Source organism: Haliotis rubra, unplaced genomic scaffold (genome assembly GCF_003918875.1).
Source record: "Haliotis rubra isolate DU_JTF1 unplaced genomic scaffold, ASM391887v1 Scf1401, whole genome shotgun sequence".
NCBI lineage: Eukaryota > Metazoa > Mollusca > Gastropoda > Lepetellida > Haliotidae > Haliotis > Haliotis rubra.
Window position 1 is genome coordinate 40,417 of NW_025765339.1, and position 72,089 is coordinate 112,505.

General features: G+C 42.9%; 3 protein-coding genes across 3 annotated transcripts; 1 reads left to right on the forward strand and 2 right to left on the reverse strand.

Annotated features, from left to right (window-relative positions):
• Positions 1 to 22,609: 22,609 nt before the first annotated feature.
• Positions 22,610 to 27,972, reverse strand: LOC124268905. The gene is made up of 7 exons (XM_046703923.1): positions 27,709 to 27,972; positions 26,487 to 26,772; positions 25,614 to 26,174; positions 25,191 to 25,318; positions 24,402 to 24,651; positions 23,850 to 23,933; positions 22,610 to 23,231 (listed from the first exon to the last, which is right to left on the reverse strand). The coding sequence occupies exons 1-7, from the start codon at positions 27,955 to 27,957 to the stop codon at positions 22,663 to 22,665; spliced, it is 2,127 nt and encodes a 708-aa protein (XP_046559879.1). The 5' UTR covers positions 27,958 to 27,972; the 3' UTR covers positions 22,610 to 22,662.
• A 10,998-nt stretch (positions 27,973 to 38,970) lies between these two features.
• LOC124268906 (integrin alpha-1-like) lies at positions 38,971 to 56,997 on the reverse strand. The gene is given in 6 exon segments (XM_046703924.1): positions 38,971 to 39,036; positions 39,264 to 39,268; positions 50,169 to 50,305; positions 50,308 to 50,717; positions 55,318 to 55,606; positions 56,623 to 56,997. Coding segments are annotated over 5 exon segments (1,083 nt in total). The 5' UTR covers positions 56,866 to 56,997; the 3' UTR covers positions 38,971 to 39,036; position 39,264.
• A 12,009-nt stretch (positions 56,998 to 69,006) lies between these two features.
• Positions 69,007 to 70,528, forward strand: LOC124268910. Its single transcript, XM_046703931.1, has 2 exons — positions 69,007 to 69,177; positions 69,805 to 70,528. The coding sequence occupies exon 2, from the start codon at positions 69,906 to 69,908 to the stop codon at positions 70,410 to 70,412; it is 507 nt and encodes a 168-aa protein (XP_046559887.1). The 5' UTR covers positions 69,007 to 69,177; positions 69,805 to 69,905; the 3' UTR covers positions 70,413 to 70,528.
• The last annotated feature ends 1,561 nt before the right edge of the window (positions 70,529 to 72,089 follow it).

Here is a 72,089-nt window from a genome sequence, read left to right on the forward strand (position 1 = left end):
TAGCTGTTAGTGACTGTATTTCACGACACGTACATATGTGAAATAGGTGATAGTGACTCTATATGACGACACGTACATATGTGTAATAGCTGATAGTGACTCTATGTAACGACACGTACATATGTGTAACAGCTGATAGTGACTCTATATCACGACACGTACATATGTGAAATAGCTGATAGTGACTCTATATGACGACACGTACATATGTGTAATAGCTGATAGTGACTCTATATCATGAAACGTACATATGTGTAATAGCTGATAGTGACTCTATATCACGACACGTACATATGTGTAACAGCTGATAGTGACTCTGTATCACGACACGTACATGTGTATTAGCTGATAGTGACTCTATATGACGTCACGTACATATGTGAAATTGCTGATAGTTATTCTATATCACGAAACGTACATATGTGTAATAGCTGATAGTGACACTATATCATGACACGTACATATGTGTAATAGCTGATAGTGACTCTATTTCACGACACGTACATAGTGTAGTAGCTGCTATTGACTCTATATCACGACACGTACATAGTGTAATAGCTGATAGTGACTCTATATCACGACACGTACATAGTGTAATAGCTGATAGTGACTCTATATCACGACACGTACATATGTGTAATAGCGGATAGTGACTCTATTTCACGACACGTACATATGTGTAATAGCAGAGAGAGACTCTATATCACGACACGTACATAGTGTAATCGCTGATAGTGACTCTATATCACGACACGTACATAGGGTAGTAGCTGATAGTGACTCTATATGACGCCACATACATATGTGTAATAGCTGATACTGACTCTTTTTCACGAAAGGTACATATGTGTAATAGCTGATAGTGACTCTATATCACGACACGTATATATATGTTATAGCTGATAGTGACTCTATATGACGACAAGTACATATGTGTAATAGATCATAGTGACACTATATTACGACACGTACATAATGTAATAAATGATAGTGACTATATCAGGACACGTACATATCTGTAATAGCTGATAGTGACTCTATATCACGACACGTACATAGTGTAATAGCTGATAGTGACTCTATATGACGACACGTACATATGTGTAATAGCGGATAGTGACTCTATATCACGACACGTACATATGTGTGATAACTGATAGTTACTCTATATCACGAAACGTACATATGTGTAATTACTGATAGTGACTCTATATGACGACACGTACATATGTGTAATAGCTGATAGTGACTCTATATCACCACACGTACATAGTGTAATAGCTGATAGTGACTCTATTTCAGGACACGTACATATCTGTAATAGCTGATAATGACTCTACATGACGATACGTACATATGTGTAATAGCTGATAGTGACTCTATATCACGATACGTACAAATATGTAATAGCTGATAGTGACTGTATTTCACGACACGTACATATGTGAAATTGGTGATAGTGACTATATATGACGACACGTACAGATGTGTAATAGCTGATAGTGACTCTATATGACGACTCGTACATATGTGTAACAGCTGATAGTGACTCTATATCACGACACGTACATATGTGAAATAGCTGATAGTGACTCTATATGACGACACGTACATATCTGTAATAGCTGATAGTGACTCTATATCATGAAACGTACATATGTGTAATAGCTGATAGTGACTCTATATCACGACACGTACATATGTGTAACAGCTGATAGTGACTCTATATCACGACACGTACATGTGTATTAGCTGATAGTGACTCTATATGACGTCACGTACATATGTGAAATAGCTGATAGTGATTCTATATCACGAAACGTACATATGTGTAATAGCTGAGAGTGACTCTATATCACGAAAGGTACAAATCTGTAATAGCTGTTAGTGACTGTATTTCACGACACGTACATATGTGAAATAGGTGATAGTGACTCTATATGACGACACGTACATATGTGTAATAGCTGATAGTGACTCTATGTGACGACACGTACATATGTGTAACAGCTGATAGTGACTCTATATCACGACACGTACATATGTGAAATAGCTGATAGTGACTCTATATGACGACACGTACATATGTGTAATAGCTGATAGTGACTCTATATCACGACACGTACATATGTGTAACAGCTGATAGTGACTCTGTATCACGACACGTACATGTGTATTAGCTGATAGTGACTCTATATGACGTCACGTACATATGTGAAATTGCTGATAGTTATTCTATATCACGAAACGTACATATGTGTAATAGCTGATAGTGACACTATATCATGACACGTACATATGTGTAATAGCTGATAGTGACTCTATTTCACGACACGTACATAGTGTAGTAGCTGCTATTGACTCTATATCACGACACGTACATAGTGTAATAGCTGATAGTGACTCTATATCACGACACGTACATAGTGTAATAGCTGATAGTGACTCTATATGACGACACGTACATATGTGTAATAGCGGATAGTGACTCTATTTCACGACACGTACATATGTGTAATAGCTGAGAGAGACTCTATATCACGACACGTACATAGTGTAATCGCTGATAGTGACTCTATATCACGACACGTACATAGGGTAGTAGCTGATAGTGACTCTATATGACGCCACATACATATGTGTAATAGCTGATACTGACTCTTTTTCACGAAAGGTACATATGTGTAATAGCTGATAGTGACTCTATATCACGACACATATATATGTTATAGCTGATAGTGACTCTATATGACGACAAGTACATATGTGTAATAGATCATAGTGACACTATATTACGACACGTACATAATGTAATAAATGATAGTGACTATATCAGGACACGTACATATCTGTAATAGCTGATAGTGACTATATCACGACACGTACATAGTGTAATAACTGATAGTGACTCTATATGACGACACGTACATATGTGTAATAGCTGATAGTGACTCTATATGACGACACGTACATATGTGTAATAGCTTATAGTGACTCCATATCACGAAACGTACAAATCTGTAATAGCTGATAGTGACTCTATATCACTAAAGGTACATATGTGTAATAGCTGATAGTGACTCTATATCACGACACGTATATAGTGAACTAGCTGATAGTGACTCTATATCAGGACACGTCCATAGTGTAATAGCTGATAGTGACTCTATTTCACGACACGTACATATGTGTAACAGCTGATAGTGACTCTATATCACGACACGTACATATGTGTAAGAGCTGATAGTGACTCTATATCACGACACGTACTTATGTGTAATAGCTGAAAGTGACTCTATATCACGACACGTACATAGTGTAATAGCTGAAAGTGACTCTATATCACGACACGTACATATGTGTAATAGCTGATAGTGACTCTATATCACGACACGTACATAGTGTAATAGCTGATAGTGACTCTATTTCAGGACACGTACATATGTGAAGTAGCTGATAGTGACTCTATATGACGACACGTACATATGTGTAATAGCTGATAGTGACTCTATATCATGAAACGTACATATGTGTAATAGCTGATAGTGACTCTATATGACGACACGTACATATGTGTAACAGCTGATAGTGACTCTATATCACGAAACGTACATATGTGTAATAGCTGATAGTGACTCTATATGACGACACGTACATATTTGTAACAGTTGATAGTGACTCTATATCACGACACGTACATATGTGTAATAGCTGATAGTGACTCTATATCACGACACGTACATATGTGTAATAGCTGATAGTGACTCTATATGACGACACGTACATAGTGTAATCGCTGATAGTGACTCTATATCACGACACGTACATAGGGTAGTAGCTGATAGTGACTCTATATGACGCCACATACATATGTGTAATAGCTGATACTGACTCTTTTTCACGAAAGGTACATATGTGTAATAGCTGATAGTGACTCTATATCACGACACATATATATGTTATAGCTGATAGTGACTCTATATGACGACAAGTACATATGTGTAATAGATCATAGTGACACTATATTACGACACGTACATAATGTAATAAATGATAGTGACTATATCAGGACACGTACATATCTGTAATAGCTGATAGTGACTATATCACGACACGTACATAGTGTAATAACTGATAGTGACTCTATATGACGACACGTACATATGTGTAATAGCTGATAGTGACTCTATATGACGACACGTACATATGTGTAATAGCTTATAGTGACTCCATATCACGAAACGTACAAATCTGTAATAGCTGATAGTGACTCTATATCACGAAAGGTACATATGTGTAATAGCTGATAGTGACTCTATATCAGGACACGTCCATAGTGTAATAGCTGATAGTGACTCTATATCACGACACGTACTTATGTGTAATAGCTGAAAGTGAATCTATATCACGACACGTACATAGTGTAATAGCTGAAAGTGACTCTATATGACGACACGTGCATATGTGTAATAGCTGCTAGTGACTCTATATCACGACACGTACATAGTGTAATAGCTGATAGTGACTCTATTTCAGGACACGTACATATGTGAAGTAGCTGATAGAGACTCTATATGACGACACGTACATATGTGTAATAGCTGATAGTGACTCTATGTCATGAAACGTACATATGTGTAATAGCTGATAATGACTCTATATGACGACACGTACATATGTGTAACAGCTGATAGTGACTCTATATCACGACACGTACATAGTGTAATAGCTGATAGTGACTCTATATGACGACACGTACATATGTGTAATAGCTGATAGTGACTCTATATCACGACACGTACATAGTGTAATATCTGATAGTGACTCTATATCACGACACGTACATATGTGTAATAGCTGATAGTGACTCTATATCACGACACGTACATAGTGTCATAGCTGATAGTGACTCTATATCACGAAACGTACATATCTGTAATAGCTGATAATGACTCTACATGACGACACGTACATATGTGTAATAGCTGATAGTGACTCTATATCACGACACGTACATATGTGTGATAACTGATAGTTACTCTATATCACGAAACGTACATATGTGTAATTGCTGATAGTGACTCTATATGACGACACGTACATATGTGTAATAGCTGCTAGTGACTCTATATCACGACACGTACATAGTGTAATAGCTTATAGTGACTCTATATCATGAAACGTACATATGTGTAATAGCTGATAGTGACTCTATATGACGACACGTACATATGTGTAACAGCTGATAGTGACTCTATATCACGACACGTACATATGTGTAATAGCTGATAGTGACTCTATATGACGTCACGTACATATGTGTAATAGCTGATAGTGACTCTATATCACGACACGTACATATGTGTAACAGCTGATAGTGACTCTATATCACGACACGTACATATGTGAAATAGCTGATAGTGACTCTATATGACGACACGTACATATGTGTAATAGCTGATAGTGACTCTATATCATGAAACGTACATATGTGTAATAGCTGAGAGTGACTCTATATCACGACACGTACATATGTGTAACAGCTGATAGTGACTCTGTATCACGACACGTACATGTGTATTAGCTGATAGTGACTCTATATGACGTCACGTACATATGTGAAATTGCTGATAGTTATCCTATATCACGAAACGTACATATGTGTAACAGCTGATAGTGACTCTATATGACGACACGTACATATGTGTAATAGCTCATAGTGACTCTATATCACGACACGTACATAGTGTAATAGCTGATATTGACTCTATATCACGACACTTACATAGTGTAATAGCTGATAGTGACTCTATATCACGACACGTACATAGTGTAATAGCTGATAGTGACTCTATATCACGACACGTACATATGTGTAATAGCTGATAGTGACTCTATATCACGACACGTACATATGTGTAATAGCTGATAGTGACTCTATATCACGACACGTACATAGTGTAATAGCTGATAGTGACTCTATATCACGACACGTACATATGTGTAATAGCTGATAGTGACTCTATATCACGACACGTACATATGTGTAATCGCTGATAGTGACTCTATATCACGACACGTACATAGTGTAATAGCTGATAGTGACTCTATATCACGACACATACATATGTGTAATAGCTGATAGTGACTCCATATCACGACACGTACAAATGTGTAATAGCTGATAGTGACTCTATATCACGACACGTACATATGTGTAATAGCTGATAGTGACTCTATATCACGACAAGTACATATGTGTAATAGCTGATAGTGACTCTATATCACGACACGTACATATGTGTAATAGCTGATAGTGACTCTATATCACGACACGTACATATCTGTAATAGCTGATAGTGACTCTATATCACGACACGTACATAGTGTAATAGCTGATAGTGACTCTATATCACGACACGTACATATGTGTAATAGCTGATAGTGACTCTATATCACGACACGTACATATGTGTAATAGCTGATAGTGACTCCATATCACGACACGTACATATGTAATAGCTGATAGTGACTCTATATCACGACACGTACATATGTGTAATAGCTGATAGTGACTCTATATCACGACACGTACATAGTGTAATAGCTGATAGTGACTCTATATCACGACACGTACATATGTGTAATAGCTGATAGTGACTCTATATCACGACACGTACATATGTGTAATAGCTGATAGTGACTCTATATCACGACACGTACATATGTGTAATAGCTGATAGTGACTCTATATCACGACACGTACATATGTGTAATAGCTGATAGTGACTCTATATCACGACACGTACATAGTGTAATAGCTGATAGTGACTCTATATCACGACACGTACATATGTGTAATAGCTGATAGTGACTCTATATCACGACACGTACATATGTGTAATAGCTGATAGTGACTCTATATCACGACACGTACATATGTGTAATAGCTGATAGTGACTCTATATCACGACACGTACATATGTGTAATAGCTGATAGTGACTCTATATCACGACACGTACATATGTGTAATAGCTGATAGTGACTCTATATCACGACACGTACATATGTGTAATAGCTGATAGTGACTCTATATCACGACACGTACATATGTGTAATAGCTGATAGTGACTCTATATCACGACACGTACATATGTGTAATAGCTGATAGTGACTCTATATCACGACACGTACATATGTGTAATAGCTGATAGTGACTCTATATCACGACACGTACATATGTGTAATAGCTGATAGTGACTCTATATCACGACACGTACATATGTGTAATAGCTGATAGTGACTCTATATCACGACACGTACATATGTGTAATAGCTGATAGTGACTCTATATCACGACACGTACATATGTGTAATAGCTGATAGTGACTCTATATCACGACACGTACATATGTGTAATAGCTGATAGTGACTCTATATCACGACACGTACATATGTGTAATAGCTGATAGTGACTCTATATCACGACACGTACATATGTGTAATAGCTGATAGTGACTCTATATCACGACACGTACATATGTGTAATAGCTGATAGTGACTCTATATCACGACACGTACATATGTGTAATAGCTGATAGTGACTCTATATCACGACACGTACATAGTGTAATAGCTGATAGTGACTCTATATCACGACACGTACATATGTGTAATAGCTGATAGTGACTCTATATCACGACACGTACATATGTGTAATAGCTGATAGTGACTCTATATCACGACACGTACATATGTGTAATAGCTGATAGTGACTCTATATCACGACACGTACATATGTGTAATAGCTGATAGTGACTCTATATCACGACACGTACATATGTGTAATAGCTGATAGTGACTCTATATCGACGACACGTACATATGTGTAATAGCTGATAGTGACTCTATATCACGACACGTACATATAGTGTAAGAGCTGATAGTGACTCTATATCACGACACGTACATATGTGTAATAGCTGATAGTGACTCTATATCACGACACGTACATATGTGTAATAGCTGATAGTGACTCTATATCACGACACGTACATATGTGTAATAGCTGATAGTGACTCTATATCACGACACGTACATATGTGTAATAGCTGATAGTGACTCTATATGACTACATATCTGTAATAGCTGATATGATCATCACGACACGTACATATGTGTAATAGCTGATAGTGACTCTATATCACGACACGTACATATGTGTAATAGCTGATAGTGACTCTATATCACGACACGTACATATGTGTAATAGCTGATAGTGACTCTATATCACGACACGTACATATGTGTAATAGCTGATAGTGACTCTATATCACGACACGTACATAGTGTAATAGCTGATAGTGACTCTATATCACGACACGTACATATGTGTAATAGCTGATAGTGACTCTATATCACGACACGTACATATGTGTAATAGCTGATAGTGACTCTATATCACGACACGTACATATGTGTAATAGCTGATAGTGACTCTATATCACGACACGTACATATGTGTAATAGCTGATAGTGACTCTATATCACGACACGTACATATGTGTAATAGCTGATAGTGACTCTATATCACGACACGTACATATGTGTAATAGCTGATAGTGACTCTATATCACGACACGTACATATGTGTAATAGCTGATAGTGACTCTATATCACGACACGTACATATGTGTAATAGCTGATAGTGACTCTATATCACGACACGTACATATGTGTAATAGCTGATAGTGACTCTATATCACGACACGTACATATGTGTAATAGCTGATAGTGACTCTATATCACGACACGTACATATGTGTAATAGCTGATAGTGACTCTATATCACGACACGTACATATGTGTAATAGCTGATAGTGACTCTATATCACGACACGTACATATGTGTAATAGCTGATAGTGACTCTATATCACGACACGTACATATGTGTAATAGCTGATAGTGACTCTATATCACGACACGTACATATGTGTAATAGCTGATAGTGACTCTATATCACGACACGTACATAGTGTAATAGCTGATAGTGACTCTATATCACGACACGTACATATGTGTAATAGCTGATAGTGACTCTATATCACGACACGTACATATGTGTAATAGCTGATAGTGACTCTATATCACGACACGTACATAGTGTAATAGCTGATAGTGACTCTATATCACGACACGTACATATGTGTAATAGCTGATAGTGACTCTATATCACGACACGTACATAGTGTAATAGCTGATAGTGACTCTATATCACGACACGTACATATGTGTAATAGCTGATAGTGACTCTATATCACGACACGTACATATGTGTAATAGCTGATAGTGACTCTATATCACGAAACGTACATATGTGTAATAGCTGATAGTGACTCTATATCACGACACGTACATATGTGTAATAGCTGATAGTGACTCTATATCACGACACGTACATATGTGTAATAGCTGATAGTGACTCTATATCACGACACGTACATATGTGTAATAGCTGATAGTGACTATATCACGACACGTACATATGTGTAATAGCTGATAGTGACTCTATATCACGACACGTACATATGTGTAATAGCTGATAGTGACTCTATATCACGACACGTACATATGTGTAATAGCTGATAGTGACTCTATATCACGACACGTACATATGTGTAATAGCTGATAGTGACTCTATATCACGACACGTACATATCTGTAATAGCTGATAGTGACTCTATATCACGACACGTACATATCTGTAATAGCTGATAGTGACTCTATATCACGACACGTACATAGTGTAATAGCTGATAGTGACTCTATATCACGACACGTACATATGTGTAATAGCTGATAGTGACTCTATATCACGACACGTACATATGTGTAATAGCTGATAGTGACTCTATATCACGACACGTACATATGTGTAATAGCTGATAGTGACTCTATATCACGACACGTACATATGTGTAATAGCTGATAGTGACTCTATATCACGACACGTACATGTGTGTAATAGCTGATAGTGACTCTATATCACGACACGTACATATGTGTAATAGCTGATAGTGACTCTATATCACGACACGTACATAGTGTAATAGCTGATAGTGACTCTATATCACGACACGTACATATGTGTAATAGCTGATAGTGACTCTATATCACGACACGTACATATGTGTAATAGCTGATAGTGACTCTATATCACGACACGTACATATGTGTAATAGCTGATAGTGACTCTATATCACGACACGTACATATGTGTAATAGCTGATAGTGACTCTATATCACGACACGTACATATGTGTAATAGCTGATAGTGACTCTATATCACGACACGTACATATGTGTAATAGCTGATAGTGACTCTATATCACGACACGTACATATGTGTAATAGCTGATAGTGACTCTATATCACGACACGTACATATGTGTAATAGCTGATAGTGACTCTATATCACGACACGTACATATGTGTAATAGCTGATAGTGACTCTATATCACGACACGTACATATGTGTAATAGCTGATAGTGACTCTATATCACGACACGTACATAGTGTAATAGCTGATAGTGACTCTATATCACGACACGTACATATGTGTAATAGCTGATAGTGACTCTATATCACGACACGTACATATGTGTAATAGCTGATAGTGACTCTATATCACGACACGTACATATGTGTAATAGCTGATAGTGACTCTATATCACGACACGTACATATGTGTAATAGCTGATAGTGACTCTATATCACGACACGTACATATGTGTAATAGCTGATAGTGACTCTATATCACGACACGTACATATGTGTAATAGCTGATAGTGACTCTATATCACGACACGTACATATGTGTAATAGCTGATAGTGACTCTATATCACGACACGTACATATGTGTAATAGCTGATAGTGACTCTATATCACGACACGTACATATGTGTAATAGCTGATAGTGGACTCTATATCACGACACGTACATAGTGTAATAGCTGATAGTGACTCTATATCACGACACGTACATATGTGTAATAGCTGATAGTGACTCTATATCACGACACGTACATATGTGTAATAGCTGATAGTGACTCTATATCACGACACGTACATATGTGTAATAGCTGATAGTGACTCTATATCACGACACGTACATATGTGTAATAGCTGATAGTGACTCTATATCACGACACGTACATATGTGTAATAGCTGATAGTGACTCTATATCACGACACGTACATATGTGTAATAGCTGATAGTGACTCTATATCACGACACGTACATATGTGTAATAGCTGATAGTGACTCTATATCACGACACGTACATATGTGTAATAGCTGATAGTGACTCTATATCACGACACGTACATATGTGTAATAGCTGATAGTGACTCTATATCACGACACGTACATATGTGTAATAGCTGATAGTGACTCTATATCACGACACGTACATAGTGTAATAGCTGATAGTGACTCTATATCACGAAACGTACATATCTGTAATAGCTGATAATGACTCTATATGACGACACGTACATATGTGTAATAGCTGATAGTGACTCTATATCACGACACGTACATATGTGTAATAGCTGATAGTGACTCTATATCACGAAACGTACATATGTGTAATAGCTGATAGTGACTCTATATCACGACACGTACATATGTGTAATAGCTGATAGTGACTCTATATCACGACACGTACATATGTGTAATAGCTGATAGTGACTCTATATCACGACACGTACATATGTGTAATAGCTGATAGTGACTCTATATCACGACACGTACATATGTGTAATAGCTGATAGTGACTCTATATCACGACACGTACATATGTGTAATAGCTGATAGTGACTCTATATCACGACACGTACATATGTGTAATAGCTGATAGTGACTCTATATCACGACACGTACATATGTGTAATAGCTGATAGTGACTCTATATCACGACACGTACATATGTGTAATAGCTGATAGTGACTCTATATCACGACACGTACATATGTGTAATAGCTGATAGTGACTCTATATCACGACACGTACATATGTGTAATAGCTGATAGTGACTCTATATCACGACACGTACATATGTGTAATAGCTGATAGTGACTCTATATCACGACACGTACATATGTGTAATAGCTGATAGTGACTCTATATCACGAAAACGTACATATGTGTAATAGCTGATAGTGACTCTATATCACGACATGTACATATGTGTAATAGCTGATAGTGACTCTATATCACGACACGTACATGTGTGTAATAGCTGATAGTGACTCTATATGACGTCACGTACATATGTGAAATTGCTGATAGTTATCCTATATCACGAAACGTACATATGTGTAATAGCTGATAGTGACTCTATATCACGACACGTACATATGTGTAATAGCTGATAGTGACTCTATATCACGACACGTACATATGTGTAATAGCTGATAGTGACTCTATATCACGACACACTTACATAGTGTAATAGCTGATAGTGACTCTATATCACGACACGTACATAGTGTAATAGCTGATAGTGACTCTATATGACGACACGTACATATGTGTAATAGCTGATAGTGACTCTATATCACGACACGTACATATGTGTAATAGCTGATAGTGACTCTATATCACGACACGTACATATGTGTAATAGCTGATAGTGACTCTATATGGCGACGACACGTACATATGTGTAATAGCTGATAGTGACTCTATATCACGACACGTACATAGTGTAATAGCTGATAGTGACTCTATATCACGACACGCATTACATATGTGTAATAGCTGATAGTGACTCTATATCACGACACGTACATATGTGTAATAGCTGATAGTGACTCTATATCACGACACGTACATATGTGTAATAGCTGATAGTGACTCTATATCACGACACGTACATATGTGTAATAGCTGATAGTGACTCTATATCACGACACGTACATATGTGTAATAGCTGATAGTGACTCTATATCACGACACGTACATATGTGTAATAGCTGATAGTGACTCTATATCACGACACGTACATATGTGTAACAGCTGATAGTGACTCTATATCACGACACGTACATATGTGTAATAGCTGATAGTGACTCTATATCACGACACGTACATATGTGTAATAGCTGATAGTGACTCTATATCACGACACGTACATAGTGTAATAGCTGATAGTGACTCTTTATCACGACACGTACATAGTGTAATAGCTGATAGTGACTCTATATCACGACACGTACATATGTGTAATAGCTGATAGTGACTCTATATCACGACACGTACATATGTGTAATAGCTGATGAGAGACTCTATATCACGACACGTACATATGTGTAATAGCTGATAGTGACTCTATATCACGACACGTACATAGTGTAATAGCTGATAGTGACTCTATATGACGACACGTACATATGTGAAATAGCTGATAGTGACTCTATATCACGAAACGTACAAATGTGTAATAGCTGATAGTGACTCTATATCACGACACGTATATATATGTTATAGCTGATAGTGACTCTATATCACGACACGTACATATGTGTAATAGCTGATAGTGACTCTATATCACGACCCGTACTTATGTGTAATAGCTGATAGTGACTCTATTTCACGACACGTACACATGTGAAATAGCTGATAGTGACTCTATATGATGAAACGTACATATGTGTAATAGCTGATAGTGACTCTATATGACGACACGTACATATGTGTAACACTTGATAGTGACTCTATATCACGACACGTACATATGTGTAATAGCTGATAGTGACTCTAAATCACGACACGTACTTATGTCTAATAGCTGATAGTGACTCTATATGACAACACGTACATAGTGTAATAGCTGCTAGTGACTCTTTATCACGACACGTACATAGTGTAATAGCTGATAGTGACTCTATATCACGACACGTACATAGTGTAATAGCTGATAGAGACTCTATATCACGAAACGTACATATGTGTAATAGCAGATAGTGACTCTATTTCACGACACGTACATATGTGTAATAGCAGAGAGAGACTCTATATCACGACACGTACATAGTGTAATAGCTGATAGTGACTCTATATCACGACACGTACATAGGGTAGTAGCTGATAGTGACTCTATATGACACCACGTACATATGTGAAATAGCTGATAGTGACTCTATATCACGAAACGTACAAATGTGTAATAGCTGATAGTGACTCTATATCACGACACGTATATATATGTTATAGCTGATAGTGACTCTAGATCACGACACGTACATATGTGTAATAGCTGATAGTGACACTATATTACGACACGTACATAATGTAATAGCTGATAGTGACTATATCACGATACGTACATATCTGTAATAGCTGATAGTGACTATATCACGACACGTACATAGTGTAATAGCTGATAGTGACTCTGTATGACGACACGTACATATGTGTAATAGCTGATAGTGACTCTATATGACGACACGTACATATGTGTAATAGCTTATAGTGACTCTATATCACGAAATGTACAAATCTGTAATAACTGATAGTGACTCCATATCACGAAAGGTACATATGTGTAATAGCTGATAGTGACTCTATATCACGACACGTATACAGTGTTATAGCTGATAGTGACTCTATATCAGGACACGTCCATAGTGTAATAGCTGATAGTGACTCTATTTCACGACACGTACATATGTGAAATAGCTGATAGTGACTCTATGTCACGACACGTACATATGTGTAATAGCTGATAGTGACTCTATATGACGTCATGTACATATATGTGTAATAGCTGATAGTGACTCTATATCACGACACGTACTTATGTGTAATAGCTGAAAGTGACTCTATATCACGACATTTACATAGTGTAATAGCTGATAGTGACTCTATATGACGAGACGTTCATATGTGTAATAGCTGTTAGTGACTCTATATCACGACACGTACATAGTGTAATATCTGATAGTGACTCTATATCACGACATGTACATATGTGTAATAGCTGATAGTGACTCTATATCACGACACGTACATAGTGTAATAGCTGATAGTGACTCTATATCACGACACGTACATATGTGTAATAGCTGATAGTGACTCTATATCACGACACGTACATAGAGTAATAGCTAATAGTGACTCTATATCATGAAACGTACATATGTGTAATAGCTGATAGTGACTCTATATGACGATACGTACATATGTGTAACAGCTGATAGTGACTCTATATGACGACACGTACATATGTGTAATAGCTGATAGTGACTCTATATGACGACACGTACATATGTGTAACAGTTGATAGTGACTCTATATCACGACACGTACATATGTGTAATAGCTGATAGTGACTCTATATCACGACACATACATAGTGTAATAGCTGATAGTGACTCTATATCACGACACGTACATATGTGTAATAGCTGATAGTGACTCTATATCACGACACGTACATATGTGTAATAGCTTATAGTGACTCCACATCACGAAACGTACAAATCTGTAATAGCTGATAGTGACTCTATATGACGACACGTACATATGTGTAATAGCTGATAGTGACTCTATATCAGGACACGTCCATAGTGCAATAGCTGATAGTGACTCTATTTCACGACACGTACATATGTGAAATAGCTGATAGTGACTCTATATCACGACACGTACATATGTGTAACAGCTGATAGTGACTCTATATCACGAAAAGTACATATGTGTAATAGCTGATAGTGACTCTATATCACGACACGTACATATGTGTAATAGCTGATAGTGACTCTATATCACGACACGTACATATGTGTAATAGCTGATAGTGACTCTATATGACGACACGTACATATGTGTAATAGCTGATAGTGACTCTATATCACGACACGTACATAGTGTAATAGCTGATAGTGACTCTATATCAGGACACGTACATATGTGAAGTAGCTGATAGTGACTCTATATGACGACACGTACATATGTGTAATAGCTGATAGTGACTCTATGTCATGAAACGTACATATGTGTAATAGCTGATAGTGACTCTATATGACGACACGTACATATGTGTAACAGCTGATAGTGACTCTATATCACGAAACGTACATATGTGTAATAGCTGATAGTGACTCTATATGACGATACGTACATATGTGTAACAGCTGATAGTGACTCTATATGACGACACGTACATATGTGTAATAGCTGATAGTGACTCTATATGACGACACGTACATATGTGTAATAGCTGATAGTGACTCTATATCACGACACGTACATATGTGTAATAGCTGATAGTGACTCTATATCACGACACGTACATAGTGTAATAGCTGATAGTGACTCTATATGACGACACGTACATATGTGTAATAGCTGATAGTGACTCTATATGACGACACGTACATATGTGTAATAGCTTATAGTGACTCCACATCACGAAACGTACAAATCTGTAATAGCTGATAGTGACTCTATATCACGAAAGGTACATATGTGTAATAGCTTATAGTGACTCTATATCAGGACACGTCCATAGTGTAATAGCTGATAGTGACTCTATATCACGACACGTACATATGTGAAATAGCTGATAGTGACTCTATATCACGACACGTACATATGTGTAACAGCTGATAGTGACTCTATATCACGAAAAGTACATATGTGTAATAGCTGATAGTGACTCTATATCACGACACGTACTTATGTGTAATAGCTGAAAGTGAATCTATATCACGACACGTACATAGTGTAATAGCTGAAAGTGACTCTATATGACGACACGTACATATGTGTAATAGCTGCTAGTGACTCTATATCACGAAACGTACATAGTGTAATAGCTGATAGTGACTCTATTTCAGGACACGTACATATGTGAAGTAGCTGATAGAGACTCTATATGACGACACGTACATATGTGTAATAGCTGATAGTGACTCTATGTCATGAAACGTACATATGTGTAATAGCTGATAGTGACTCTATATGACGACACGTACATATGTGTAACAGCTGATAGTGACTCTATATCACGAAACGTACATAGTGTAATAGCTGATAGTGACTCTATATGACGACACGTACATATGTGTAATAGCTGATAGTGACTCTATATCACGACACGTACATAGTGTAATATCTGATAGTGACTCTATATCACGACACGTACATATGTGTAATAGCTGATAGTGACTCTATATCACGACACGTCCATAGTGTAATAGCTGATAGTGACTCTATATCACGACACGTACATATCTGTAATAGCTGATAATGACTCTACATGACGACACGTACATATGTGTAATAGCTGATAGTGACTCTATATCACGACACGTACATATGTGTAATAACTGATAGTTACTCTATATCACGAAACGTACATATGTGTAATTGCTGATAGTGACTCTATATGACGACACGTACATATGTGTAATAGCTGATAGTGACTCTATATCACGACACGTACATATGTGTAATAGCTGATAGTGACTCTATATCATGAAACGTACATATGTGTAATAGCTGATAGTGACTCTATATCATGAAACGTACATATGTGTAATAGCTGATAGTGACTCTATATGACGACACGTACATATGTGTAACAGCTGATAGTGACTCTATATCACGACACGTACATATGTGTAATAGCTGATAGTGACTCTATATGACGTCACGTACATATATGTAATAGCTGATAGTGACTCAATATGACGACACGTACATATGTGTAATAGCTGATAGTGACTCTATCTGACGTCACGTACATAGTGTAATAGGTGATAGTGACTCTATATGACTACACACACTTATGTGTAATAGCTGATAGTGACTCTATATGACGACACGTACATAGTGTAATAGCTGATAGTGACTCTATATGACGACACGTACATATGTGTAATAGCTGATAGTGACTCTATATCAAAACACGTACATAGTGTAATAGCTGATAGTGACTCTATATAACGACACGTACATATGTGTAACAGCTGATAGTGACTCTATATCACGACACGTACATATGTGTAATAGCTGATAGTGACTCTATATGACGTCACGTACATATGTGTAATAGCTGATAGTGACTCTACATGACGACACGTACATATGTGTAATAGCTGATAGTGACTCTATATGACGTCACGTACATATGTGTAATAGCTGATAGTGACTCTATATGACGACACATACTTATGTGTAATATCTGATAGTGACTCTATATCACTACACGTACATAGTGTAATAGCTGATAGTGACTCTATATGACGACACGTACATATGTGTAATAGCTGATATTGACTCTATATGACGACACGTACATAGTGTAATAGCTGATAGTGACTCTATATGACGATACGTACATATGTGTAATATCTGATAGTGACTCTATATCACGACACGTACATATGTGTAATAGCTGATAGTGACTCTATATGACGACACGTACATAGTGTAATAGCTGATAGTGACTCTATATCACGACACGTACATAGTGTAATAGCTGATAGTGACTCTATGTCATGTACATATGTGTAATAGCTGATAGTGACTCTATATCACGACACGTACATAGTGTAATAGCTGATAGTGACTCTATATCACGACACGTACATATGTGTAATAGCTGATAGTGACTATATCACGACACGTACATAGTGTAATAGCTGATAGTGACTCTATATCACGACACGTACATAGTGTAATAGCTGATAGTGACTCTATGTCATGTACATATGTGTAATAGCTGATAGTGACTCTATACCACGACACGTACATAGTGTAATAGCTGATAGTGACTCTGTATCATGACGTGCATATGTGTAAAAAGTGCCAGTGAATCTGTATCAGGTACATGTAGGTACAAGCTTATAGCGATTCTGTATCATGACATGTACATGCAGGTACAAGCTTATAGCGATTCTGTATCAGGTACATGCAGGTACAAGCTTATAGCGATTCTGTATCATGACATGTACATGCAGGTACAAGCTGAAATCGCTCGTCTACTTTTGTGACACGTACAAGTGTGCTCAAGCTAATTGTGCTTCTGTATCTCCTCGTGCTACATGCTTGCCGTGCTATAAAACCATCAGGTGATAATATATAAGATCATACCGTGTGTTATAAGTCGATCATATATAAAGTGTGATGTCAGCGGATCGTATATCACAGCTATTACCTGTGACGCGGTGGCCAGGAACGTCGGGACGCTCGGTCTTTATGGTGAAGTGGGATGGCGTATATTCTCAATGAAGTACGAACAATTTAGAGTAGGACTGTGGGTAGAGATGTGGGTAGGGATATGGATAGGGATATGGATAAGGGACATTGGTAGAAGTGCTGGTAGAAATGTGAGAGTGATGTGAGAGGGTAGGGTGTAGGTAGGGTATGGGTAGGGTGTTGGTTAGGTATGGGTAGGGTATGGGTAGGGTGTGGATAGGGTATGGGTAGGGTGTGGGTAGGGTATGGGTAGGGTATGGGTAGGGTGTGGGTAGAGTGTGGGTAGAGTATGGGTAGGGTGTGGGTAGGGTATGGGTAGGGTATGGGTAGGGTGTGGGTAGAGTGTGGGTAGAGTATGGGTAAGGTATGGGTAGGGTGTAGGTAGGGTGTGGGTATGGTATGGTTATGGTGTAGGTAGGGTATGGGTAGGGTATGGTTATGGTGTAGGTAGGGTATGGGTAGGGTATGGGTAGGGTGTGGGTAGAGTGTGGGTAGAGTATGGGCAGGGTGTAGGAAGAGTGTGGGTAGAGTATGGGTAGGGTGTAGGTAGGGTGTGGGTAGGGTATGGGTAGGATGTTGGTAGGTGTGAGTAGGTGTGGATAGGGTGTTGGTAAGGTGTAGGTAGGGTATGGGTAGGGTGTAAGTAGGGTATAGGTAGGGTATGGGTAGGGTGTGGGTAGGGTATAGGTAGGGTATGGGTAGGGTGTGGGTAAGGTGTGGGTAGGGTATGGGTAGGTTGTGGGTAAGGTGTGGGTAGGGTATAGGTAACATGTTGTGGGGGTGTGAGTAGGTGTGGGTAGAGGGTGTTGGTAGGGTGTAGGTAGGGTATGGGTAGGGTGTGGGTAGGGTATGGGTAGGGTGTGGGTAGGGTGTGGATGCAAAGGTGTGGGTAGGGTATAGTGGGTAGGGTGTGGGTAGGGTATAGGTAGGGTATGGGTAGGGTGTGGGTAAAGGTGTGTGTAGGGTATAGGTAGGGTGTGGGTAGGGTATGGGTAGAATTATAGGTAGGGTGTGGGTAAGGTATGGGTAGGGTGTGGGGTAAGGGGTGGGAAGAGGGTATAGGTAGGGTTTGGGTAGGGTTTGGGTAAAGGTGTTGGTAGAAAGTGGGTAGGAGTATGTTGAGAGAAGTAAGGTAGGGTGTGGGTAGGGGTGTGGGTAAAGGTGTGTAGTAGCGTATAGGTAGGAAGTATGGGTGGGGTGTTAGTAGGGAATGGGTAGGGCGTTGGTAGGGTGTGTGAGTAGGGTGTGGGTAGGAATTGTATGGGTAGGAGTATAGGTAGAAGTGGGTAGGGTGTGGGTAAGGTGTGGGTAAGGTGTAGGTGAGTGGGTAGGTTGTGGGTAGGGTGTGGATAAAAGGTGTGGGTAGAAATTATAGGTAGGGTATGGGTAGGGTATGGGTAGAAGTATAGGTAGGGTTATGGATAGGTGTTGGTAAGAAAAAGGTATGGGTAGGGTTTTGGTAGGGTGTGGGGAGGGTATGGGTAGGATGTAGGTACAGTGCAGGTAGAAAGTGTGTAGGTGTGGAGTTAGGTGTGGGTAGGATGTGTGTGTAGGGTGTGGGTAGTAGGTATGGGTAAGAGTGTGGGTAGTGTGTGAAGTGGGTAGGAGTTAGGTAGGTTTAGGTAGAAAGTGGATAGGGTGGTGTGGGTAAGGTGTGGGTTGAAGTGGGTAGGAATTGTGGGTAAAAGGTATGGGTAAGGTATATAGTAGTGTGTGGGTAAGGGTATACGTATGGGTATGGGTAGGTAGGTGTTAGTAGGGTCTGGTTAGGGTATGGTTAGTGTGTGTGTAGGGTGTGTGTAGGATTTGTGTAGGGTGTGTGTATGGTGTGGGTATAGCGTGTGTATGTTGTGTGTAGGGGGCTTTTAGGGTGTGTGCATGGTGTATGTGTAGGGAGTCTGTAGGGTGTTTGTAGGGGGGTGTAGGTTGTGTGTATGGTGTGTGTAGGGTGTATGTATGGTGTGTGTATGTGTGTAGGGTGTGTGTATGGTGAGGGTAGGTTGTGTGTATGGTGTTTGTAGGGTGTGTGTAGGTTGTGTGTGGATGTTTGTAGTTTGTGTGTAGGGTGTGTGTAGGTGTTTGTAGGGTGTTGGAGGGTGTGTAGCTTGTGTGTAGGGTGTTTGTAGGCTGTGTGTGGGGTGTGTGTAGGTTGTGTGTAGGGTGTTGGTAGGGTGTGTATGGGGTCTGTGTAGGGTGTGGGTAGGGTGTTGGTAGGTTGTGGATAGGGTGTTTGTAGGTTGTGTGTAGGTTGTGTGTAGGGTGTGTGTAGGGTGTTCGTAGGGTGTGGATAGGGTGTTTGTAAGGTGTTTGTAGGGTGTGTGTAGGGTGTGGATAGGGTGTTGTTAAGGGTGTGGGTAGGGTGTTTGTAGGGTGTTAGTAGGGTGTGGGTAGGGTGTGAATAGGGTGTTTGTAGGGTGTGTAGGGTGTTCATAGGGTGTGGGTAGGGTATATGTAGGGTGTTGGTAGTGTGTGGATAGGGTGTTGGTAGGGTGTGTGTAGGGTGTTAGTAGGGTCTGTGTAGGGTGTGTGTAGGGTGTTTGTGTGGTGTGTGTACGGTGTTTGTAGTGTGTGTGTGTAGGGTTTGTGTAGGTTGTGTGTGGGGTGTTTGTAGGTTGTGTGTAGGTTGTGTGTAGGGTGTGGGTAGGGTGTTGGTAGGGTGTGGGTAGGGTGTTTGTAGGGTCTGTGTAGGGTATATGTAGGGTGTCGGTAGGGTGTGGATAGGGTGTTTGTAGCGTGTGTGTAGGGTTTGTGTAGGTTGTGTGGGGGGTGTTTGTAGGTTGTGTGTAGGGTGTGTGTAGGGTGTTTGTAGGGTGTTGGTAGGGTGTGTGTAGGGTGTTTGTAGGGTGTGTGTAGGGTATATGTAGGGTGTCGGTAGGGTGTGGATAGGGTGTTGGTAGGGTGTGTGTAGGGTGTTAGTAGGGTCTGTGTAGGGTGTGTGTAGCGTGTTTGTAGGGTGTGTGTATGGTGTGTGTATGGTGTGGGTAGGGTGTGTGTAGGGTGTTGGTAGGGTGTGGATAGGGTGTTGGTAGGTTGTGGGTAGGGTGTTGGTGTGGTGTTTGTAGGGTGTGGGTAGGGTGTGGGTATAGCGTGGGTCGGGGTGTAGGTAGGGGCTGGGTAGGGGTTGAGGGAGAGATTGGGTTGCGATTGGGTAAGGCGTGTGTATTGGGGCATTTGTAGGGTATGGGTAGGGGATGTGGGCAAAGTGTGGCTAAGGAATAGTTAGGCCGGATGTGGTTAGGGTGTAGGTAGGGGCGTGTGTAGGATGGTAGGGACATTTCTATTCCATGGGTAGGGTTTGAGTAGCCATCGAGGGATCAACCACAACAAGCTGTGGCTGCGGGTGACATTTTATTTCATACAGAACATGAAATCTGCGTCTGTGAAGCGCCTAGCCGTGGTTGCAGCGGTTGATGCTGACGTCAAACTGGAGCGAAGGTGGGCATGACATCACCACTGCAGCCCCGTGGTCACACAGAATGAATTTGCTTGCATCGGTGTGGGGGAACATCGCGCCGTTGTTGTTACCGTTGCAGCTGTTGGAGGGAGTGGAGGTTCTGAGGATTGATGGTTTCAGAGTGGTCGTAACGCCTGACTGGCTGGAACACGATCTCCTGCCTTCATTCCAGACAGTTCCACCTGGGCAGTCCCTCATCCACAGCTTCCCGAATGCATCACACTGGATGTACCTGGACGGGTTGGGAGGGTAGGGGAAGTCGAACCGATGTCTAGCAATGTTTGCAGGAGTGCATGGATTTGTTACATTGCAAGAGATTCCTCCCTCGACTGGTTCAGCCCCACAGCTGATTGTGTCAGGGTTGTATTGGGTTTTGCCGGGACATTGTGTCACATACATGTTGCCCTTTAGGTCGCAACGAATGAACTTGGTCGAGTCAGAAGTGTGGGCGTGGTCGCAGGCGTTGCCGGGGGAACAAGGGTTGCTGACGTTGTAAAATGTATCTGAAACACAATGATGCTAAATGGAAGCATTGTAACAGTTGGCACGTGGTATTATAAACGTGTCACGTGACAGATAGAGAGATCTTAGAATATGGCCTGAAAGTCTCGTGAGGCGCTACTTCCGTCACTAAGCTGGTTCCCGACTCCCTTTGCGCGCCAAATTGAGATATGCGAGACGGCTTCCATCCGGCACCAGATTTCCGGTGCCAAGCGTATATTCAAGAACAAGTTCTGATTCCTAATTGGGCAACCACCAAATATGACTATATTAGACCGGACCAAGTGTACAACCATGCTTGACTGTCACAGCTGTTGACAGTCGTAATAGTTGGCAAATCTGGGGAAGATTACATCTGTTAAATTCCTGCGAGGATTATCGGTTCCTTACTATCAACTGAAAACCACGAGACTACGAGACCATTCGAAAAGGTATGAAACGTTGTTTGTCACCGGAAGTACGAAGGTCTCGCGAAGTGCCGTGACCTACTTACGGGCCCTACAGACAAATAAGGCATCAACTGACTGATGGATCTATGAAGAGAAAGATTTGTGACATAATCCAGTTGTCTCAAGTTTGTGTAGATGTAAAATGTAAACACTATAAATTGATCAACTAACCATCACAGTTATATCCGTTGTCCTCTAAGTCCTTCCTGGAGCAGTCCCTTTCCTTCACGCCTTCCTTACAGATTACCCGGGCCTCTGTTCACACAGACAATGAACATCAAGTTAAAACACAAATATTGTCCTGAAACAAAGCAGCATTCAATCTGCTCCGGAAGAAGAAATTCCATCTTCAACAAAACATCCTATTCCATGTTTAAAATCTTTTTAAAGGATAAGTCTGGTTGCTGCTGCGGTTCGGGTAACCTTGCTCCAATGCTGTATTGAGTGCTAAACCCATGCATGTTAAGTAATCCTATCCTTTTCAGAGGTAAGTGTAGATAAGCGGACAGTCAAGGCAGTCTGATACTTTTTGTAGGCATTATCATTTAAACTACTAATTATTACCTGAAAGACTTGTGCAAGTCTACGGTTCAGGATCAAGTCCAACTTTACTCACCGTTCATTTCGGCCTCGTTGTACAAGTAAAAATATTGACTGCCGGACAAACCATCTCTACCCTTTTCAACAGGACTGTCTGGTATCAGTGTGTAACCCAGCACTCACTTGGTGGTTGCTGGGAAACACGCACGCTGAAACTGGCGTTGACACACGAAGCCATCTGGGCAAGGGACACCGACAGTCGAGTGCCAAGGACGGTTATATACAGTTGTCTCCCCTGCATCGTCTTGTTGAAGTAGATGATGGCGGGTTTCCCATCACGTCCAGTGTCTTTGACGTCATAGAAGGCGGGGCCTGGACGGGGGATGTTGTATGAGGCGTACATAACGAGGGTGCCACATACCACCTCACCCACCTGTGTAGCAACAACCGCAACGACTTACTGGTGACCCATGAACACACACATTTTGAAGTTGCCATAAACCTTTAAACTGTGTATGTTTACGGATTGTCATTTTGGTAAATCATAAAACAGCTAAATGGAATGGAACAGAGATACCTAGCCAAATCGACAGATCATCGCCGGCACTACAAGAGTTTAAACCCGCTATGTTTCTCCATCACCACGCTGAACATAGGGCAGCTGTGGGCCAGTCCATGTTTGTAATGAACGGTTCAACTAGACACCTGGTTCCGGAGAAGCTAAAGCGATGATGGCACTGCTATTCAGTATATGTGCATCTTGAGAAACTTTGGATGCTATGTGGTTAACGACCACATCTGACTCTTTAACTTACGGTGTATACATTTCACATCTAACGAGTTGATGCACTGAAGGATGTGGAGGACAAAGACCTGAAATACTGCATCAGAGGACATCAGATTTTACAATTCTACAACCCGTGCAGATACATACTGATCAAGCCCATAGAGAGTGTCCATAAGTGTACGTACCACAGCTTTATCTTGGCCTGGGACGGGTGTTGTGAGGTTGTCGTCCTTAAATTTAAACGAGTCTTCCACGGTCTTGTTCACAGGTAGTGGTACGTTGATAGTCTTGTTCTGTTTGACTGCAGTCAGAGCTGAGGAAAGGAGGAACTATTAAACATTGAAAGTTTGCACTTGATAGACATTTCATTCTACAATATCACATAAGATGTAGGACACACAGATGGACGAACTCAAGTACCCTTTTAAATTAGGGACAAACCGTGTTCCATAATTAGAACATCGGGCTACACTAAGGGCAAGGAAACAACTTTAGACTAAGTTGTGGTTGGAGTTTAAATACTAGTTTCAGTTTGTGTTCCACTATTTTTGTACAGTGTTTACAATGTTCACCGTGATAACCAAGCACGTTTGTAAACTGACACCTACCTCCACAGGAACTGTCCTTCAGCTGATACAGCAGACTGTCAATCTCCCTGAAGCTGCTGAGCATGATCACGTGGGTGCAGTAGGGCTGCGTGGCCACACCCCTCAGCTCCGACACATCAGCGTTTCCTATACCGACAGATATCATGGTAATACCTTCAGCTTTGGCCTTCTGAGCAGCGCTGATGGTTGCTGTTTTACTGTTGGATCTGCCGTCTGTGAGGAGGATGGCTACCCGCTTGGCGTTAGGTCGGGCACCTGCTGCTGGGCTGAACAGGACGTCGACAGTGTGGAGGATGGCTGCAGCAGTGTTGGTGCCACTGTCGCTCTTACTGATTCTACCGATAGCAGACACCAGGCTGCTTTTGGATGCAAAGTCTCGGAACTTGATATCGTCCCCAACCGAGGAACCATATTCCACAGTAGAGACCTTCACTTCATTCCTCGAGATGGTTAGCTTCTCCGTCACGTTTCTCACGAACTCGATGGTGCGATTAAAGTCAGCTGTTGATACGCTTCCTGACCCGTCAAGGATGAATGCAAGGTCTAGCTGGGTCTTGCAATCTAGTGACAGAAGAATTACTCATGAAGGAGCTTCCACGTCCTGTCCGTAACCATCTCCATCTTCAGATTAAATAATAAAAAAGATTCTTGAGAGGCATTTAAACTTCTTGTTTAATGTAGAACACACCGTTTCTGGGCTACTTCTTGTTTATTGTTTAACACAACGTTTCTGGGCTACCTCTTGCCCCTTGCCCATTCTTCAGCAAGAGCCCAGAAACGGTGTGTTCTACATTAAACAAGAAGTTTAAATGCCATCCATATACTTGTCTTATAAATAAAATACACTTAATATTACCACTTTTAATAGCATACCAGTTCCTGTCATTGTTCTGGCTTTGGTAATGAAGCCAGACTCACTCCCGCTAGGTCTCAACCTTGAGGCCCAGAACGAGGCTTGGCTAGTGACGTCACCAAGAGGGCTGCCACTGTTGTACTTCTTTATATACAGTGCCGCTGCCAAGCCGGAGTAGAGAGGCTTTCTCAGATCTGTCCAGGATGTACTTCGCCAGTCGATGTTGAAGGATGATTGGGTTTTGTTACACTCAGCAACTATCGATGAGGGACACGTCTTCGTCTCCAGGAACTTACTTTCATCAATCTATTTTTGGTAAAGGAGCAATGCTACTATAACTACATGCTAGGTTTTTAACTGATTCAAATCCTGCTCTTTCTTGACAATTGGAGCAATTTACGTCTAAGTGTCAACGTTTCCAAGAAAACTCAGCTCATTGAAGAGACCTATGAACCAGCACTATTTGTTGTATATTCACAGTATCCAGGAAGCAGTCTCAATACTGTACACAGATAGAGTTCACGTCACGGAACAATACTCCAGAAAAAGACACAATTACAATACTCCGAACCTATATTTCATAGCAATGAGCATACACTGCAAAAATAACATTTCTAAGATCTTGCTAAGATAATATTTACTTGAAAAAGCTTGACCAGGCTTGGAACATTCGGGACCTTACTAAGGTGGATTTATGGGTTTCATTCTTTTGTGCTTCTTTGTTGATGTGTGTTACAAGATAGCAGTGACCAACATGTAGCCGTAGAACGGTTGTATCATGACAATGGATAAAACAGTACTTCCAATGCCTACAATGCATTGGTTGCTGTTGTTGGCAGATGATCAATGGTGGCTGGCTGACTGTTATCATAATCAAATTACAGTCTAAGATACCGGGAACCAGCGTCAAAGTGAAGACACTTTACAAGTTTCAGCAACACTGGATATTGCCGACACTGCTGCAACTAAACTCCTGGCCACATCCATTAGAAATATCGGCTACAAGCAGAGTCAGCTGTATAAATAGTAATTACGATGTTATGAGCACGTGTTTTGTTTTGTTTTAAAAGTGTTAGAGGTCTTCCAAATAGTTCAGCAGGAGAAGATGGAATGAATTTCACATGGCATGCCGGATACAATTTCTCACAAGAACGAAGCGCTAAAGAGTACTTTTGGAGAGACAATACACAGTTCGGCGGAAATGCCTAGACCTCTAGAAACTGACAATGTATCAGAACCTACCTGCCATATGCCACCGTCATACCCTGATCTGTATGTCTTTGAGTTGGTTCCATCAGTGGTCTCCACGTAGGCCAGACGTCGCAGGAACAGTCGGTCGTCCCCGAGGATGCAGTTGGATCTGATCCTGTCAACGACAGCTTTTACGACAGCGGTTCCAGAAGCTCCAGGTGCTATGGTCAGGTCCACACCAACTCTAACCCCGAGAACGCCAGGCAGGAACAGCAGCGTCCAAACAGGGTACATCGTCATTCTTATGTGCTGTTTATTCACCACACTGAAGATGGAAAGACTTGACGGACTTTACCTAGTGGTGGGTAACTATTTGGAATCAGCTTTAGAGCAACGTAATATTATGCGACACCTCAGGGAAAAGGTCCACAAAGGATAGCTATATGTAGACATAGATAGGCTAGTCTGCAAACGTAACTGAGTCGAGCCGAGGTTCGAACCAATGACCCCAGCCGCAGAACAGAGAGTAGTATATACACTGGGGGGTACGAGATAAAGTCCAACAAAAGACTCTGTAAAGCTTCATTTATGAAATAAAGCTTTTGTCAGGCCCTTATCTCTCTCTGCTATTGTATATACCAGGTTTGAACCCCCAGTTAACTTCCTGGTCACTATGACCGCGAACCAACACTTTCCTGATCATGTGACACGATAGCTCTATGTGGTGTTGACCTCGAGGAAACAGTTGGTTACAGGATACTATTGGGATCACTCGACAGTTAAATATTTTGCTTGGGGGGTAACATTGTGCCGTATGGTATGATCAATAATTCCTCTCTGACGAAACCTCTCTCTGGCCCATCTTTCAAGTAGTACAAGTTCGGCTCGTCGGCTTTGATGTCCACTTTATCTATGTTGTAAGTTTTGACTGACCATGTCGGATCGGTGGCTCGTTTCCGAGTGTCCCCTTCGTGTTCCCCCCGGCTGGTAGAGGTACCTCACGAGGGCCCTATCGGGTATCTGTTTCTCCTTCCCACGTGATGGTGCAGCCGGTTCGGCTATCACTGATTTCAGTTTGATAGCATCGGCCTGTTTCTTGCCGGTGAGACGGGTGGTTTCATGGTTGATAGCTGACACCACCTGAGGTAGCCGCGCTACCCATTCCGTCGATCGTTTTCCTGGGTTGACCATCTCTCTCGCATACTCGTGTCCGAATAAGCGCTCGGCCAAAGTCCGATTGAATCTCTCGACTATGGCTTGGCTGCAATGAGCCCCGGCCGCGCCACGCCTGACTTGGAAGTCGTGCTTGGCTAGCAGTTGTGACACAGCACCCATGAACTCCTGCCCGGGGTCGACTTGCAGCTCTATGGGCCATGTCAGCGGACTCGTATGTATATGCGCTCGAATCCGCGGGCTACTTGGGCCGCATCTTTCGCGGTTAAAGGCTCGGCTTTCTTGTAGCGGCTGGCAACGTCAACGATGGTTAGGGCATACTTGTACCTCCTGTTGTCCGTGTCCGTGTACAGCACTTCACACCTTCACACCACACCGTACTGCTTCTTGAGCTTGTTGTAGTAAAAGTCGTACATCAGGTGCTTGAAAGGGTCGAGGATGCTCATCCCCACGTAGACGGGCCGGTTGAATTTGATGTGGCTTACTCATGTGCAGGGCCTTCAGGTCGTTGGGGAATATCTTGCTCTGGTTGAATGTTGGACTGGCTATCAGTTTCCTGAGCTTGTCTTCCTCTTTCGACCGAACCAGCTTCACGGTCACACGTTTTCGTAAATTCTCCATCGTCTTACCGAGCACTGAGTTGTTCATGAGCTTGTAGAGGTTCTTCTTGAAGTCACTGGTGGCCAGCTTTCGCAGGTCAGTGTTCATTCTGATGTAGGGCTCCATCCAGGGGCTTTGGTTGAACTTGAGCACCCTATGAATTTTAGTCAGCCTCATACCCAGCGACAGGTACAGCTGCAGGTAGCGGTAGTGAACGATGTACTTGGTTTTGGTCATCACGTTGACCACCCGTACACCCAGCAGGTTCCATTGGTAGTCAGACATCCAGTCCGGGTTCACCATCAAACGTTCTGGAGCCAGGGGGTAGCTGTTGTGTGACTTGTGTAATGCTGTTGGATACTCTAAGTCCACTTCGAGTATGTAACCCTTCTCCGAATCCGGCGGTATGCTCATGACGTCTACATCAGGCACCCACTCGAATCCCCCGGTGGGTAGATACTGGCTCATGGCCCAGCCCTTCATGTAGTCATTGTTGGCTTTCATGTAGCGTTTGGCAGCCATGGAGATCCCGCCTCGCAATCCTTTCTTGATGAACAGGTGCATGTCGTAATCGGTGAGCAATTCCAGCTTAACTCCGGTTTTCTTCAGCAAGGCTTCCCAAGAGAGCCCCGGGACTGGTGTAGTACCATGCGGGGTCGAGTTGATACTGCTTGAAACACGTCCTCCTAAACGTCTCGAACACGTCAGCCAGCAGGAGCACGTCCGTTCTTAAGTACAGGTCATGGTAATCGCCCAGATTCTTGCAGTCCAGTTTATTCCATACGTTAATCGCGTGCGAGTAATCGTCTTGTGTGATTGTCGAGTCGGTCAGGTTGCTGTAAAACCAGTCGATAGGGGATAGTCTGGTCTCGGCGAACTTGGCCCAACCATCCATGTACTCGTAGGGGTAAACACCCCTCCTCATCACCAGTGGCAGAGTCTCGGCGTCGGTGTATCGATCAGTGATGCGGAAGGTATCGTTGGCCTTAACCAAACTGTCAAGAGACGACAGGAGGAACTGAACTGAATCGATGAACCTCAGGTCGTTCAGGGAGAAGGAGATGTATCTCTCCATGATGTTGGGGATGCACGTCAGGTTGCCGTCGACCTTCGCAATGGCCTGCATGATCAAGTGAGAGTCGTACCCTCTCAAGTTGTGGAAGACCACGAGGATGTTGATCGTTTTGGGGTTGATTGTGAGCTTGAGGTTGCACGCGTTGTGATCTGCGCCTCTGTACTCACCGGTGACATGGCAGTGATCTCTCACCGAATCTCTGGCTTGGCGTTTGAGTTGTTTCACCGTGGGAAGGTGTTGTATGTCGAGTAATCTAAACAATTGGGGTCTCCTCATTCGGGAGTAACCCACTACACCTCGTTCTCTTGCAATCTGCTTGAGCTCTCGGATAGTAGGCATTGTTATACCCAGGTGTATACAATCTCTAATTGGGCCACCAACAAGGGAGGTAACTCCTCCAACCATCAAAAAATCCTTAGTAAGTATCTAGATAGACCTCAACGACCCACCCAGAACATGCGCAGCATAGTAGGGTGTTTTGTATTATTTGCAACGAGTTGTCGACAAGCATATCTATCTCCCCGTGACGATATACATCTGCTCGTCCACCATCAAAGTAATTCCAAGTGTGCCCATCAACCCCTATTTTCACCATGATTGTAAATGAGCACCCCTTATAGAGTTTGCCAACAATTACTGGTTTGAGGGCACCAACCTCTATACTTCTGCCTACATTTATACCTAGGTGTACACAGTCTCTAATTAGGTCTCCGTACTAAGGAGGCGCCTACATTCGTTTATGTAGTCCTTTTTCTTCTCGTAGATAAGCTGGTGCCTGACTACGTTTGCCTCGTGGGCTTTACATAAACAGTAGTGAGTGACATTTCACTCCAATAACGCACACGGAACACGTGTAGTTCGCGAAACACCTCCTATGAAAACAGCAGTACCCCTCAGTCCTACATCTCCTACCGCAGGTCTCGGTCTTCCCCATAAGTATGTACTGGCATCGGTACGGGGCAGGTCTCATCTTTTCTATACTCATATGGGGACCTAGTTTAATTGCTTTACGATCAACGCAGTCGCTGCTAGACCCAGCACCGCGAAGGTCAGTTCTCGGTCCTTTTACCCCTGGGATGGTGTGTAGTACTGAGCAAGTGTGGGTTCCTCGATTGGTTCGAGTTGTTTGCCGGTTAGTAGGTAGTATTCTCTCGCTGCGTCATCGACATCATGGAACGTATAACGGCATGGTTGTCACGCTGGAGTCGTTTGTTAATGTAATCTAGCCTCTGCATATGTTTCTTCGCATACTAAGCGTGCACGGCTTGCAATTTCTCCACGGCTATGTTGTGTCGTTTTCGTTCCGCTTCTACCTCGGCCGCGTTCGACTCCCGTAATTTCGAGAACAGGTAATTACTCCCGGAAAATGCCAGGGCATTGACTAAAGCCCCGCCGACCATCATAACGATCGTAGCCATCCCATATATGTCTATATTTACTTCAAAATATTCCCCGGTATGATCCCTTGCTTCACGAGGATATCCTTGGTGGCCATCGCCAAGCCCAAATTCATGATGAGCATGCCCATATCCTGCAGGTCGAAGTCGAGCTTGATAGTCGGTTGTTTGAGGACCATCTTGGTCAACTGAGCGTACCCTACGGCTAGGCTGGCGACCACAATGGCGTGGTATGCGTCGTTAACGAACGTTTTTCCCTCAGACATGTGATATAGAAACATATATTTAATTACAACATAATATGGGGGTTTACCTCTACTCGTGCATGTGGGGTTGGTGCTTGTGGTCTATTTTAAAGCATGAAAACCGCGGCAACAGCAGCAGTTGCGCCTACAATCCATATATAGTTACTCTTATGTTGCTTGGCTTGACCACCTTTTCTACCGGCGGCAACCCTTTTAGGGTTCTTCTGCTTGGTGACTTGTACTGGGGTCGGTGTTGCCTCTATCGGTTTCTCCTCTGACAACGGGGTTGTCTGGGCAGCATCCATCTTGTATACTATTATGATTATTATTCCCCTCTTTAAATTGACAATGCTTTGCCTCGATGATCGCCGCTGTCACCGGGGCTAAGAATATACCGTATTTATGGTACGTGATAAGCCTTCAACCAGTCCTGCAGACGTGTTCCCGGGTCGACTTTGTGTACGTCTGCATCCGTCATCACCCAAGGTCTTTCCGTGTACGTTCTATTCATGTGCAAAGTAGGGCACATGATAACGATGTTATCAAACACATCCAGGTAGTACCCCTCCAGCATATCCAACACGAAAACGGTCTTCCCACAGTCCGTCTGCCTGCACACTATGGCGCAGTGCAGGTTGCGGGGTACATCAATAGATGGCTTGCACGAATCTCCCATTCTCTATTTTAAGTTGCGCGTCCATAATCACGTACAGATATAATTTCAACTTGCCCGTGGGTTGAACCTTCTTGGTAATCTGGATGGTTATCCCCTCACTGCCATTGTCGATGGGGCGACCGCTGCCATGTAATTGATCATCATCCGTGGATCACATGTCCAACCATAGCTCGTACTTGTTGGTCAGGTATTCACCGATCTGCAAGGAGGATAGGTCCAGGTCCTTGATGACGTGTTGGTGTGGGGTCGGTAGCTTTGTTATCTCATCCCACTGCTGGTGTGCCCTCATACCGGCGCTGAACAGCTGGTTGGGCACACCCTCGATGGTCACTTCCACCTTTTCAATCTTGGGGTTGAAAAACTTCTCACTGTTCCTTCGGAACGGCTCGTAATCCTCTGCGGGGACGATCAGGATACCTTTCATCGATCACGCCAGCACGTTGATGTTCCACAGTGTGTCGCTCTTATCCCATACTATCGCTCTATGCTGCAGGACCCTATCGTAGAGGATGGGCACTTTCCCCGAGTACTCGTTTCGAACCTGCCTGGCCAGCTCCGGGCCAGTGACCATGTCAAACCCCAGAGAGATGTTGTCAATGACATAACTCCCCCTCATCACGTTTCGGCGTACGCACGACTTTGCTGAAGTCGTTAAACATGAGCTCTTATTCAAGCCTATCACCCAACGTGCCCTGTCAAAACGGCGCATGTCCCGTGAGCAACTCGAAGTCGAGCAGCACACGGAACTGGCTCCCATACGCTTGAAGCGATGGCCTTTTCACCCGCTGAGATCTTGTCTAGCTGGTCTTGTGTGAAGCCGTACCCCACGCACAACCGGGTCGATTTGCTGATACCTTGGTACACATCATTGACGCGTTCTCCCTCGCTTTTCCAGAGGTCCCCATAGCAGTGAAACACGTCGCTGTCGTCAAAGCTCAGCACCAAGTTGCCGGTGATCTTGATGGTGGTTTTCTTGATGATGGTTCAACCTACGTTCTGCACGAGCTCGCGTTTGTTGTTGGCGGAGTCAACGTGAGGTTGAACGTCAGTCGAACTGTGCCTGGTACGATGAGGTCATTCTCACCCAGCTTGGGGAATCTAACCAGCAGCGTTTGGTTCTGGTCTATCTTGCTGGGATTGTTGGTGATGGTCACGACAGGCACACGGCTCTGACGCCTAGAGGCTCTCTTGATCTTCGGAAAGGATCTAGTTTCCTACCGTACATTGTTATATACATAAAATATAAAAGTTTAATATAATTAATGGCTGAAGGCAGTCATGAGGACATCTCGATGGATGATATGGGTGCTGGTGGGCTCGATGATGGGGAGACACCTCATTCATGGGCAGCACCGTTAGCAACGAACTTTTAAAATCGACCGTCAACGACTACTACGACGCGTTGAAGTCAGATAGAAACTACGTCAATCCGTGGGGACGAGACTTTTCCAAGTTTACCATCGACAAGAAGGGAACGCTGCGATTGAAAGCTCATCCGGGATCGATCTCATGAACAAACACACAAGAAAACCGCTTGCCTTGTCTACGCTAGGCAATTGCCCTGGTGGGAGGCAACTGATCCGTGATGAACTAGGCTTCAGAGATTACAGTGGCACACGACCTAAGCTTTCCCCCGAAGGTCGTCCAAGATCTGCAAGCAGCCAGGGCCAAACTCGGCGGTGAAAGTGATATGCCCCAACGTGCTAAAGAATCATCAGACAGTCTCGAAAAAATATTGGCCATGTACAGTGACAAACCCTTGCCGGGTTTCGAATTTCCTGTATGAGAACTGCGAGGGCTAGACAAGGCATTGCGAACCATTCGTGGAGAACTCGTGAACAATATGGGGAAACTGAACGAAATTGATGAGCACATCGCTCGCGAGAAAATAAAACTCAGTCAGGCTGACGAGTCTCTGAAACCCATCATCGAAAAATGGTTATGTTACTTATAAGACGAGAGGCGGAATCGATTGGAATCCGCATCCTCGAACCGGGACCAGCTTCGGGAGGTGGGACGTGACTCACGTTGATGCCTGCATTGACACCCAACCTCTGGTTGGCCATGGCTATGACTATTTCGTTGTTGTAACCCACCATTTTTTTCACTCTCAGTTGCATATCGAACACGTAGTCGACTTTCGACCAGGCGTATTCCAACACGTCTTGGTAGTTTCGGATTGCACTCAGTAGATCAACTGGAGCATTGATAGCATCCTCGATGTTAACAACGAACTGTTTCTGAGCGTCGTAAGCAGTCCCCTTTGGAAAGCGTTTGCATCTGCGCACCAAACAGCGCCCACACATACGTTCGAATCGAGTCGTTCAATCTGGTTACACCGGCACGAGTGAACCCTCTCTACGTGTCCAGCATGAACTTTTTCCAGTCATCTGCGGCTGGCTGCTCGAACCTCCAGACTCCCTGTTATCCTTGCTGTTGTCAAAAGCCATGTAACGGTCATCCCACTCGTTTGTTGTGATGTGTTGATACGACTTGTACCCCCATTCTTTCATCTTTTTGCTGGCTTCCACGAGGGGCATGTTGTGAACGATGGGGATACCCAACCAATTGTTCGGGCCCGACAAACGCCAATCCGTCTTCGGGTCTAGTTCGAATTCATTGCAAACGCGTTCGTAGGCCCATCTATCGTGCGGGTTCTTGACTGCGTCCCATGCTTTGTCCTGTGGGAGCGGAGCGCTGATCGCTTAGAGGATACCCCTGATCTGGTAGTACATTTGAAACGTGAACACTGACTGACTCAGCGGTCCCCGCCAATTGTCAGTCAATGTCAAGCCACACCCAGTCGTCGCACACCAGACGGTGAAGTTGAGTTGATTCTGCCAGAACTGCATAGGGGTTTTGAACCAGGTGTGGACTGCCTTGACGTTAGTCACCGAAAGCTTATACCGGTTGAACACATCTATGAACTGGGCTCCGAAATACAACCCAGCCGTGACCACAATGTTCATGTGCGGGAAATCTATGTCCAGTTTAGGGTAAAACTCTCCCGGTTTGTACATTTTTAAAGTATTATATAATGGGTATATATACTCTAGCATGTACGTAACACTTCCAGGAATAACGAGATGGACCAACATCAACGCCAGCAACAATAAGCTGTTCATCAGTGGCGCCCGCAACCAGATAATCGACAGCTTCTACAGTGTGTGCTCGCTAGGTGATGAGGTCTTCAAACCCTTGGGAGACGAACTCAAGATGAATGACTCAAACGGCACAGTGGTGTTAACCAACAACGGAATAAACCCCTTGATGCTCGGCCGAACATTCTCGAGGACACTCGGGATGTCGCCAGACGAGATAAAACCCACAACTAACCCGACCTAGTACCGTACCGAGAGCTTTGCATTCATCTCGGTCAGCTGAGCGCAACGGACAACAGTCAAGGTGGCCACCCTTCCACAATACTGAGAGCCGTACCGGTGAAAACGGAGAAGTACAACGACGGCAGAACTGAGTCGTTTTCACTGCAGCAGTACAAGAGGTTAACTCGGGGCACCATCCCTGAGTTGGTAATATCGGTTTTAGATATAAATCATAATCCTGTGAATATAGGATACCTCATCATCATAACACTGCACATAAAATGACTAGCGCACAAGGTCCCCGAATGAAGTTGAAACAATGTGTTAATGTGGGGATCTCCGACTTTGGGGACATACGCGGATTCAAGGACCCCGGAGTAGTTGCAGCTTTAAAATAACATTTACAAACGCGTTGAAGTCCCCTCCATCGGTAGAACCTTAGGTGATATAATAGATACCTCAGGAGCGGCCCTCAACACTCGGTTCGATCTAGTCCGCATCGGTGATGATAGATTGGCAGTATACCCATCGTTCGTAGGCAAACTGTTCGACTTAGAAGATGTTGGGAGAACGGCCGTTGTTAGAAACAAGCAGTATACCCTCGTCTTCACCGACGCCGACAAGTGGGTGTTGTTACCCGCTCAAGTCGACTGGTTTCTCAACATTAGTCTCGGCTCCCCCAATGTGTTCACGGAGAACGAAGACAACTACCTAAACAAAGTCGTGAACAACAGAACCCTGCTCGTGGCTTACGTCCCAACGTGGAAGCATAGTGTAATCATCAGCCCACTCTCAAGTATGGCAGCCCACATGCTATCGAGTAAACCGGGGGTGCAAGACGTGACATTGCAGTTGGCGTCTGAATTTGGCGGTGTTGTCAAAATCCTGGAAGGTCTACCAGCAAATTCCACGCTGGCCATTCAAGTCTGTCTAGGGGAACCATCACAGGACGAAGTCGAAGTCGTGAAGGGAACCAAACTCTGGTGGCCCAAACGACACCAGTATCAGGTTTGCACTGTTTACGTGCGGGTGGGTGTCGACTCCAAAAAAAAGTCTGTAGGGGGTCACCATGACCGCGGAAGACACGATATCCCTCACTAAGATCTTCCTACCCGACGACATACACCCCATGGGGGTGAGGTGCACCCCTGAACTACTATCAGAAAGACAATTGGAAACTATCTTGTAATAGTATTATAGCAATGTCCAATCGTCATCACCCCAACGTCACGCTTAGCGACCTAGGAGACACAGAGGGGTTTGATTGGCCCCCCGTGGGCCGCACCATGTACGCCCTGCACTTTGAAGGCAACGTGTATAGGCCGATGTCTCTGGCAGACTTAAAGGAACCCGAATGGTTGATCAACGTGACCCTCACAGCACCTTACATCTCTTTAAACGAACGTAGACATGTCACCGAAATTAGGAACAACGGCTTCGTCCTCCCGTCTTTCATTCCGAGTTATGAAAGGGTGACAGTTTCCCAAATACCAGGTCACCCGGGCAACATGTTAGTTTCATCCGTGGAGTCAGAGTTAAGGGCCGACTCACCCGATGCCCTATCAGGTCTTATGACTATGGCACTAGGCTCCACACTCATCATAGAAGTCGCTCTTGGGGGCGCTATTAAGGGTTCAGTCTTGCAACTTTCACCTGAGGTGACAGAACATTGGAAGGACACCGTGATGCGAAGCCCCATGCGTTGCCGTATCGTCATACAATTGGGGGACCTCCCACTGAGATTACTGCACCCCTCAATAGAACTCCCGTGGGTTAGTATAGATCAGAAGTTACCTATTGACCTTTCCGTATCTTCCTATACGAGAATCTAAGCCTTATAAGCCTCAAGTACATTGATCAACTATTAAATAAAGCCAAATTAGAAAATATCTCATAAGATATATTATATGCACTAAGGATGGGTCTGTACCCAGTCGTAGAGGAGGTCGCGAAGACACTGAAAACCGTAGACAAGTTCCGCTTGAGACAGTTATGCGACATAAAACACCAACTAGAACAAGACCGTGACAGACGGGCAGCATTGTACAAGAAGTACCATAGGGCTTTCAATGCCGTGGACGGGGTTGATACCACCCTTATGGCAACCAGGATGGGACTAGGGGCGGTAGGTGTCGGGTTGTTGACCACCATCGTGGCCGCACCCAAGTGCTAGGCATCGAAATAACAGCTGGGGTGTCAGGGTTGGCTGGATTGGTGTTTAAGTTTGTGTCACACAGACTGCATCATAAGGCATTGAAACACGACGAGATCAGGATCCTAGCCGATGCAAAGTTAAACACCATAGACGATCATATTTCCACCGCACTCACTGACAATAAAATCTCAGAAAAAGAGTTTCGTTTGGTCCTCTCTGAACTCACAAAATATCACGAAATGAAACGAGAGATTCGAAACAAGTCTCGTAAGACTGCCGTCAGCGCAGACGAGAGAAAAAAGTACATAGAACAGGGGATACAAGCCCAGCAAGCCTTCATTACAAAAAACAAAGAAATCATAGGAGATTCACGTTAAACTGTTTTGCTGAGATCAACATTATGTAGGGCAGCCATGGCCGCCGTCAGAGAGGAATCACGGCACAATGTTATCCCCCAAGCAAAATATTTAACACTTATCTTGTCGAGTGATCCCAATAGTATCCTATCACATTAAACTGTTTCCTCGAGGTCAACACGACATAGAGCTATTGTGTCACAGGATCAGGAAAGTGTTGGTTCGAGGTCATAGTGACCAGGAAGTTAACTGGGGGTTCAAACCTGGTATATACAATAGCAGAGAGAGATAAGGGCCTGACAAAAGCTTTATTTCATAAATGAAGCTTTACAGAGTCTTTTGTTGGACTTGATCTCGTACCCCCCGTGTATATACTACTGAATGTCATGCTATGGAAATGAGCAAGGATCATTATTATGAAAAGCGCAACTTCAACAATAAATATAGATAAGTATAGACTCACCTAGCAGCGGGACTCACCTAGCGTGACGTAGTCTTACTGCCGGACACACTGTGTCACGCAGGATAGACGTATTATATAATGCAAGGCTGTTTCATAAATTAGAAAGAGTGAACAGTCATTAAGTAAGCTGTTAAGGATCTAGCACTACCAAACCTTTTTGCTGACACTCTGATGTAACACTTGTTCTGTATAGAGTTTCACATGGATGGCGATGTTCACACCTGACAGTCGTTGTGACACCTGCTTTGGGAACACGGCCCGATCCCGCCCCAGTGTGGCCGAGTGCAGATCACGGCAACAGATGCACATATGCAAAACGCCCTTGCTTCACATTTCATGGATTACAAGGCAGCACACGCTAACCGAGTGGCAGATCTGTATTGTCAGTCTAAAGATGATTACTATCCAGCGCCATATCAAAACAGATCTTGAAGAGACTATTCCTATTATCTGCCACTATGTAGAAAAGAACAGGCACAATGTCTACATTAGAATATTAAAACTAGTGCATTGGTGTACATTTAAAAATAATCTGATATGTCTACCTTCAACCGACCTGACCTCAGTCATATGTACAGTCCACATACATATACCCTGACCTCAGTCATAAGTCCTTTCCACCTTCATCCACACTGACCTCAGTCATAAGTCCCTTCCACCTTCATCCATCCTGACCTCAGTCATAAGTCCCTTCAACCTTCATCCACCTTGAACAGAGTGACATAAGTCCCTTCAACCTTCATCCACCTTGAACACAGTCATAAGTCCCTTCCACCTTCATCCACCTTGAACACAGTCATAAGTCCCTTCCACCTTCATCCACCTTGAACACAGTCATAAGTCCCTTCCACCTTCCTCCAACTTGACCAGTATTAATTATCTCGCTCTTACGTCTGCAGCGTGAAAGCTGATAAACTGAGTCGTGAAGTGTGAGAGGAGAACTTTACTACAAATGAAAGGATGGTTGTACATTTCTTGAATATGGTTAGTAGAAGGTGTACTTGTATGGAAACACATTGCTATAACGAGTCAGAAGACATGTGGACACATCAGTATGTTTGCTGTGAGGGAGTTTTTTGCTGTGAGGGAGTTGTTTGCTGTGAGGGAGTTGTAAGGGAGTTGTTTGCTGTAAGGGAGTTGTTTGCTGTGAGGGAGCTGTTTGCTGTGAGGGAGTTGTTTGCTGTGAGGGAGTTGTTTGCTGTGAGGGAGGTTTTGCTGTGAGGGAGTTGTTTGCTGTGAGGGAGTTGTTTGCTGTGAGGGAGTTGTTTGCTGTGAGGGAGTTGTTTGCTGTTTGCTGTGAGTGAGTTGTTTGCTGTGAGTGAGTTGTTTGCTGTGAGTGAGTTGTTTGCTGTGAGTGAGTTGTTTGCTGTGAGGGAGTTGTTTGCTGAGAGGGAGTTGTTTGCTGTGAGGGAGTTGTTTGCTGAGAGGGAGTTGTTTGCTGTGAGGGAGTTGTTTGCTGAGAGGGAGTCCACCTACTTTTGTTCTTGTGACTATGTCTTAGTATAGGTAGTGTTTGACGTATACAATATCAGTGGTAGTGTTTGACATATACAATATCAGTGGTAGTGTTTGACATGTACAATATAAGTTAAAGTGTTTGATATGTATTATATAAGTGGTAGTGTTTGACATATACCATATAAGAGGTAGTGTTTGATATAAACCATATAAGTGGTAGTGTTTGACAGATTCTTTATAAGTGGTAGTGTTTGACATACCATATAAGGGGTAGTGTTTGACACATAATATATGACTGTTAGTGTTTGACACTTACTATATAAGTTGTAGTGTTTGACACTTACTATATAAGTGGTAGTGTTTGACATATATCATATAAGTGGTAGTGTTTGACATACCATATAAGGGGTAGTGCTTGACATACCATATAAGGGGTAGTGTTTGACACCTACTATATACGTGATAGTGTTTGACACCTACTAGATAAATTGTAGTGTTTGACATACCATATAAGGGGTAGTGCTTGACATACCATATAAGTGGTAGTGTTTGACATATATCATGTAAGGGGTAGTGTTTGACGTACCATATAAGGGGTAGTGTTTGACATATATCATATAAGTGGTAGTGTTTGACATATATCATATAAGTGGTAGTGTTTGACATATATCATATAAGTGGTAGTGTTTGACATATAATATATGACTGGTAGTGTTTGACATATATCATATAAGGGGTAGTGTTTGACATATATCATATAAGTGGTAGTGTTTGACATATAATATATGACTGGTAGTGTTTGACATGTACAATATAACTTGTTTGATTGGCATTCTAGATGTTGGGTAGATGAACCCGTTTGCTTGACAACGACATTAGAATCTATGTCGAAACGTTGCCTATATAGAATAAAGAAGTTGTATATCCAAGAAAATAGTCCTCATTCTTCATGTACAATATATGTGGTAGTGTTTGTTTCCATGTCGTTGATTTTCAGATAGTCAGAGATATTTCTGGCCTCACGACGATATTTTCACATTAATTGTTACCGACAACGTTTATAAAATGCATTTTTCTGCAGTGTAATTGCGAAGAGAAAAGGTGTTTCATTAATTCGAGGTGTAAAGTGCTCGGACTTGTGAAATAAGCAGATGTTTCTCACATATGCTCCGCCCTGAACTGCCGAACTGTGCGCGGGGTTTACTGTTACACTCAAGCAAGTATACACAGTAACTGCAACGTTAACACCGTCACTTAAATACAAAAAAACACCTGTATCACTGACACGTCCGTATCGGATGACATCAGCGTCCCTGGTTAACATCGGCGGTGGCAGCCATATCGAATAACATCAGCGTCACTGGCTAACATCGGCGGCGGCAGGTAGAGGAGAAGAGGGTCGATATCGGCACCCTACCTAGGCCTTGTGTGGAAGACAGGGCGAACAGTCTGTCACAGCCTAACACATACAGTGATACTCTGACGGTCTAGCTAGTTTAGTAGTTTCATACATATAGTGATACTCTGACGGTCTAGGTAGTTTAGTAGTTTCCCACATACACTGATACTCTGACGGTCTAGGTAGTTTAGTAGTTTCCCACATACACTGATACTCTGACGGTCTAGCTAGTTTAGTAGTTTCATACATATAGTGATACTCTGACGGTCTAGTTAGTTTAGTAGTTTCCCACATACACTGATACTCTGACGGTCTAGCTGAGTTTAGTAGTTTCATACATATAGTGATACTCTGACGGTCTAGCTAGTTTAGTAGTTTCCCACATACACTGATACTCTGACGGTCTAGCTGGTTTAGTAGTTTCATACATACAGTGATACTCTGACGGTCTAGCTAGTTTAGTAGTTTCCCACATACACTGATACTCTGACGGTCTAGCTAGTTTAGTAGTTTCACACATACACTGATACTCTGACGGTCTAGCTAGTTTAGTAGTTTCACACATACACTGATACTCTGACGGTCTAGCTAGTTTAGTAGTTTGATACATACAGTGATACTCTGACGGTCTAGCTGGTTTAGTAGTTTCACACATACACTGATACTCTGACGGTCTAGCTAGTTTAGTAGTTTCACACATACACTGATACTCTGACGGTCTAGCTAGTTTAGTAGTTTCACACATACACTGATACTCTGACGGTCTAGCTAGTTTAGTAGTTTCACACATACAGTGATACTCTGACGGTAGTTTAGTAGTTTCTAGCTAGTTTAGTAGTTTCACACACACATACAGTGATACTCTGACGGTCTAGCTCTGACGGTCTAGCTAGTAGTTTCACACATACACTGATACTCTGACGGTCTAGCTAGTTTAGTAGTTTCACACATACACTGATACTCTGACGGTCTAGCTAGTTTAGTAGTTTCACACATACAGTGATACTCTGACGGTCTAGCTAGTTTAGTAGTTTCACACATACACACGGTCTACAGTGATACACTGATACTCTGACGGTCTAGCTAGTTTAGTAGTTTCACACATACACTGATACTCTGGACGGTCTAGCTAGGTAGTTTAGTAGTTTCACACATACAGTGATACTCTGACGGTCTAGCTAGTTTAGTAGTTTCACACATACAGTTTGATAGTTCTGACTGGTCTAGCTAGTTTAGTAGTTTCACACATACACTGATACTCTGACGGTCTAGCTAGTTTAGTAGTTTCACACATACAGATTGATACTCTGACGGTCTAGCTAGTTTAGTAGTTTCACACATACAGTGATACTCTGACGGTCTAGCTAGTTTAGTAGTTTCACACATACAGTGATACTCTGACGGTCTAGCTAGTTTAGTAGTTTCACACATACAGTGATACCTGACGGTCTAGCTAGTTTAGTAGTTTCACACATACAGTGATACTCTGACGGTCTAGCTAGTTTAGTAGTTTCACACATACAGTGATACTCTGACGGTCTAGCTAGTTTAGTAGTTTCACACATACACTGATACTCTGACGGTCTAGCTGGTTTAGTAGTTTCACACATACACTGATACTCTGACGGTCTAGCTAGTTTAGTAGTTTTCACACATACACTGACTGACGGTCTACTAGTTTAGTGATACAGTGATACTCTGACGGTCTAGCTAGTTTAGTAGTTTCACACATACACTGATACTCTGACGGTCTAGCTAGTTTAGTAGTTTCACACATACACTGATACTCTGACGGTCTAGCTAGTTTAGTAGTTTCACACATACACTGATACTCTGACGGTCTAGCTAGTTTAGTAGTTTCACACATACAGTGATACTCTGACGGTCTAGCTAGTTTAGTAGTTTCACACATACAGTGATACTCTGACGGTCTAGCTAGTTTAGTAGTTTCACACATACACTGATACTCTGACGGTCTAGCTGGTTTAGTAGTTTCACACATACACTGATACTCTGACGGTCTAGCTAGTTTAGTAGTTTCACACATACAGTGATACTCTGACGGTCTAGCTAGTTTAGTAGTTTCACACATACAGTGATACTCTGACGGTCTAGCTAGTTTAGTAGTTTCACACATACAGTTTAGTGATACTCTGACGGTCTAGCTAGTTTAGTAGTTTCACACATACACTGATACTCTGACGGTCTAGCTAGTTTAGTAGTTTCACACATACACTGATACTCTGACGGTCTAGCTAGTTTAGTAGTTTCACACATACAGATGATACTCTGACGGTCTAGCTAGTTTAGTAGTTTCACACATACACTGATACTCTGACGGTCTAGTTAGTTTAGTAGTTTCACATATACAGATATACTCTGACGGTCAAGCTAGTTTACTAGTTTCACACTGACGGCGCGACAAATATTCTGCTTCCCGTCGAAGTGTATCAGATACCTACTGCCATAATACCACCGAACGTTTCTCCTTATCTGCAGATGTGTTTTTTATTGATTGCATGAAATGATTTCTCGCGAAGTAAACCTTTAATGTTGTCCTTGAGCCATGACTTATTGCATTGCAAAGGTTAGATTAGAAATAGCTTATTACAAAGTATCCCTATATATCTGAATTGTCGATTAGAATAACAATGATTCTAAACATTGAAAGCAACCGATGCAAACCGCGTGATTTATTATTTCAAACATACTACAAATTTTGTTATGAATACTTTTCAAAACATGTTCACCTACCATGATCTGTTGGACAGTCTCACAGGACAATAGCGTCGTTCATTTTATTTCAGAACATGACACAACCCGTCAGCTTAGGCCAGGATGGGCAACAGTCCTACATATACTCAAAGATAAACTTAAAGCACAGTACTTGTGTCTGTTTGGTACCGCAATGTGTATTTGTCTACTTCAAGACCTTAATATGTCGTGTGTTGAAGACATTGGGAGGCTGTACGCTGTTTACAGTAGCATAGACATTATCATGGACTTCAGGAAAACACAGATATAATTTAGAAACAGATATCATTTATACATGTATGAATGGTCTGATTAACGTAATACCTACAGAAAGAGATGTCATATAACACCATCTAGTTGGTGAACGGTAAATCAGCTGCACTGAGAGTTCGGTTAAGGATCAACGTAATACCTACAGAAAGAGATGTCATATAACACCATCTAGTTGGTGAACGGTAAATTAGCTGCACTGACAGTTCGGTTAAGGACCCGAGGTCCAGTCGCACTTCCTGCTCTGGGTGTTGAACACCAGACCCTGGGGACAAGACATTTCAACAGCTCGACTATGGACACACATATAGAACTTGCTAGGATCGTTGTGAGGGAAGAGTGCTCTGTTGTTGCTGGAGTTGCAAGGGTCGGAAGAGGACGTCGACGTCGAGGCGTGGGAGCAGGTGGAGTGAGGGTTGTTCCAGGTCAGTCCGTCTGGGCATGGCTTGACCCATGCCTGACCCCACACATCGCACTGGACATACTTGGACTCGTCGCCGGGGAACGGGAAGTAGAACTCGCCGCGGGCCAGATTCTCTGCTGTGCACTGGTCTTGGATGTTGCTGGGGAGAGGAGACGAGTTGCCTCCCCCTATGGCGTCGTGACTGCAACTCTCGGTGTTCTCGTTGTAAGTCTTGTTGTTCGGGCACTGGGTTATGTACATTTTCCCTGTGATGTCACATCGGATGAACTTTGTCATGTCTGACGGATGAGGATGTGTGGACACTGCACCGGCCTGGCAGGGGTTACTTACACCTGTCCATGTATCTGGAGCAACAGACGGAAGCAGAGAGGGAAGTGTTACACCAAGGCAATATGGAAACCAAGGGATATGGACATACCAGTAATGGGCGTCATAGTAACCAGTGTCACACCAAGGTAACCTGGAAACCAAGAGATATGGGCATACCAGTAATGGGCGTCACAGTCTCCTGTGCTACGGCAAGGTAATATTGAAAGTGTTAATGAAAATATTGGACGACAAAGTGAGCGTGTGAACCTCGAACTATCACATGGACCCCCCACATATGTCATACACGGAAACACACAGTCACAAAACTTCAAATGATGTGTTGACGGAATCCATTAACTTGTCTCTGAGCAGGAAATGCTTTGTGTTATATCCAGCATTACACAGAAGACTCACCTTGACACAGGAGGTTGCTGTAGATACTGCCTCTGAGATCCTCCTCCGTGCACCCCCGTTCCGTCTGCCCCACTCGACACACTACGTCAGCTCCTGAACAAAGCCTCAGAATGTACAGTACATCTATCCAAGGGAGAGTTACCTACAGCTATTGTGATCTTATCATAACAAGGCGCTGTTAAGGTGCACCAAAGATATAGGTTGTTGCCCCATCATGGGGATCGGTTTGGCGCCATGATGAAGCAGATGTTCTTGGCTGACAGACTGCCAGCACACTGACTACTCGAGCGAGCCATGGGTGGAGCCAGCATGAATACACGAGGTCATTTAGAATGTGGTCAGATGTCGGAAGTTATCTTTGGGATACACTATGTCTCTTCCGGGGTTCGAACCCACACTTTCTTAATTGTAAACTATTTCTTCACACGTGGTGATTTTAACAACAGAAGCGATTTCGGGCCAAACAATAACATTCACAAGCAAGGATACAGATATGGTCATATATTCACAAGCAAGGATATAGATATGGTCATATATTCACAAGCAAGGATATAGATATGGTCATATATTCACAAGCAAGGATATAGATATGGTCATATATTCACAAGCAAGGATATAGATATGGCCGTATATTCACAAGCAAGGATACAGAAGCAATGATACAGATATGGTCATATATTCACAGAAGCAAGGATACAGATATGGCCGTATATTCACAAGCAAGGATACAGATATGGCCGTATATTCACAAGCAAGGATACAGACAGGGTCATATATATTCACAAGGAGAAAGGATACAGATATGGCCGTATATTCACAAGCAAGGATACAGATATGGTCATATATTCACAAGCAAGGATATAGATATGGTCATATATTCACAAGCAAGGATACAGATATGGGCGTATATTCACAAGCAAGGATACAAAAATACAAATATGGTCTTATATTCACAAGCAAGGATACAGATATGGCCGTATATATTCACAAGCAAGGATATAGATATGGGCTTATATTCACAAGCAAGGATACAGATAGTCATATATGGCACAAGTATATATTCACAAGCAAGGATATAGATATGGCCGTATATTCACAAGCAAGGATACAGATATGGTCATATATTCACAAGCAAGGATACAGATATGGTCGTATATTCACAAGCAAGGATACAGATATGGTCGTATATTCACAAGCAAGGATACAGATAGGGTCATATATTCACAAGCAAGGATACAGATATGGCCGTATATTCACAAGCAAGGATATAGATATGGCTTTATATTCACAAGCAAGGATATAGATATGGCTGTATATTCACAAGCAAGGATACAGATATGGTCATATAATCACAAGCAAGGATATAGATATGGCTGTATATTCACAAGCAAGGATATAGATATGGTCTTATATTCACAAGCAAGGATACAGATATGACCGTATATTCACAAGCAAGGATACAGATATGGTCGTATATTCACAAGCAAGGATACAGATATGGTCATATATTCACAAGCAAGGATACAGATAGGGTCGTATATTCACAAGCAAGGATATAGATATGGTCATATATTCACAAGCAAGGATACAGATAGGGTTATATATTCACAAGCAAGGATATAGATATGGTCATATATTCACAAGCAAGGATATAGATATGGTCATATATTCACAAGCAAGCAAGGATATATAGATATTGTCATATATTCACAAGCAAGGATATAGATATGGTCATATATTCACAAGCAAGGATATAGATATGGTCATATATTCACAAGCAAGGATACAGATAGGGTCATATATTCACAAGCAAGGATATAGATATGGTCATATATTCACAAGCAAGGATACAGATATGGTCATATATTCACAAGCAAGGATACAGATATGGCGTATATTCACAAGCAAGGATATAGATATGGTTTTATATTCACAAGCAAGGATACAGATAGTGTCGTATATTCACAAGCAAGGATACAGATATGGTCATATATTCACAAGCAAGGATACAGATATGGTCGTATATTCACAAGCAAGGATACAGATAGTGTCATATATTCACAAGCAAGGATACAGATAGTGTCATATATTCACAAGCAAGGATACAGATACAACAAAAGAAAAATACAGTGGTTATCGTGAGTTGACGAGAAAAGAACTTCCACTTACTTGCAGGCTCAGTAGTGACGGACACACGGTATGAAGCATGCGAACAGCGTGTGACGTCAGCAGTAGTTACTGGTACACGTGACCCGATGACTGTGATGTAGAGTGGTCTCCCTTGATCTGTGGTGTTGAGATAGATAACTGATGGCCTTCCCTCCCTTGCGCTGTCACGGATGTCGTAAAAGGCAGGGCCTGGGCGAGGTGTGTTGTGGGAGGCGTAAATCTCCAGCCTGCCACACTCAACTTCGGACCTCTATCATACAAAGAAAGACAAAGCCATTGCTTGAATGTTTACAAGTCATCACCAGCCGTGTCCCCAGGACAACGATACATGTGTACACAACATTGTGCACTTAAAAGAAGTCACAAATCCGTTGGTATATGACCAGATTGTGGCCACATGAACACCTAGTTGCGGGTACAGCAACGTGCAGTATACTTGAACAAAGTACTGTGACTATGTGCCCCAGTCCACCCAATTGTGAATGGGTACGTCGTTAGGATGGAAAAAGCCAAATTAACTCGGTGCGCCTAGTGGGAGCAAGAATTGTATGATCCCCAGGGAGTTGAGATTGATAATACAATGTGCCATTTGAGATTGACATCCAGTGATCGAGGGAAGAGCAGCGCGGACTTGAGCAGGTGATCTGGATATACTCGCTATACAAATATGTATGTATATATAAATACATCCGTCACTTACTCACTCTGGTTAGGAGCGTCCGCCCGAGAGAGGAAGGTCGTGGAGTTCGATCCCCGACCGCGTCATACCAAAAGACGTTAAAAATATGGTACTTTGTTGGTCCCTGCCTGGCGCTCGGCATTAATGGGTACAACAAGGACTGGTCGGCTCGGAGTCAGTATAATGTGTCTGAGTGGGGTATTCATGCTTCACTGCGGCATGGTATCTCAGTGGGCTAGCACTATAAAACCAGCTTAAGTCTGGGCTAGTACAAGCAGTCGCACATACACATACACACGCATGCACGTCGTCATATAGGCGAAATATTCTCAAGTACGACGTAAAACCAATTTCACCTCACCACCTCACCTCACTTACATCCGTCACTCACTCACTCACTCACTCACGTACCACCACCGTGGCCTGGCTGTGATCACCGTCAGATGTAGTCGTCGTGTTGTCGCTGGGGCCGGTGGGGGTTTGGGCAACGTAGATGTCGGAGACTGTCTGGTTTTCAGGCAGGACTTTCCTCACGGAGGTGTCAGTATCAGAGATGATCTTCGCGGCTGAAGTGGTATATCAACTGTGTCATCCACCCACAATACGTAAACAACCAATGCATCATTCATGATAAATGACTTCAACTAAAGAGCACATCCACCCCTGAAAGCTGAGGGCGATGGGGCAACCTTGTAGTTAAAGCTTTCGCTCGTCACTCCGAAGACCTGGGTTCGATTCCCCACATTGGTACAATGTGTGAAGCCCATTTCTGGTGTCCCCCGACGTGATATAGCTGGAATATTGTTAAAAGCGGTGTAAAACTTAACTCACTCACTCACCCGAAAGCTGAGGGCGATGGGGTAACCTTGTGGGTAAAGCGTCCGCTCGTCACGCCGAAGACCCCGGGTTCGATTCCTATCATGGGCACTCATGTGTGAAGCCCTGGTGTCCTCTGCCGTGTTATTGATAAAATATTGCTAAAAGCGGCGTAAAACTGAACTCACTCACTCAGACACGGGAAGCTGACCCATACGTTTGATAAAACGAAAATCTGACTATTTATGCACACCGCACATGCCAGCTTCAATGCTCGTGCTAGGATTAACGCTACTCTGACGGAGGGCTCCAGATGTTGGGGGGAACGTAGTGGGAACACACCTGTGCAGGAGCTGTCCTTCAGCTGATACAGCAGAGAGTCGATCTCCAGGAAGTTGTTGAGGACAAATACATGGGTACAGTTAGGTTTACTGGCGATACTGGCCAGCTCCACTTCATTGATGCTGCCCACGCCAACGGAGAGAAGAACGTGATGCCCAGGTCCCTGGCTTTCTGGGCGGCAAATACAGTGTAGTTGCGATAGCTGGACGCGCCGTCGGTCAGCAGAATGGCCACTCTCTTGGCGTTTGGCCGGGCACCTGTCGACGTGTTGAACAGGGTGTCACCTGCCTCCTGGATGGCGAGATGAGTTGCCGTTCCACTGTTTCCTTTCCTCATTCGCAAGATGGACGACTTCAGGGCTGCCTTAGTGGTGAAGCTGTTGAACGTGATCATATCTCCAACAGTAGTGGAGAATTCCAGGGCAGACACTTGGATTTCATCTTCATTTATGTTCAGACTATCTATGACGTCATTAATGAAAGTCAACATCCGGTCGTAGTCGGTGGAAGAGACGCTTCCAGACCCGTCAACGATGAAGGCCAGGTCCATCTCCGTCTTACAATCTGTATGTAAGAGGGAGAAAGCGTTTTTGTGGATTCAGGCGATGTTACACATTGAATATAAGTGGTCAAAACAAGAGAAATACACTATGGCACTGTACAGTCTGTACGTATGAGTACGTAATTTGTGTAGCATAATGACAAAACGCAACCATTTAATGCTGAGTTCTGCCTTTGTTGTAACCGAAAAACATAAATTCCTTCAACTGCACTTCATGTCACTCTTGACCAGCACAAAAACAGTCGGTTGTGATTGTCAGCGTTTGGGAGTGAACGAGCAAGGAAGAGCAATCGGTATGAGAAAGGTGGGTCTCGTACAGTCACATGGTCAGACCATGCAGAAGGTTGCAAGAGAACGCAATAGTAAACAACTTATAACACGGGTTCTCGTCCTCGCTGGACATCGGATTGTATTTGACCACCCGCGAATGGTCAGCACTCAAGGCCACGCCATCTGTACTTCCTTTCAAAAGTTTAGACTCACTTGAAGCACTCACTATATGTTTATGTATATATATGGTTACATCGAAGATTGATTTCTCCACTAACTTGGGGAACCACGAGGATCATGAATGAAATTGTTAAAAACCATGTGCAAATATCGTGCATGTGAACAGCTACGTTTTGGTGTAAAGCTGTGTTAAGAATTCGCCACTTGTCACTGGTTTTCAATAATCTTTTTAACGTTACGAATTCGTTTTACAATATATCAATTCATGTGTAAACAGTACCTTTTAACAGTATGGAATATTTTCCAAATTTTAGCATAGAACAATTGCCTGAAGTAAGTGGTTATCTTTATACTAGTGAGTTTAAGCTTTTGAAAGGAAGTATGCGTAACAGCTTTCTGACGACTTCACCTTCATCAGCCATTCACTGTCAGCACAACAGTATAAACAGCGATGGGGCGACTGCGTGTAGCTACTATGTCCTGGACCAGCACAACAGTATGAACAGCGATGGGGCGACTGCGTGTAGCTACTATGTCCTGGACCAGCACAACAGGTATGAACAGGGATGGGGCGACGGCGTGTGCTAGCTACTATGTCCTGACCAGCACAACAGTATGAAAAGCGATGGGGCGACTACGTGTGTAGCTACTATGTCCTGGACCAGCACAACAGTATGAACAGCGATGGGGCGACTGCGTGTAGCTACTATGTCCTGGACCCGCCCAACAGTATGAACAGCGATGGGGCGACTACGTGTAGCTACTATGTCCTGGACCAGCACAACAGTATGAACAGCGATGGGGCGACTGCGTGTAGCTACTATGTCCTGGACCAGCACAACAGTATAAACAGCGATGGGGCGACTGCGTGTAGCTACTATGTCCTGGACCAGCACAAACAGTATGAACAGCGATGGGGCGACTGCGTGTAGCTACTATGTCCTGGACCAGCACAACAGTATGAACAGCGATGGGGCGACTGCGTGTAGCTACTATGTCCTGGACCAGCACAACAGTATGAACAGCGATGGGGCGACTGCGTGTAGCTACTATGTCCTGGACCAGCACAACAGTATGAACAGCGATGGGGCGACTGCGTGTGCTACTATGTCCTGGACCCGCCCAGCAGTATGAAAAGCGATGGGGCGACTGCGTGTAGCTACTATGTCCTGGACCAGCCCAACAGTATGAACAGCGATGGGGCGACTGCGTGTAGCTACTATGTCCTGGACCAGCACAACAGTATGAACAGCGATGGGGCGACTGCGTGTAGCTACTATGTCCTGGACCAGCACAACAGTATGAACAGCGATGGGGCGACTGCGTGTAGCTACTATGTCCTGGACCAGCCCAACAGTATGAACAGCGATGGGGCGACTGCGTGTAACTACTATGTCCTGGACTCGCCCAACAGTATGAACAGCGATGGGGCGACTGCGTGTAGCTACTATGTCCTGGACCAGCACAACAGTATGAACAGCGATGGAGCGAATGCGTGTAGCTACTATGTCCTGGACCAGCACAACAGTATAAACAGCGATGGGGCGACTGCGTGTAGCTACTATGTCCTGGACCAGCACAACAGTATAAACAGCGATGGGGCGACTGCGTGTAGCTACTATGTCCTGGACCAGCACAACAAGTATGAAAGGCGATGGGGCGACTGCGTGTAGCTACTATGTCCTGGACCAGCACAACAGTATGAACAGCGATGGGGCGACTGCGTGTAGCTACTATGTCCTGGACCAGCACAGCAGTATAAACAGCGATTGGGCGACGGCGTGTAGCTACTATGTCCTGGACCAGCACAACAGTATGAACAGCGATGGGGCGACTACGTGTAGCTACTATGTCCTTGAACAGCACAACAGTATGAAAAGCGATGGGGCGACTGCGTGTAGCTACTATGTCCTGGACCCGCCCAACAGTATGAACAGCGATGGGGCGACTGCGTGTAGCTACTATGTCCTGGACCAGCACAACAGTATGAACAGCGATGGGGCGACTGCGTGTAGCTACTATGTCCTGGACCAGCACAACAGTATGAACAGCGATGGGGCGACTGCGTGTAGCTACTATGTTCTAGACCCAGTAACATCGTCAACAACGTCTACGCGGGGCGAGGACTGTACACGTTTAACTGGAGACGAGTATGATGGAATTTTAACATGCTTCTCCGCGGCGACCGTGCTGTCATGGTACTCAACTGAAGGTATAGGGGACGCGTCTTGTCAAAACTGTTAGATTTGAATACTTCATGATAACATCGTGTTTAATTTGTCATAGCTGTCGGTCATGAGAGGCGTGCCAATTTACACTTGTACGAGCCTCGGTGGCTGAGTTGGCTGAGTGGGTTAGATCGCTGACTTTGTGGCGATTAGATGTCTCACTCTGAGAGCGTGGCTGGAACACCTGATGGGCACAACCTCGACATGTACTTGAGATACAAGTGGCGGATATATAAACATGTTTTCGGAAGTAAAGACAACTGGTAATTATCTTTGTCACATGTCACTATGGTTGTCATTGCTCAACAAATGCTGACCGATAGTGTACCGACTGTGCTTACCCATCCCTGGCAAATTCCAAGCTTTTGTAGTAAATGCCGAGGTATCTCCCCACTGCGCATGTATCGTTTCCAGAAGGAGGCTTGCGAGGTGACGTTGGCCGGTGTATCATGTCTCCCGGATCGATATTTAATGTACAGAGACGCTGCCAGACCAGAATAAATACAACGGCTTCCTGAGATCTTCCCATGTTGCATTGCGCCAGTTAATATTAAACTCTGATTGGATGATGTCACATTCTGCCCGGATGTAAAGCGAACAGGACTGAGTCAGACTGAATTTGTCTTCGTCGATCTGAAACAGAGGTTCTGGGCTGATAATATGCTGTCTCTGTACAGTCACTTCTCTTGTCATGTATCCTTCCACCCCATGTATATCCGTCACCCTCTGCTATCATGTATCCTTCCACCCCATGTATATCCGTCACCTCTGCTGTCATGTATCCTTCCAACCCCATGTATATCCGTCACCTCTCTTGTCATGTATCCTTACACCTAATGTATATCCATCACCTCTTGTCATATGTCCTTACATCCCATGTATATCCGTCACCCTCTGCTGTCATGTATCCTTACACCCCATGTATATCCGTCACCTCTGCTGTCATGTATCCTTACACCCCATGTATATCTGCTGTCACCTCTGCTGTCATGTATCCTTACATCCCATGTATATCCGTCACCTCTCTTGTCGTGTATCCCCATACCCCATGTATATCCGTCACCTCTCTTGTCATGTATCCTTACACCCCATGTATATCCGTCACCTCTCTTGTCATGTATCCCGAGCATCCTGCATGTATATCCGTCACCTCTCTTGTCATGTATCCTTCCACCCCATGTATATCCAAATCACCTCTTGTCATGTATCCTTACACCCCATGTATATCCGTCACCTCTTGTCATGTATCCTTCCACCCCATGTATATCCGTCACCTCTCTTGTCATATGTCCTTCCACCCCATGTATATCCGTCAATTCCCTCTTTGTCATGTGTCCTTACATCCCATGTATATCCGTCACCTCTCTTGTTATCTACTATGTCCTGGGCCAGCACAACAGTATGAACAGCGATGGGGCGACTGCGTGTAGCTACTATGTCCTAGTAACATCGTCTACAACGTCTACGCGGGGCGAGGACTGTACACGTTTAACTGGAGACGAGTATGGTGGAATTTTATCATGCTTCTCCGCGGCGACCGTGCTGTCATGGTAGTCAACTGAAGGTATAGGGGACGCGTCTTGTCAAAAACTGTTTAATTTGAATACTTCATGATAACTTCGTGTTTAATTTGTCATAGCTGTTGGTCATGAGAGGCGTGCCAATTTACACTTGTACGAGCCTCGGTGGCTGAGTTGGCTGAGTGGGTTAGATCGCTGACTTTGTGGCGATTAGATGTCTCACTCTGAGAGCGTGGCTGGAACACCTGATGGGCACAACCTCGACATGTACTTGAGATACAAGTGGCGGATATATAAACATGTTTTCGGAAGTAAAGACAACTGGTAATTATCTTTGTCACATATCACTATGGTTGTCATTGCTCAACAAATGCTGACCGATAGTGTACCGACTGTGTCCTTACCCATCCCTGGCAAATTCCTGGCTTTTGTAGTAAATGCCGAGGTATCTCCCCCACTGCGCATGTATCGTTTCCAGAAGGTGGCTTGCGAGGTGACGTTGGCCGGTGTATCATGGCTCCCGGATCGATATTTAATGTACAGAGAGGCTGCCAGACCAGAATACAACGGCTTCCTGAGATCTTCCCATGTTGCATTGCGCCAGTTAATATTAAACTCTGATTGGATGATGTCACATTGTGCCCGGATGTACTGCGAACAGGACTGAGTCAGATTGAATTTGTCTTCGTCGATCTGAAACAGAGGTTCTGGGCTGATAATATGCTGTCTCTGTACAGTCACTTCTCTTGTCATGTATCCTTCCACCCCATGTATATCCGTCACCTCTGCTGTCATGTATCCTTCCACCCCATGTATACCCGTCACCTCTGCTGTCATGTATCCTTCCACCCCATGTATATCCGTCACCTCTCTTGTCATGTATCCTTACACCCAATGTATATCCGTCACCTCTCTTGTCATGTATCCTTACATCCCATGTATATCCGTCACCTCTGCTGTCATGTATCCTTACACCCCATGTATATCCGTCACCTCTCTTGTCATGTATCCTTACACCCAATGTATATCCGTCACCTCTCTTGTCATGTATCCTTACATCCCATGTATATCCGTCACCTCTCTTGTCATGTATCCTTACACCCCATGTATTCCTCAACTCATTTGTCATAGGTCCTTAAGCTCCATATATTTCTCTCAACTCATTTGTCATAGGTCCTTACGCTCCATATATATCCGTCACTTCTCTTGTCATATGTCCTTCCACCCCATGTATATCCGTCACCTCTCTTGTCATATGTCCTTCCACCCCATGTATATCCGTCACCTCTCTTGTCATATGTCCTTCCACCCCATGTATATCCGTCACCTCTCTTGTCATATGTCCTTACACCTCATGTATATCTGTCACCTCTCTTGTCATATGTCCTTACACCCCATGTATATCTGTCACCTCTCTTGTCATATGTCCTTACACCCCATGTATATCCGTCACCTCTCTTGTCATATGTCCTTACACCCCATATATGTCATTTGTATACCTCAGCCCATTTGTCATAGGTCCTTACGCTCCATATATTTCCCTCAACTCATTTGTCATAGGTCCTTACGCTCCATATATTTCCCTCAACTCACTTGTCATATGTCCTTACGCCCCATCTATATCTGAACTCACATGCTATATGTGCTAATGCCTTTTCTAGTTTCAAGTACCGTACACCCCACCTATCCCCTTCCCCCCACCAACTCACCTGCCATATGCCACCGTTGTAACCTGGACGGTAAGTTCTGGACTCTTCCCCGTCAGACGTCTCCACGTAAGCAAGACGTCGCAGGAACAGACGGTCGTCCCCGAAAATGCATTTTGATCTGATTCTATCAATGACGGCGTCGACAACGATCTTTCCATCGGCACCGGGAGACAGGGTAAGGTCTGCAGCGAGGGAGACTCCCACGGCAACTGACAATACGAGGTAGACAGCTGGACCGGTCATCGTGGTGTGGGTGCTGCCTGCTACCTCCTTCTGTCCTGTGGGGCACCCGGCTCGCCCTAATATAGCGGCAGACCCGGATGAACAGTGCGTGCTGCCTTCTCCTCAATGGCTGTTATTGTCGATTGCTAAGTTGACTGGACTATGCCCCCCAGAATCAAGTTGTCATCATGATCTCGTGAACACATTTACTTTCATATAATCTTACATAATATAACACCCATTTACACAGTTCGTGAGTGTTATGGTTAGTTTACATGGGAACATAATACAGGTGTTGGACAAGAAAAGAATATCATTATGTATGTAAATATCACCGCATATCAGTCTAGAAAAGTCTTGGCACATCTGTGAGGAAAAACACCGCCTTGTCACGTTCAGCCCCACGCAAAGAGAGACTGCACCCCCCCCCCCCTAAATGTTTATGTACGCATGAGTAATATGTCCGTGATATGACAGTGATATGGTCTCAAAAGACCTTTCCATCAATGTTAATTTCGTGGAATTACAGCGAAAAAAAATCAAATTTTCTCCAGGAAATTACTGAGTCACACCAAGACAGGTTTAAACGCATACATAATACATGCATTAAAGTCATAGACATGAGCTGACTGCTGTGTGTATCGTGTGGTCCCAGTCACGTGGTGTGGAGACAAACCTGAAGTGGTGCATGCTATAGACAGGAGCTGACTGTTGTGTATATCGGGTGGTCCCAGTGACGTGGTGTGGAGACAAGCCTGAAGTGGTGCATGTTATAGACAGGGGCTGACTGTTGTGTATATCGGGTGGTCCCAGTGACGTGGTGTGGAGACAAGCCTGAAGTGGTGCATGTTATAGACAGGGGCTGACTGTTGTGTATATCGGGTGGTCCCAGTGACGTGGTGTGGACACAAGCCTGAAGTGGTGCATGTTATAGACAGGAGCTGACTGTTGTGTATATCAAGTGGTCCCAGTGACGTGGTGTGGAAACAAGCCTGAAGTTGTGCAAGTTATAGACAGGAGCTGACTGGCGTGTGTATCGGGTGGTCCCAGTGACGTGGTGTGGATCAAGCCTGAAGTGGTGCATGTTATAGACAGGAGCTGAATGTTGTGTACATCGGGTGGTCCCAGTGACGTGGTGTGGAGACAAGCCTGAAGTGGTGCATGTTATAGACAGGAGCTGACTGTTGTGTACATCAAGTGATCCCAGTGAAGTTGTGTGGAAACAAGCCTGAAGTGGTGCATGTTATAGACAGGAGCTGAATGTTGTGTATATCGGGTGGTCCCAGTGACGTGGTGTGGAAACAAGCCTGAAGTGGTGCAAGTTATAGACAGGGGCTGAATGTTGTGTATGTCGGGTGGTCCCATTGACGTGGTGTGGAGACAAGACCTGAAGTGGTGCAAGTTATCGACAGGAGCTGACAGCTGTGTGTATCGGGTGCTTAAAGTGAAAAATAACCACGTATTTTTAGCAAAAGTAAACATTCTCGCCCATAGTCCATGGTCTGTGCGAGTTTCAATAAAACCTCTTTTTTCATTTTTTCATCCTTAGCATTTATTAATGATAACTGCATGTTGAATTATTGTCAAATTCTTTGTCAGACACTGGCCACAGTGCGGAGAGTTTTTGGAATTTTGTGTTTCCAGAATTAAATTGTGACGAGTAGAAGATATTCCAATACCTGGTCAGCGGATCCTGCCCCAGACAACAAAGTGCTGGGTTTTCTCTGTGATAAGGGCGGGTTCTAAATGCGTTGATCAACAGCCCACTCACGTCAAGGAACGTGACATTGAAGTCAAATTAACCATAAAGAAGAGCAAGTGTAATATGATCCTCGATCAACAGTCCTCAAATATATATGTTCTCAAGTACGCCAGTTTTCATGAGGATAAAAAATAACAGAAACATAATCAAATACTGACAAGGAGGGAAGTCTGTAGTAGACAAGGATGTGGTATCGGGTTACACGTGTTTCCCCAGGTCCCCGTGGGTCTCGTGTTTGTGAATCAATTACATAAGTAAACATTGCAAGTATTCTTGAGGACTTGTTGACGTCGGGACTTTACTTTACCTCACGGACAAAACATACGAGTGAAAATATCACTTTGGTCCATCACGTGATAGCACTGGCTTCCATTTTGGAGCGTTGCACACTGTGAAACAGACCCTGGTGAAGATTTCAATGTCCCAACTTTCGTATGATTCACCTTTTTTTCCAGTTTTTGCAGTTTATTCCATAAATGAAGCCACACTTTAAAACATATGACCTTTAGTTTTGGACGCACAAACGCTATCGCTATGGATACTAAAACCTGATGGGTAGAAGTTCCCCGGTAGGACTTCCAAAGTCTATAGCGCAGTACACAGCCTCATTGAAGTTCAGGGCGGTAGGGTAGTCTAGGTGTTAAGAGTCTCCTCGTCACGCTCAAGACGCGGGTTCGTTTCCCATATGGGCACAATGTGTATAGTCCATTTCTGGTGTCCCCCGGCGTGATATTGCAGGAGTAATGCTAACACGGCGTGAAAATAAACTCACTCACTTAAGCAACTTTACTCTCTTTTTAACACAAAAGTTACGGAACGTGAGCCTGGTACTGACATTATCATCTGACGTAGCTCACAAAAATACACGAGTGTTAACACGTCATTGTTGCTAAGGAAAATATATTTAAATCCAACTTATATATCAGACAGTAATAATCTGCGTTGTATTAACCTCCCTGAGCGACAACTTGATGTCCTCAAGTCTTTAATGAGTTGCTGGTCGACTCAACTTGAGATGTACTCGCAAGGGCAGGTGCAGACTTCGGAATCTATTCCAATCAGAAGGGGAATATTCCAGGGTGATTCCTTTGGTCTTTTGCCATTTTTGTTTGTCAATAAATCCTTTGTCATCCCGGCCCTCCTCAGCACGGATCCCCAACACCGCTTACTCATCTCCCTTACATGGGTGACATTGAGCTCCTTGCCAAAGGAGATGCCAATTTGAAAGGGCAGGTTCACCTTGTCGAGCCTTTTTCTAATGATATTGGCATGACATTTTGACTCGACAAATTTAATATTCTTCATTTGAAACGTGGCAAGGTATTTACTGATGGATCAGTAAGGTTACAGCGGGGGTGGGGGTGGGGGAGTTACTGATCATCTTGTGGAAGATCAGGCCTACACCTATCTTGGAATGCAAGTTCGAGACAAGCTCCAGAATGTCAAGATTCAAGACAAACTTCGGGCCGTGTATAAAACTCGCTTAAAGAAAATCTGGAGCTCAGAACTTTAAAATGCACAAAACAAGGTCAAAGTCACCAATACTTTTGCTTTGCCAGTCCTTTCTTATTCCTTTGGAGTAGTTGATTGGACTACACAAGACATCCAGAGTCTTGACCGCCTGACCAGAAGGATCATGTCTGATAACAGAGCTCACCACCCTCGTTCCTATGGAATCCTGGAAGGGGACATTGTCGCGTTGTTGCATTGTCGCCCTCTGAAATACAAGCAAAATTAAACAAAACGCGACACGCGACATCGCGACATCGCGACAACGCGACATTTCGCCCATTTGTCGCATTGTCGCGATGTCGCGTGTGGCGTTTTGAATAATATAATTTTTCATTCCTCCAAAGGGCGACACGCGACATAGCAACAATTTTCAAGGTGAAAATATGTCGCGTTGTCGCGTGTCGCCCTATGTAAGATGTGTAAAAAAACAGCCTAAAAGTTTACTAAAACATGACACACGACAATGCGACAACGCGACATTTTGATGAAATGTCGCGTTGTCGCAATGTCGCGCGTCGCGCTTTTGTCGTAGGCACTTTGATGGGGTATGGGTTTTATCGGGAAATATAGACATGTTTGTATATTCTCTGAGTTAAGTTAAAGTTGTGTTATCTAAATCTAAATCACAGTGCTGACAATATACATGCAATATCAGCAGCTTATTATCATGACCATCAGCACAGCCATGTACAGATCCGCTGCCTGCGTGTAATTAACCCTAATGAACCTTATTAGAGTATGGCCGGCTGGCCACGGAAGTTTAACATTGTGGATGAGGTGCATGCTGGATACTGCAGGTTGACCATACATGTATCATAATACGATACAGGACAGCCTGGCAGTCAGTATAGTATATAGACAATGAATTCTTAATGTAAGGGGACTTGACCCTCGGACAGGGGCTAGGCGGATGGGCTGACGATCGCCTCTGTGATGCTGCCTGGCCGTTGCTGCACTATCATGTAATTACATACTTAGCTGACGAATAAAGTGTTGTGGACCCACTGATGGACTTTTGTGTTTGAAGAGACAATATCCCCCAAAACGCGTTAACCATCCCGGGATATATTGGTGGAGACAAGATCCCTGAACCTCTCTCCAAGAAGTTTTTCAGCAAATATCTGTCGAGATTCATCCACCCTGGGTCCACATCACAACAGAAGTCAAACAGGCACCACCATCAGGCTAAGTCTACGAGAACAGCCAGCCACCCAGCTTGTCAACTGAGTAACAATTTGCATTTTGGACGCTTATGAGATCCATCGTTTACAACTACAAAAAAGTGATAGTGTTTCATGGAACGCCGGTGTAAAAACAAGAACTGGTCCGTTGACGCTCCACCGTACACAGATTCAAGCAACACCTGTACGACGTCCTCCTTCTTCCATATCCTGTGTCTGTGTAAAGAAACTCAAAGACTGATTCCAAGACGAAGAGGTCACCTCATCTACCATGTGTTATTGACATTGTGACTTTTAGTGGACTGTGCTTTGTTCTGTGAATTTGTAATTGTTCTGTGATTTCCACGATTGTATCCTACAGGGTGAGTGTTTATACCATTTAGTTCATTCTTTAAAGTACAATGCCTCTCTTTTCGTTTAAATCTACTAAATCTGACGACGGGTCCTCCAGTCCATCCTGTTTTCCCAGGAGGGTCCTCCGAAAGTCTAAACGTACAACTACCGCCACTCGCACATTCTCTCCATCAGCCTCCCCTCAGCCTACCACCTCTAGTCCCGGTAATCACCCATGTCGAATTCACAATCCCCACTGTGATAACCGTTGTTGCTCTCCCCCTCAATGTTCCTCCCCGCCCGTAGAACGCCCCGCTGACCATTCCCAACCCCATGTCTGCTGCACAACCCTCCCAATGCCACTGTTTGATGGACATGATCCCCGCTCTGCATCTTCCTGGCTAAGCAGATTCCAGAAATTTGTTAATATTCAAAATTTCGCTGAAGAAAAAATCATTAACGTTTTCCCCCTATATTTATCGGAATCTGCGCTGATTTGGTATGAAGGACTTCCCCGTAAAGACAATATGACATGGCCCGAACTCAAACAATCTTTTCTCAAATGGTATGGCCGCACATCTATCCAAATTATAAATCGTAAAAATGCCCTTATCGACAGGAAACAAAAAGAGCATGAGGACTTTCGATTATTTCTTCAATCAATTCGGCATGAGGCATCCCTTTTGAAATGTAACGATGACCAATTCATAAAAGACCTCATTTTCAGAAATTCCCTTCCTCATATCGTTCAATCTATTGCCACCAGACGCCATGGCACTTTGTCCGATATGATAGAAAGTGCCCAGGTAGCAGAGGACACATACCAAATGTCTGGTATGGATGGAATCATGTCTCTCATCTTATCCATTAAAGTTAAGCTGGACAGATTACATGAAGGGCAGCAGAAGCCAACTAATGACTTTCAACCCTCCCCCAGCAATGCATTCCCCAACCCCTCACTACCCCCTGCCATCACCCAGTTTTCCCCGTCCCACCACCTCCCATCCCACCCCCAGTGTGTCATGCCCACAGACACCCATACATGTGCATCCACTGTGGGTTATACCATCTCAGTCCCCCAGAGTGTCGCCTCCACCCCCTCAACTTATTTCCGACACCGCTTATTACCTTCTTTGTAAATGTGTACCGTTTCATGACCCTGTTCTGTATGCTCTCTATCGTAGCATACACCTGTGTGTCTATGTTCCATCAAAGTAATTGTCTGTCCTCCTGGCCACCGCTTTCTAATATGTACTGAAGCATATATGTATGTATTCATGGGCCGTTGTTTGATTAATGTTTGGTGTTGGAAGATGTGTTTGAAATATGTCTGAGATTGATTTGCCATGCTTTGCTTTTCATGGTAGTGTTGTGCCCATAAGCTGGAATATGATGTTTTTGATATATATCTAATTGTGTTGATGATATGATGTTAATAGGACTTGAAAGTGCGTTTTGAATGGTGTGACGAGTGTAGATGAGAACGTGTGCGTGCGTGTGTGTGTGTGTGTATGTGTGTGCGCGCGTGAGAGTGAGTGAGGGGCTGTTGTTGACTGGTATTTTAGATAGAACATGAGAGAGAAGAATTGCGCGCGCAAGAGTGTGTATGTGTATGTGTGACAGAGAGAGAGACAGGCGAGAGACCGTTTGTGTGTGTTAAAATGCAAGGAGAGTTTAAGTTTGATTTGAATGGTGTGACGTGAGTACATGAGAACGTGTGTGTGCGCGAGCGAGAGCGACAGAGAGAGAAAGAAAGAGAAGGCGAGAAAGAATGGGAAAGAGTGTTGATGTCGAGATAGAACAGACGAGAGAGAGAGTGAGTGTGTGTTAAAATAAGTATGCTATGAATAGTGTGAGAAAGTGCGCATGTGTGTGTGTGAGAGAGAGAGTGTGAGGGAAAGAGCAAATTGACTCTTATTTTATTGCTAGAAGGATACAAAATGTTGATGTGTGTGAGTGAATGTGTGTGTTAAAATAAGTATGATATGAATAGTGTGAGAACTGTTGAGGTGCGTGAGTGTGTGTGTGTGTGTATGTGTGTGTCTTCAAATATAAGAAGAGTTTCATCTTTATATTGTATGGAAGCTTGACTAATATTTAGGAATTTGTTGTCCATGCATAGCATAAAATGTGCGCCGAAACATGCAATCTTTCACCTGAATTTCTTGAATGTATTTGTAATACAGCGCTACTTAAGCTTAATCAAGCAAATTATTCTGTCATTTATGTTATTGTTTTAAAAAGAAAAACAGAAAAATGGTTCCACGACACAAATCTTTATATGTCCTATACAAATCTTCTCACAAATGTTGTCATTCTTATGTCGATATTCCTGTCAGCAAACCTCAGCTGAAATCATGTTTTCAATTTTGCGATTATCAGGGTGTCTTTTTAACAATGTCGGTATTATAGAGCTTATCACTACTACTGAGAAATTTGTGTAATTATTGTCACATCAGCTAACCTGTGATGTTATTTGGCAATTTGAAACAATATCATAACTTTTCGCATAGGTGACGTATAATGTATCTAATGTATTTTGTAACTTAATCGCTACCTCATTCACAATGCCTATAAGGACGTGGGACACGTCCTTCTTCACAGAAAGGGCGTATGTCGTAGGCACTTTGATGGGGTATGGGTTTTATCGGGAAATATAGACATGTTTGTATATACTCTGAGTTAAGTTAATCACAGTGCTGACAATATACATGAAATATCAGCAGCTTATTATCATGACCATCAGCACAGCCATGTGCAGATCCGCTGCCTGCGTGTAATTAACCTTAATGAACCTAAGAGTATGGCCGGCTGGCCACGGAAGTTTAACATTGTGGATGAGGTGCATGCTGGATACTGCAGGTTGACCATACATGTATCATAATACGATACAGGACAGCCTGGCAGTCAGTATAGTATATAGACAATGAATTCTTAATGTAACGGGACTTGACCCTCGGACAGGGGCTAGGCAGATGGGCTGACGATCGCCTCTGTGATGCTGTCTGGCCGTTGCTGCACTATCATGTAATTACATACTTAGCTGACGAATTAAGTGTTGTGGACCCACTGATGGACTTTTGTGTTTGAAGAGACAATATCCCCCAAAACGCGTTAACCAGCCCGGGATACTTTGTTAAAATATTGAGTATAGTATGTCTTATAACATATGACTAAAACGCGACACGCAACACGCGACACGCGACAATGCGACATATTATATGTCGCGTTGTCGCGCGTCGCGTTTTCGCCCTTTTCGATTACCGGTGCGCATGTGTAGAAAGTCAATTAGTCTACGCATGCGCAGACAATGTTATTCTCTATTTCAGACTTCACTGGTCTTTTGTTACCTCCAATGGTTTTTACAATGAAGTTGTGCTCGTAATGGCAATGGGGGCTGCTTTTCTTGAACTTAATGGAAATCTTTCATTGTTGCTTTGAAAATTATTGTATATATTGTAAATGTATTTGGCCAATCAAGTGTTTTTTAGCAGCAAGACAAATCATAAGCGCTACTATTCATTGTAATCACCCACACGGTGGCCCTGTCATTCAAGGCGAGGCAATTTGCTATGCAGGGTTGTGTCTCTTAGTCACACTAGATAACTATGATCATAGGTTCGAATCCCAGCACCATACACATTCATCACTTTGAACATTTCACCTATATCAAGCTCACAGGTTGTGAAAAAACTCAAATATTGTTAAAATTCAGGCCACATCGGCATAAACATCAGGTGAAGTCCCCCAATGGGTCACTATGTTCGACAGTGTGGCTCCTGATAGAGTTTCTTGGTACAGTTGACGCTGATGAATTTGTCCGACATCTGCCTCTGTTCAACCAGCAGTGGATGGATACCAGGTAGAATGAGATGGTAATATCACTTATTCATCCAGCACCTCAAAGACAGTTTAGGTCGGCTTTGAACGTGATATTCTTCTTGGGAAAACGCCATACAAATGGACTGTTATCATTATGATATTAGAATCGATGAAATCGCTTAGCAGAGTTGCGTACCCTTGGAGTGGCAGAATCCAACCCTCCCTCTCTCACTCCGCTCCGCTCCACTCCTCTCAGATCTTCTCCAACCCGCACCTCCTCTCCTCTCCGCTCCACTCCTCCCCTCTCCTCTCCTCTCCGCTCCTCTCCTCCCCTCTCCTCTCCTCTCCTCTCCGCACCTCTCCTCTCCGCTCCTCTCCTCTCCTCTCCGCACCTCTCCTCTCCGCTCCGCTCCTCCCCTCTACACTCTTCTCCTGTCCGCTCCACTCCACTGTCACTCCTCACTCACTCACTCACTCAAGGTTTAGGGAACTTGGTAAATTAGCAAGATATTTCATTACAATAATGTGTTTTGTCTGTTTTTCAATTCTATTTGAATCCTATATTATTTATAATAATAATAATATACCAAGCGATACACATGTACTTGTATCGTTTCAAACATACACCTACTCAATCATAATAATTTTCAGCAAAATGGCCAGTTTCAACAAATCCATTCCATTAACCAAGAACTCTTAACCCACAGACTTCACGGCCACAATTATTATTACTCGATCCCTGTGTATCTTATAGCCCTTTTTAAAACATCTAAACATAATCATCCTTGTAACAGTTTTGACATTCCACGGTAACTAATAAAACGCGACACGAGGCAATGCAACAACGCGACATTTTGATGAAATGTCGCGTTGTCGCGCGTCGCGTGTCGCGCTTTGTTCAAATATTGAGTATAGTATGTATTATACCGTATTTGACTAAAACGCGACACGCGACAATGCGACAACGCTACATTTTGATGAAATGTCGCGTTGTCGCATTGTCGCGTGTCGCGCTTTGTTAAAATATTGATTATAGTATGCATTATATAACCACAGGAGTTCGAATCACTGTTTGGACAATACAAATAAAAGTCTAGACTTTTGCAATTGTATATTGTTGTTTTTTATGTTATGATTAACTTATATTTCAAATTTGAACGAGATCGGTGAAGAAATGAATTTTTAAGAAAATTCTACCGCTACACTCATTACATACAATACTCAAAGGGTGACACTGGCGATGCTCAAAACCTTATCGAAAACCGGACAGCCCGACTATTTTAACGTGCGGTTCAATCAAAACTTGCGTTTTTCACCAAAAAATGTTTTGGGCTTGTATTCTTTTACCTTTCTGCTCATTGTATTCAATTTGTCTACCCGCTTTTGATTTTGAACACTGACCCTCGCATTAGCACTACCCTCTGCTTTGAACAAATGTCTGGCCTCTCTTCGGTAAACATCGACAGTTTCCGTAAATCTTTCCGTGTACGAAAACGTTATTTATGCAGGTTCGAGACACGAAAATCGTTACAATAACAAAGACCCCATTTTCAACACCGACATGTACGTTGATATTTCCTGCCATCTCGCTATTGTGTCAAAATCGTACACATAAAACATGGTTCTGAACGACCACATTGATTGAATATAGTTAGCATCTTTATTTTAACATAGTTGATGACGTATAATTCGATGATTTGGTCCCAGTTTCTCCTGTTGTATGCTGGAAATAAACTGAACACCCAGTAATAGTAACTAGAAATTTGTTGTTTACAATCAGCTCACCTTGTTTACCGAGTCATGGGTAATAAGTGAACAAATTTCTGTATACGTTTGTATAATATATTCCAGAACGTATGTATTTAATGATACCTACATTACTATAATGTAAGTATGAACATGCCGTACAGAGGCATGATGTCGACACCAGAAAGGTGTATATGTTATCAGGTGTTTGTGTTGACATAGTAAGTAAACAAATCTAAGTAGTCAGAAATACATTCTTCACTGGGTCGCCGGTCTGGACGTACAAAACGTTTCAAATATCTACACCGGAGATACCAACAGGTAGGGAACTTGAACTTCATCTTGATGTTTTTGATCGTGAAATATATTTTGTTTTATTGACATTCAAGAGATATACAGTGTGTGTTTAGAAACTTGATGTGGTTCTGCTGTTGAGTAGGCACCACTCAGAATTACATTTATTTGGATTTGGTTTCAAGCTTATAAGTTACTCTTCCAAATTGAGGTGTACAACATACTTTTTTTCAGTTTAAGGCCGAATTGTGTTCATTGTGATATATACTCTTCAATAAAAGAAACTTGACATAGGAAAAAAAATGAATTTTAGGAAAATGTTTAACACAAACCAATCCATGCTGAATCCATACAGGAGACTATCTGGTGTATGTTCATGTTTGGTAGAAGCGTCATGGTCGATTTCTGTACAAAAAGAATATACATAATTCGGAAAATATATATATATTTGTCTATACAGAGGCGGGGGTCATCTGTCGAGAGGGCCTGATTGAGAGAGATAGTAACACCTTTATTTGTCTATACAGAGGTGGAGGTCATCTGTCGAGAGGGTCTGATGGAGAGAGATAGTAACACCTGTATTTGTCTATACAGAGGCGGGGGTCATCTGTCGAGAGGGCCTGACTGAGAGAGATAGTAACACCTGTATTTGTCTATAGAGAGGTGGAGGTCACCTGTCGAGAGGGCCTGATTGAGAAAGATAGTAACACCTGTATTTGTCTATACAGAGGTGGAGGTCATCTGTCGAGAGGGCCTGATTGAGAGAGATAGCAACACCTGTATTTGTCTATAGAGAGGTGGAGGTCACCTGTCGAGAGGGCCTGATTGAGAAAGATAGTAACACCTGTATTTGTCTATACAGAGGTGGAGGTCACCTGTCGAGAGAGTCTGATTGAGAGAGATAGTAACACCTGTATTTGTCTATACAGAGGTGGAGGTCATCTGTCGAGAGGGCCTGACTGAGAGAGATAGTAACAACTGTATTTGTCTATAGAGAGGTGGAGGTCCTCTGTCGAGAGGGCTTGATTGAGAGAGATAGTAACAACTGTATTTGTCTATACAGAGGTGGAGGTCATCTGTCGAGAGAGTCTGATTGAGAGAGATAGTAACACCTGTATTTGTCTATACAGAGGTGGAGGTCATCTGTCGAGAGGGCCTGATTGAGAGAGATAGTAACACCAGTATTTGTCTATACAGAGGTGGAGGTCATCTTTAGAGAGGGCCTGATGGAGAGAGATAGTAACACCTGTATTTGTCTATACAGAGTCGGGGGTCATCTGTCGAGAGGGCCTGATGGAGAGAGATAGTAACACCAGTATTTGTCTATAGAGAGGTGGAGGTCATCTGCAGAGAGGGCCTGATGGAGAGAGACAGTAACACCTGTATTTGTCTATACAGAGGTGGAGGTCATCTGTCGAGAGGGCCTGATTGAGAGAGATAGTAACAACTGTATTTGTCTATAGAGAGGTGGAGGTCATCCGTAGAGAGGGCCTGATTGAGAGAGATAGTAACACCTGTATTTGTCTATAGAGAGGTGGAGGTCATCTGTCGAGAGGGCCAGATTGAGAGAGATAGTAACACCTGTATTTGTCTATACAGAGGTGGAGGTCATCTGTCGAGAGGGCCAGATTGAGAGAGAGTGCACGAAGGATGACCTGGAAGACAATGGATTCAGCTGTGATGGTATGTACAGTGGTATTACATCTCACCGGGCGCTGGACTTCGTAAGTTATGTCATCAATATTTTGTTTGAATGAATAGATATGCAGGTGTCCTTGTTTCCACTTTGTGTTCATCTGATGAAGCAGTGTTAGAAATGATACCAACGTTATTTTAATTGAAGACATGTAACGTAAGTCACTTTAACAAGTTTAGAGATACACTTTGTCCTTTGCCAGTAAGAAACCAAGTTGGTTATATTCGACATTGGAACATGAAGCGCCTTCAGTAGCTTTCTAAACAAGACTGCATCTAAAAAAACAATAGCCTATATTCATAACACCTGCTGCAGCAGTATGATGAAGTAGGTGCAGCTGACGGCCAGTGTTGTAGTGTATCAGACCATCTCCGTAACTTCATTGTATATTTCTACTGTGAGAAGAAGCAACAGAATGCTACTAAATTGTACCCCCCCCCCCTTACCCCCTGTACTATGATGCCCTCGAATTAATTAAACTGCCCTCCCATGAACAGCTGAAGTACGTCTTTGCATGTACCTAAAGAGCAACACGACGTGCAGCAACTTTGTTGCATAATGACTGCAGAAGTGATTTGCTTCACAATATCTAATCAGCAAAGTAAATGTTCCTGAATCATCTAACGTCAGCAACCCCTGCTCCCCTGGCAACGTCTGTGACCGCGCCCACCCCTCTGACTCCACCAAGTTCATCCACTGCGACTCCCAGGGCAACATGTATGTGACACAATGTCCCGGCAAAACTCAGTACAACCCTGACGCAATCAGCTGTGGGTCTGAACCAGTCCAGGGAGGGGTGTCCTGTGACGTATCCAATCGTTGCACACAAAAAAATATTGCCAATGGTAAATTCTACTTCCCCTACCCTCCCAACCCCTCCAAGTACATCCAGTGTGATGCCTCCGGGAATTCGTGGATCAGGGACTGCCCCGCTGATCTGGTGTGGAACTCTGCTCTCAACACTTGCTACTACAGGATGGGATCAGCTCAGCAGCCGGCACAGGAACCGGTAAAGGAACCCTCTGGCCATACTACCAGTGTCCCCCCACCTGCAGCTACGACCGACGCAAACCCTTGCAACAGCAACAACAACGGTCAAATATTCCCGCACACAGACCGCACCAAGTACATCACGTGTACAAACAACGGCGTTGCCGTTGTCCAGTCGTGTGCGCCGCCCGTCGTGTACTACGACACCATCAAGACATGCAACTGGGCTTAGCTGGCAATGTTTGAACCCACGAGTAACCCTTCAGTTCTGTCAATTAACGTAATCATCTAACATTCTACTGTTCACCATCAAACACAGATTTTGTGAATAAATATAAATCCATTATCTGTAAGTGTATTCCTATTTTTTTTAATACACAATCATGGAAATATGTTCCTGTTGCTATATAATACTACATAGGCCTACTACCCTATATATTGAATATATAGGAGTTTAGGCCAAGAATCATATACATATGTTATCCCCTATATATTGAATATATAGGAGTTTAGGCCAACAATTATGTACATATATACATGTACTCCCCTATATCTTGAATATATAGGAGTTTAGGCCAACAATCATGTACATATATACTCCCCTATATATTGAATATATAGGAGTTTAGGCCAACAATCATATACATATATACTCCCCTATATATTGAACATACAGGAGTTTAGGCCAACAATTATGTACATATATACTCCCCTATATATTGAATATATAGGTGTTTAGACTCCAACAATATATACATATATACTCCCTATATATTGAATATATAGGAGCCAACAATCATATATATATATACTCCCTATATATTGAATATATAGGAGTTTAGGCCAACAATCATGTACATATATACTCCCCTATATATTGAATATATAGGAGTTTAGGCCAACAATCATGTACATATATACTCCCCTATATATTAAATATATAGGAGTTTAGGCCAACAATCATGTACATATATACTCCCCTATATATTGAATATATAGGAGTTTAGGCCAACAATCATGTACATATATACTCCCCTATATATTGAATATATAGGAGTTTAGGCCAACAATCATGTACATATATACTCCCCTATATATCGAATATATAGGAGTTTAGGCCAACAATTATGTACATATATACTCCCCTATATATTGAATATATAGGAGTTTAGGCCAACAATCATGTACATATATACTCCCCTATATATTGAATATATAGGAGTTTATGCCAACAATCATGTACATATATACTCCCCTATATATTGAATATATAGGAGTTTAGGCCAACAATCATATACATATATACTCCCCTATATCTTGAATATATAGGAGTTTATGCCAACAATCATGTACATATATACTCCCCTATATATTAAATATATAGGAGTTTAGGCCAACAATCATGTACATATATACTCCCCTATATATTGAATATATAGGAGTTTAGGCCAACAATCATGTACATATATACTCCCCTATATATTGAATATATAGGAGTTTAGGCCAACAATTATGTACATATATACTCCCCTATATATTGAATATATAGGAGTTTAGGCCAACAATCATGTACATATATACTCCCCTATATATTGAATATATAGGAGTTTAGGCCAACAATCATGTACATATATACTCCCCTATATATTGAATATATAGGAGTTTAGGCCAACAATTATGTACATATATACATGTACTCCCCTATATATTGAATATATAGGAGTTTAGGCCAACAATCATATACATATATACTCCCCTATATATTGAATATATAGGAGTTTATGCCAACAATCATGTACATATATACTCCCCTATATATTAAATATATAGGAGTTTAGGCAATGAAGCAATCATACGAATATATACTGCCTCTATATAATGAACGTATGGGAGTTTAGGCCAGCAATTG

What these genes read in the sequence shown, in the direction of transcription:
- LOC124268905 (XM_046703923.1), bottom strand. Translation starts at nt 27,957, where the DNA reads ATGACGATGTACCCTGTTTGGACGCTGCTGTTCCTGCCTGGCGTTCTC. An exon ending in GAAGGACAGTTCCTGTGGAG is followed by an intron (nt 25,319 to 25,613) that starts GTAGGTGTCAGT and finishes TCCTTTCCTCAG; the next exon opens with CTCTGACTGCAGTCAAACAG. An exon ending in CAGGCCAAGATAAAGCTGTG is followed by an intron (nt 24,652 to 25,190) that starts GTACGTACACTT and finishes GTTGCTACACAG; the next exon opens with GTGGGTGAGGTGGTATGTGG.
- LOC124268910 (XM_046703931.1), top strand. Translation starts at nt 69,906, where the DNA reads ATGTATGTGACACAATGTCCCGGCAAAACTCAGTACAACCCTGACGCA.